This window comes from Lathamus discolor, chromosome 2 (assembly GCF_037157495.1).
Source record: "Lathamus discolor isolate bLatDis1 chromosome 2, bLatDis1.hap1, whole genome shotgun sequence".
NCBI lineage: Eukaryota > Metazoa > Chordata > Aves > Psittaciformes > Psittacidae > Lathamus > Lathamus discolor.
In genome coordinates this window covers 100403898-100475986 of record NC_088885.1, presented here as the reverse complement: position 1 = coordinate 100475986, position 72089 = coordinate 100403898, and the positions used below count along the sequence as shown (strand labels likewise).

The 72089-nt window shown below is 39.6% G+C and overlaps 2 protein-coding genes across 6 annotated transcripts; one reads left to right on the top strand and one right to left on the bottom strand.

The window, feature by feature from the left end:
• Nucleotides 1-16002: 16002 nt before the first annotated feature.
• FBXO15 (F-box protein 15) lies at nt 16003-44510 on the bottom strand. 5 transcript variants are annotated; one of them, XM_065667894.1, is made up of 10 exons: nt 44353-44510; nt 41011-41130; nt 39051-39155; nt 33464-33706; nt 32944-33153; nt 30825-30954; nt 28292-28374; nt 26909-27054; nt 21143-21267; nt 16003-17427 (listed from the first exon to the last, which is right to left on the bottom strand). In XM_065667894.1, the coding sequence occupies exons 1-10, from the start codon at nt 44490-44492 to the stop codon at nt 17158-17160; spliced, it is 1572 nt and encodes a 523-aa protein (XP_065523966.1). In that variant the 5' UTR covers nt 44493-44510; the 3' UTR covers nt 16003-17157. The 5 variants fall into 5 exon arrangements, with proteins under 5 accessions (XP_065523966.1, XP_065523967.1, XP_065523968.1 ...); XM_065667895.1 differs by having other exon boundaries at nt 33584-33706; XM_065667896.1 differs by lacking the exon at nt 44353-44510 and adding an exon at nt 44037-44052.
• A 626-nt stretch (nt 44511-45136) lies between these two features.
• On the top strand, nt 45137-51372 carry TIMM21 (translocase of inner mitochondrial membrane 21). Its single transcript, XM_065667893.1, has 6 exons — nt 45137-45751; nt 47360-47422; nt 47522-47619; nt 48573-48646; nt 50665-50770; nt 50878-51372. The coding sequence occupies exons 1-6, from the start codon at nt 45442-45444 to the stop codon at nt 50968-50970; spliced, it is 744 nt and encodes a 247-aa protein (XP_065523965.1). The 5' UTR covers nt 45137-45441; the 3' UTR covers nt 50971-51372.
• The last annotated feature ends 20717 nt before the right edge of the window (nt 51373-72089 follow it).

The window sequence follows — 72089 nt, the reverse complement described above, 5'->3', positions numbered from 1 at the left end:
GTAATTCAGTGCTTTATGGGAGAATATCAGAACATCTTGAAAGCATCAGTATCAAACGCTGTAACATAGGAAGAGTTAGCCTACAACAAAGCCAGGCCACTTGACAGTGATCGGATCCAAGCACTGCAGTCATCAGAGCCCTGAACCAGTTTCTTTCCACAACCATGTATTACTACCTTCTTTAGGAGTTTACTTCTGATCAGCTTTTACAAAATAATTTCCAGTCATCTCCAGTTTTATCATTACTCTCAAATGCATTCTTTCCTCCCATAGGTCCCAGAACAGAGGTGGATCACAGGTGAGTGGCAAAATGAAGTATAACTTGTATTCAGTGTGTGAGATAACAGCACATATACTATTCTTTAAGAGGTAAACATTCTGAAACACAGCTACTTACAGAAATATAACCTTATAAACAGTGGAAATGGGATATTAGTCTAAACTAAGAAGGCAGTTCCCCTGTCTAGTTTTTTGACAGGCAGGGAAAAAACTGCAAAGGACACTGAGGAAGACACTCTATGCGTTCATGTACGAAAGAAATACTAAGGCTTCATAAGAGGCTTATATTATTAGATTCACACCTTCATAGCATTCATTTTGATTTTCAGATTATTGTATTTCGATTGAGCGATACCCCTATCTCTGATGCAATTTTTTGTTCCCCGCAAATACACCTTTTCCCTGTTGACCAAAGGCAGTCTGCTTTGTGCTGCGGCTTTATCTTTATTCCCATGTGCTACAATGCCTGACAATGGGGTTCCAAGACAATATTGTTTACAACGTCTTATGTAGTGCAGATAATTATGAGTTTACATGAGTCTGTATTGCCCATATCAATCCATTCATTCAAATACATTCCAAAATCAGTAGGGTGCACTAAAGAGATCCAACTGAGTTTAAAATGAAAATATTGTTCTACCTCCCCTAGAAAGAACATCTACCACTGTGAACAATTCAGAGCCTTTAAATGCCATCAGCATGCAGGAAAACAGAAAATTACATATCTGTGCATAATACAGACTCAAGGGCATTTTCCAGCTGCTAAAATAAATTACTCTTACATGCATGGCAGATAACATTTGAAACAAATCATGCCATGCAAATGATCAATTAAAACCATCTCCACTGAGTAGTATACGGCATGTAATGAGTCCCTAACGCTACAACATTGAATGTGTCATTCTGGGGGAAATACATCAGCAAAAAGTTTACTATAATTTCCTAATAACAATAATAAATTTCATAAGCTATTCAGCAACCACAGCATTTTCCATAGCACTATAATGAATTATCCTCAGTTTCCATCTTATTACAAGTTTGCTGTTAAAATGCACTCTTGTTTCTTGCCTCAGAGAAGTGTTCAATTTTTGCTACCTGCTAGAATCATCTTTCAGCTGTCACTGTGGCATTGCATATTACTTAAGGTGAATCTCCTTACTGCAAACAACATCTACTTTCCATATTATTTGGCTTCAACACAACCTGAACTATCCTTGCCCATCAGATATAAGAAATATTGAACAGCTGTGTCACATTACAGTTGTGTCTGTATCATTTAGCCTCCTCACATGCATAACAGACTGGCTCTTGGCTACCTTCAGATGCTGCACATCAGTTCCAGAAGCAATATAGCCTGTAGATTTAATATTTATTTTTTTTAAATCAGGAGTAAGACTTTCTAGTAACTCAGCCCACAGTTTTTCAGCCTTGGGGCTGCTCTTTTAAAATCATCAAATCATTTAACATTTTGTTGCATGCTGTGCAAAAGAATTAAGAATTCCCAGGTTAACACTATGCTTCCAGTTCCATAATTGTATCAACACAGTCCTATACGAACACATAAACCTTGTGTTGCCATAGCATTCTTTGAACCTGCACAGAGATCTACAAATCAACACTAAGGAACCACATTGCCAAAGGTTGCACTGCCAAAGGCATAATAAAAATTATCCTATCTTCCAAATCCTATTATAAAAATAATACTTAGGATTATTCCCTAAAAATTTTGCTTGGTGTGGTTTTTAGGTAAAGTAGAATATGGTCTGAAGCTATACAACTTTGTACCGTGCAGAAGACTAAGCAGTTCGAAGGGAGCACTAGACAAAAACATTTTTATGATATCAAATTCATACAAAAGTGGTTTTCAGAGCATGGGTACTGAAGAATTTTAAAATCTATACAAGCTGTTGATTCTTGGTTCACTGATCAAAAATCTGCTGGCATAAGAAACATTTCAAAGCAATCTCTTGCTTCAGCTTAGATGAACAATTATGTTTCAACCATACACATTAACTAAAAGGAAGTGAAATATAACCCATTTTCTATGCAAACCTTAGCAAAGTTCAACTCTGACCCCACTTGCACATTTTACAGTGGAACCATCCTAACTCTTTCAAGAAAAGTGACTTCATATATACCATAGAAATTAGCACAGCAGGATATAGAAACACTGGGATTGACCCAGTCATAATGAAAACAAAGAGCCTGGAACAGAATTCACTGAGGAGACAGGAACTGCTAGATGGTAGCTCAACTGCTACTGAAAAAACATTATTCAAGACAAAATGTGCAGAAGCCCAAAGGTCAGCAATAAGTATGAACTAGAACTGCACTCAGTAACTAGGACTTCAGTGCATGCCTGTAGGGCAGTGATAAACAAGCACATAAAATCAAATGAATCCTGACCTACCAACTAAAGATGGCTAATCAGTGTAACCACACAGGGAGAGCAGCTATTTGGAAAGGATACTTGCGTGACTACCCCTAGACTTACTGCTGCAGTTTCTAGCTACATTGGCTGGAAGGGGGAAGATGGAAAGAACATGAACTTTGTTTTGCTTAGTTAACCCAGCAAAACTGGCCCAACAGTTCAGCTACTTCTAGAATTCTTTTCAGCATCCATTTCTAATCATCAGCCTTCACTTCTCAGAAAAAAATAATGTTTGGGCTTTTTTTTTTTTCAGATAAACCTTACAAAATTATCTTTCTTACAGTAATCTGATTAGGAACCATTACAAGGAGATGCATTTCACCATTACACTACATGATTGCAGGCGCTTCAACACAACTACAGTTCTTCCTATGTAATACTGGAAAGACAGAGTAAGAAAATTCCCAATGAGCACAGGACTACAACTTCTCATAAAGGCATTGAGGGAAATACGAATATGAAAAGCAAATTATGTATTAACAGAACTTTAAACTTGCCACATGTACACTCACATATTTAACTATGCTTATCACTTGGGTCCCGCTGGGATCAAACCCTCTCCCACAGATACGCTTCTATCAATTTCCCACTGAAAAAATCCAGGATTATGGGAAAACCAGGTGATTTTATTCCCCAAAAGCCAAACTAGATGTACACATAGATACTCAAAAGCGAGATTTTGTAGGAGAAAGTACTTTTCAAGTCACTGGTTAAAATACAGTCCAAGAAATTCAACACAACCTTCTTTTATTCTCAGATAGATATGCTACCTTATAGTTACTTTAAGGCAGCAGGATAAGATCAACCACAGAACTGAAAAGCAGCTAACACAGATACAAACTGCTTGTGTATCAAAACCTATTTTTCCCCAGTTATCTGAAGATTGCAATGCAACTGCAAGTTTATGCTACTGCAGGATGGAATTTCTGGATGCTGCTGCTAACTTTCCGCATCACCTTTAGTATCTCTAAAGGCAGCAAAACTGAAAGGATATGACTGCTGAGCTACTTCCATATGTCCAGAGGTGATAGGGTGAAGTTGCTGACAAACCTCAGATGCCATCAAAACTGCACCATTCTACTTAGAATACCTCTGCCTCAAGGAAGCAATATCCACAGCCTTAAATTTACTTAAAATGCAAACTAGGAAAAGCATTGTAATGCATCGCCTGTAACAGCTTTTTAAAACCAATGAGTAAGATTAACCAATTTCAGTGAGAAGTACAAAATGCCTTTCTGTTTAAACTAACTCATTAAACTCCCTCATCTGCTGACATTCTTAAGGCTAAATAATTGGTATGTCATTTCTTCTATTGAATCAGTAACCTGTCAGGGAAGTTAATCTAAACATTTTCACTAAAGGACCCTCTCTTTCCCCATTCGCTATTTTACACCCAGGAAATTCTACCAGAAAAGTAGAATCTCACATGCCTGTGTGACTTCTCTCACTGTCTGTCACAAAGTTATGGGAGTGTAATGTGAAAATAAACATTAAAGTAGCAGGGGAAGTGCTGGTGTATGACTTATGTCCTTTACAGAATAGATGGCTAGAAAGTTCACTAAGTCCCTGTTGCCACATTGCACTACTGTGCATATTAAATTTATGCTTCAGTTCACATCTTCCTTACAAATCGCAGAAAAATGTTCTATAACCTGTCCAATTCTGCCAGTAGTAAGCAGATCCTACCAGTGTGATATATTCTGTATAAACTTTGCTGGTTTACATGTTTATATTATACTGGAACCTTCTGTCTCTCAGTTGTTTTAATCCACTGGGCAGCTATTGTTGTTTTTACCAAGGACATCAGGAACTGCCCCACACCTTTATAAGACATTCAGTTACATAGTTGTGGGAAGGGATCAAACGTGATTTATTATAGTCACTGTGCGGCCAGACCATTTGCCTGACACTGATGAGGCTAAAATAACCATCTTGACAGCTCCCAGCAGCAAACCTGCCAAATATTCAGCAGATAAATGAACAAGGGACACCCCCCGGGTCCCCTCAGAAAAAAAGAGGTAGAGGTTGAAGCCTTATGTACAGGACCTTTTTCTACTTTCAGCTGCAATCCTCTTACGTACAGTCACATAGAGTGACCTTTTCCTTGCAGTCTCCTGCTGCAGTTTCCAAGGAGGAGTTTCAAAGATTACAGTCTACTGGCTGCATTTGCTGTACCAGCCTTACACTGCATTTCCTGAATGCTCAACAGTCATGCATAGCACAGGAGACTGGTATCGTCAGTAGCACAGTCAAATCACAGAGGGGTTAGTTCAAAAGTCCACCAAGTTACTGTTCAGTAATTGCTGCTCACGGGTAAACTTGGCATTTTGAGAAACATCCTGGAAATAAAAGAAATTCACATCTCCATAAGGATTACAAGAAACCAATGGATTACTTGGGCCATCCACACAGACCTTTTTCTTCCACCCAAACTCCACCTCTCTTCTGGGACTCATGACAAACTCTTAAACAAGCTCTTTGTTCTACCTTGCTGCAAGAAACTTCACCATGGACTCAAAGGCCTTAGCTTTATCTCACCTGCATCTATGCAGCTCACTGAGTTATCTAGGGTACGAATCCTGTTACGATAGGCTTTTGCTACCTTCACGGGAAAGAAAGAGGTAGATGAGAGAAGCTGAGGTGGGGAAGCATTCATTTTCCTCTAAGATAGCAGAACTTTGTGCTGCTCTCCAGTTCAAGCTTTTGCCTGTTACATGGAAAACACTGGGAGCTACCAGATCCTAAAAGTTATCAGTTGTTACCTACCCTATACACTTTTAATAGTAAAGAATTTTTCTGCATCCTAAAAACACCTTTATTAGAAATACATATAGCAGGTGAGAAAAGGAGAAAGCAGGTGAGCACATGCAAGACAGAATCATTCAACGAAAACAGATTACAAGGACAGCCAGACTGCCAACTATTTTGGCGCTCTGAGAAGCACACTAACAGTAGGAAAAATGCTTAACTGCAGGTGACCTTTCACAGATGCCAGCTGCTGCCCACATGAAAACCTGAGTAAACTGTAATCAGCCATTCTCCATGAACAAGACTTTGCACAAGTTAGTGTGCGTTATTTTATGTATCACATTGAAACGAGAACAGGAAATGAAAGGAATAACATTGCTCTGCCCAGAAGCCACCAGGAATGCCAAATGCGCAAGTAAAAGCTGGCGGGTGCTTCCATAGAGCTAGAAAAAAATAAGTAAAAAGGGTAAAATGAGAGAGTGCCCTGAAATTAGCTGCAATGATGTGACACAGCCTCTGGAGAAGAAAAAGAATAAAGAAATTAAAAAAAAAAAGGGGGGGAGAGGTGAAGTAAAGGGGCAGTGGAGACGGGAGACATCCTGTGTCTTAATCTCTGGGTCTTGAAAAACAACTTTTTCCAAGGACCAAGATTCAAATTGCAGATTTAAAGGAGGGAGCAGATTATTCACAGCTAGAAAAAGTGTTACGATTACCTGGAGTTAGTTTTCACACAGAACACACACATACTCTCTAACTAGGTAAGTATGTCTATTCTGTGAGAAAATAATGAAATCTTGGCCAAAATTATTACACAGATATAATTACTAATTGAGCGTAAATCAACTTCTGTTATTCTTGCCTCCAGAAGAGATTACTTTTTCAAAGAAGAATCACAGAGGAAGAAGTAGCTGCTACAACAAACAATGTGCATTATTTTTAGTTGGATCAAGCAGTCACGAATTCGGTCTGCTAATGTCCGAGAATTAGTTTCTGTATAAGTTCTGGGAAAAAAAAAAAAAATTAATTTAACTCAGGAACAAGAGTGGTTTTATGCTAATACCAAAGTATTAGCTGGAAACAGGTCATCTGCTTAAATCTGATTTTTTTAATAGTCACAGCAAAACTATCAACACAAAAAAAACCCTTAAATCTTCTTCCTCTTACTGAATGTAATTCTGCCCAGTTTCACTGCTTGATAATTTATTTCAGCTCACAGAGATATGAGATTATAAGAGACATCTACACTGGAAATCCTTACTGCTGAATTAGTAGGAATAAACAGAAAGCTGACCTAAAGCACTGACTGAAACTCCAATTTTAATAAACCCTGGAATACATGTCCCATGTAACATAAATATGGATGTGCAGTCTGACTTGAAGATAGGCCTCTCTTTGGACTTTAAAATTTGCAGACATCTTCCTCTCTGCACTGAAACATTACTGTATACAATTTGCCCCAAATTACTGCAGGTGCAAAATGAGGGACCAAGGCACAGCAGAAGAGTCTCAGAGTGTGCTCTATGACAGTAAATCAAAATTCCACATATAAGTGTATTTAGTAACTTAAATGAAGGCCCTTAGTACATCAGAGATTACACTGTACATGCAAACAGACATTGTGAGGGATTGCCAGAAAAAAAGCCTCCGTTTCTCGAAAGCAATAAACATTATGGCATGGAGTTTTTTCTCCAGTTTAGTTTGCTGCCTAATAAGCATGAGGTAATGTATGAATGTACTCATCAGTGAAGGATAAATTTCTGAATTCATGTTTTTGAGAAAGAACCTGTTGTTGCAGACTGTCATTTTAATGGAATATTGCTGCATAAAACAATGCAAACTTTTTCATATGCAGTTCAACAACAGACAGGTTAACTAGCACTTCAAGTCCAAAGAGCATTATAAACCAACCCACGTGTAGAGGTCTTCAGCTGTATAAAACTAGAGTCCAATACTTGAGCTTTGATCCTTCAGGAATACTGAGAAAATCAGAGAAGAATCCTCGTGCTCTGGAAATTCCTACATAGATAAAACAAAAATCAGTGAAAACTGAAGGCTAAAATAACCACCTTCCGCTCACGCTTTGTACATATCAAAGTCTGTTTATACAACTATATCTGTGGGAAACTAACTACTACTGTGTCACTCGCCTCTCCCACCCTTCAATCCCACACTTGCTAGACTTGTTATACTATCCTAACCTCAAGCTTCACTTTCAGCAGTCTCAGACTGCTCACATTTCCAATTAGCTGAACCAATCATTTCACATCAGATGAATCTTTATTCTGAATAGTGTTGCAAATCATAGAAGCATAGACTAGTTAGGGTTGGAAAGGACCTTAAGATCATCTAGTTCCAACCAGCTTGAGATTTTGAAAAGATGTTGCCGTGGTTTAAACCCAACCACAAACCTCGTTCACTCCCTCCCCCGCTTCTTGCCCTCCCCCTGCTCCTGGAGGGATGGAGAGGAGAATCGAAAAGAATGCAACTCCCACGGGTTGAGATAAGAACAGTTTAGTAACTAAGGTATAACACAAATCACTACTGCTACCACCAATAATAATAATGACAAAGGAAATAACAAGAGGAAAGAATACAACACCTCAACACCAGCCGACCAATAACTCGCACCACTCCCCCCAGCCAAGTACTGACCGACACCTCGTCCAACCCTGCTCGTCCAGCCCTGTTACATCCTGGGCATGCCGTGCTGTGGTATGGAATACCTCTTTGATCAGTTTGGGTCAGGTGTCCTGTCTCTGCTTCCTCACGGCTTTCTCTCCTCCCTAGCAGAGCATGAGACTCACAAAGTCCTTTGCCAGAATAAACATACTTAACAACAATTAAAAACAATCGGTGTTATCAGCTCTCTGCCCAGGCTGGAAGTCAAAACACAGCGCTTGCACCAGTTACTAAGAAAGAGCAAAACGGCTCCTGGTAAACCCAGGACAGATGTATATAATTATTTCTTCAGAATACCACAGAGGGAGAAGTGAAGCAAAAAATGGACTGTTATGCTAGAGTGTCACCTGCTTAACACACAAACTAAACAGGTAAGATTCAGACATAAATCTGCTGATCCCAGAGCAAAACATAGATCACATTCAGTAATTTAATGGCTTGTCAATGCAAGCAAATTTGTACAACTCTTTGGTTTGTTGTTTGGGGTTTTTTTGGGGGTTTGTTGGCTTTTTGGTTTTTGTTTAAGAATTTATATAAGCTGTAAAAGTGAAATGCTGAAATTCAAAAAAAGGAGCAGGATGTTGATTACTTCTGCTATTTCCTAAAGACAGGGTACTTCCAACTGAGGCTTCACCATATGTCCTACAATATGTGAAAGCAGATGCAAACCTTGAAATAAAAAAAAAAAATACTTTGTATTATTCCATTACTTGTTCATTACACATCTTTTCAGGATAGCATAATGTTAACATTACGAAGTTCAGTCTCTCCTCACACAAAAACATTCAACTCTTACAAGTCTACTCTAAAATAGAAATTAAAATCTTAAGATCCCTATATATGCGTGTGAAAATTGGAACAAAACATGGGGGACATGTATAATTACTATGATGGGGGTTATTTTCCCTCAAAAACATTCTTTTACTTACCATATCATACAAGTAGCAAACTTGGAATAGAATGATTTCATTTCAGAGTACCTTACCTCTCTTTTAAGGTTTTTGTTAAATGTTTTCACTAGGTACACACAAACACTTCTCTTTGCACATTTGTAGCAGAAATAAAAAAAGAAAGTTGCAAATCAAGGTGCTATAAACCAAATGAGATATGAATGAAGAAAAAACCACTGATCATCACGAATAAGAATACATTATTTCCAGATTTTTCTGATCATCAGGGCTTTTTCAGCGTATTTATAAAAATTTATTTTTTATCTTTGGTACAGAAGTATTGATGACATTAAACTCTGACAAGCTAAACATCTGCCATAGCTTGAGGGGGTTGTTGCTCACAATTTTTGTTTAGTAGTTAAATACTTTCCAATCCACAGACTAAACTGGCTTTTGGCATTTCAATTCATAAACAGAACATTACCCATCTATTACACATTCTTCCTTACATTTTTTTGGGTAAGATTTCATCAAGACAGATGAATTTAACTTTGTGCATGACTGATTCAGGAGAGGAATTCTACCTACTAATATATGATCAATATCTTGACTCGTAAGTGTATTTCCCTTCAAAAGGTTCATCTCTCTTCAAAAGGAAATAAACAACTTAAAGCTAGAAAGAGTAACTCCCATTTTAGTTTTCTTTAGTGTGTTAAAAAGCTTTACACTTTTCAACTTCATTATAAACACTCCTACAACCGAAGTAGCATTAATATGAAATAGTATTACTCCTTTTTCACAGACATTTCAAAAGAGGAACAGCATGAGAAAGTTTCCTAAATGTTTTAGAATTTGTAAGAACAGAAGAAGCAATGCTTTGACATTCAGTACAATAAATCTTCACCACACACAAATCACGAGTTAGCCTCATTGCTACCATTTCCCATTCCGATTTATGGTGAAAGCAAGAGACTGGACACACTGACAGGATTTAACTTTTCATACTAATGCCCCTCCAATAAACTACACAAAAACAGAGATTAAAAACCATTGCTTGTTCTCATTTTAATTTAATCATGGAATCACAGAATGGTTTGCATTGGAAAGGACCTTAAGATCATCTCGTTCCAACCCCCCTGCCATGGGCAGGGACACTTCACACTAGATGATGTCACTCAAGGCTCTGTCCAGCCAGGCCTTGAACACTGCCAGGGATGGAGAATTCACAACTTCCTTGAAGCAACCCATTCCAGTGCCTCACCACCTTCACAGTAAAGAACTTCCTCCTTATATCCAATCTAAATCTAAACTTCCCCTGTTTAAGTTTTAACCCATTACACTACAGTCCCTAGTGAAGAGTCCTTCCCCAGCATCCTTATAAGCCCCCTTCAAACACAGGAAGGCGGCTGTGAGGTATCCATGCAGCCTTCTCTTCTCCAGGCTGAACAGCCCCAGCTTTCTCAGCCTATCTTCATACATGAGGTGCTCCAGTCCCCTGATCCCCTAGACCAGTCAGTCTCACCTCTGTGCCTGGTAAAATCTTGGAGCACATTCTCCTGGACAGCATGCTAAGGCACATGAAAAACAACAAGGTGCTTGGTGACAGCCAGCATGGCTTCACTAAGGGGAAATCCTGCCTGACCAATCTGGTGGCCTTCTATGATGGGGCTACAGAATTGATGGACAAGGGTAAAGCAGTTGATGTCATCTACCTGGACTTGTGCAAAGCGTTTGACACTGTCCCACACCACATCCTTCTCTCTAAATTGGAGAGACATCAATTTGATGGATGGACCACTCGGTGGATAAAGAACTGGCTGGATGGCCGCACACAAAGAGTTGTGGTCAATGGCTCAGCGTCCGGCTGGAGACCGGTAACGAGTGGTGTCCCTCAGGGATCGGTGTTGGGACCGGTCTTGTTTAACATCTTCGTCGCTGACATGGACAGTGGGATTGAGTGTGCCCTCAGCAAGTTTGCCGATGACACCAAGCTGTGTGGTCCGGTTGATACGCTGGAGGGAAGGGATGCCATCCAGAGGGACCCTGACAAGCTTGTAAGGTGGGCTGATGCCAGCCTTATGAAGTTCAACCACGGCAAGTGCAAGGTCCTACACCTGGGTCGGAGCAATCCCACGCACAGCTACAGATTGGGCAAAGAAGAGATTCAGAGCGGCCCTGCAGAGAAGGACTTGGGGGTGCTGGTCGATGAGAAAATGAACATGAGCCGGCTTCAGCGTGCGCTCGCAGCCCAGGAAGCCAACCGTATCCTGGGCTGCATCAAAAGGAGTGTGACCAGCAGGTCGAAAGAGGTGATCCTGCCCCTCTACTCTGCTCTCGTGAGACCTCACCTGGAGTATTGTGTGCAGTTCTGGTGTCCTCAACATAAAAAGGACATGGAACTGCTGGAACAAGTCCAGAGGAGGGCCACAAGGATGATGAGGGGACTGGAGCACCTCCCGTATGAAGACAGGCTGAGGAAGTTGGGGCTGTTCAGCCTGAGCAGAGAAGGCTGCGTGGGGACCTCATAGCAGCCTTCCAGTATCTGAAGGGGGCCTATAGGGATGCTGGGGAGGGACTCTTCATTGGGGACTGCAGTGACAGGCCAAGGGGTAATGGGTTAAAACTTAAACAGGGGAAGTTTAGATTGGATATAAGGAGGAAATTCTTTCCTGTTAGGGTGGTGAGACACTGGAATCAGCTGCCCAGGGAGGTTGTGAGTGCTCCATCCCTGGCAGTGTTCAAGGCCAGGTTGGATGAAGCCTTGTGTGGGATGGTTTAGTGTGAGGTGTCCCTGCCTATGGCAGGGGGGTTGGAACTAGATGATCTTGAGGTCCTTTCCAACCCTAACTATTCTATGATTCTATGATCATCCTCGTGACCCTCCTCTGGACATGCTCCAACAGCTCCATGTCCTTCTTATGCTGAGGATACCAGAACTGCACACAGTGGTCCAAGTGGAGTCTCACAAGAGCAGAGTAGAGGGGCAGGATCACCTCCTTCGACCTGCTGGTCACACTCCTTTTGATGCAGCCCAGCATATGGTTGGCTTTCTGGGAAATTTTCGAAACACTGTTTTGTCTGTGCAGCTTCTAATGCAGTTAGAAACTCAGATTCAGTTACCATAACTTAGTGATTCACTGTGTATCAGCTGATCTGTAGTAATAAGCCAGACAAGCAGAAGAGCAATGTTTTTACCTACATCTCCTCCTAATTGCCTTCTTTGCCTCTGTCTTTACTCCTGCAGACTCTCCCCGAGGGCCCCGGATTTCTATAGCCCCAGAAGGAGTCAGGACAAAGGAGGAGTTTGCTTTGGTAGATGAGGATTGGGTTAGGGATCAGCTATGCAATCTGGACATCTGTAAATCGATGGGTCCGGATGGAATGCACCCACGGGTGCTGAGGGAGCTGGCGGAGGTCATTGCTAGGCCACTTTCCATCATCTTTGGTAAGTCGTGGGAAACGGGCGAGGTGCCTGAGGATTGGCGGATGGCAAAGGTCACACCAATCTATAAGAAGGGCAAGAAGGAGGACCCGGGTAATTATAGACCGGTCAGCCTTACCTCCATCCCTGGAAAGGTGATGGAACAACTTATTCTTGACTCCATCACTAGGCATATCAAGGATGAGGGGGTCATTAAGAACAGCCAACATGGTTTTATGAGGGGGAAGTCATGTATGACCAACCTTATAGCCTTCTATGAGGAAGTGACTAGGTGGAGGGATGATGGTAGAGCGGTAGATGTAGTTTTTCTTGATTTCAGTAAGGCATTTGATACTGTCTCCCACAGCATCCTCATAGATAAGCTAAGGAAGTGTGGGCTTGACGATCAAGTAGTGAGGTGGATCGAGAACTGGTTGAAAGGAAGAAGGCAGAGAGTTGTGGTCAATGGCGCAGAATCTAGCTGGAGGTCTGTGACTAGTGGAGTTCCTCAGGGGTCGGTGCTGGGACCGGTGCTGTTTAATATTTTCATCAATGACCTGGATGAGGGAACTGAGTGCACCCTCGGCAAGTTTGCTGATGACACAAAACTGGGAGGAGTGGCTGACACACCAGAGGACTGTGCTGCCATTCAGCGAGACCTGGACAGGCTGGAGAGTTGGGCGGGGAGAAACTTGATGAAATTTAACAAGGGCAAGTGTAGAGTCTTGCATCTGGGGAAGAACAACCCCATGTACCAGTACAGGTTGGGGGTTGACCTGCTGGAAAATAGTGAAGGGGAAAGGGACCTGGGGGTCCTGGTGGATAGGAGGATGACCATGAGCCAGCAATGTGCTCTTGTGGCCAAGAAGGCAAATGGCATCTTAGGGTGCATTAGAAAGGGAGTGGTTAGTAGGTCAAGAGAGGTTCTCCTCCCCCTCTACTCAGCCTTGGTGAGGCCGCATCTGGAATATTGCGTCCAGTTCTGGGCCCCTCTGTTCAAGAAGGACAGGGAATTGCTTGAAGGAGTCCAGCGCAGAGCCACAAAGATGATTAAGGGAGTGGAACATCTCCCGTATGAGGACAGGCTGAGGGAGCTGGGTCTCTTTAGCTTGGAGAAGAGGAGACTGAGGGGTGACCTCATCAATGTTTACAAATATGTAAAGGGTAGGTGTCAGGATGATGGAGCTAGGCTTTTTTCAGTGATATCCAGTGATAGGACAAGGGGCAATGGGTGTAAACTGGAGCATAGGAAGTTCCACGTTAACATCAGGAAGAACTTCTTTACTGTAAGAGTGACAGAGCACTGGAACAGGTTGCCCAGGGGGGTTGTGGAGTCTCCTACACTGGAGATATTCAAGGCCCGCCTGGACAAGTTCCTGTGTGATGTACTGTAGGTTACCCTGCTCTTGCAGGGGGGTTGGACTAGATGATCTTTTTAGGTCCCTTCCAACCCTTGGGATTCTGTGATTCTGTGATTCTGTAATTGCTTGAATGTGTTGGAACACCTGGTAAATACAAGGTAGGCTATTACATGACTGGTCCTGGACAGTAACTCATTAAGATAAATACTTAAGACATACAACTTGATCACTTGTTTACATTCTTAATCTGAAAAAGAATTAATCCATTTCAGCTCACGGTATCCTTATTATACTGTACATATATTTTTGCTGAGTCATTAGCATCAGATAGCCATGTAGCTGCATACAGATATAAAACCCCACAAAATCCAAAAGATGGTTCCTGTCTCAAAAAGTAAGCATATGACAATGAGAATGATTTCAATGAAATCAAGACCATATCCAAGTATCTAATGGGTGAATGCAAATCAAAACATGCCTCCCAAATAGAGAGAGGCCAGACAAGAAAAGAAGTTATCTGCGATGAGGCTATTCACCATACAACTGCTTTCTGTAACAACTGCTTTCTGTATTCAATCACATGTATCAAAAGTGCATTGGAACAGAAATGCATTATGAAAGCAGAGCTGGTTCTCTAAAGGCAATTGGAAAAAGATAGGAAGAAAATCCAAAACTACTGAAAGGCCAGTTTGAAGAAAAATACTGTGATTACTAGCCTACACTACAAAAACTTCAGAAATATATAGCTGCTATTAGTTCCCCACTAAAGTAAGCCAACCACAGTAAAAAGCAATGATTCCAGAGTGCCATTGTTAAAGACAATTGTTCAGATTATATAAATCAGAGTTCCAGCTTGTATCAATGAAAGATCACATTAAGCACCTAAGAATATTAATGAATTGTTCATTGAAGACATTTTCCATTTAGAGGTACCTCCAAAAAAAAGAGCAATCAAGAACACAGACTATGGAACCATTTAGGTACACAGCAGACATCTGGCAAAACAATGACAAATGGTAAAATTAACATTTAGATGTAGTTCTATTAAAAAGACAACTCTTCCACTGTTGGAATAAACTCATAAAAGCCCGTTCATTAAATCACTCTCTCACACTAACTGAGTCCTCTTCAATGCAATTTAAACTCATTATGGTAAATGAGCACTAGTATAATTGCAATAAAATAAACATAAGTACTGTTTTTATGCTTGCCTACCAGGTAAATCACCCATTTAAAAATATTACAGCTCTATCTGTTGCAGAGTACTTAAACATGCACATTTAAAAGTTGTTGGTGGTTACTCTCTCTTTACTTGGATGAGTTGGTCCCTGAAGCACACAAAATACAAGTAAAATCTTTGATTTTTTTTTTTCCACTTACAAGTGATTATACTTTCTCTCACAGAAACTGTCCTACTACTTGGACAAATTATGCAATTACAACAAAGATATTGTCCTGTCTTCAGTATGGAACACTAACAAAATCATTAAAAGCAGCTGCAAGAAAACCTGAGACATTAAGAGAAAAATGTGATTTCAGACTTGTCATGCCCAAGTGTGTATTTTGATGACCAGATTTCATCTTGTGCCTCCTTTTTTTCCCTGTTTGTTCTAACAATTGTCTTGTACAGCAAGAATCTTTTATTACAGAGTGGAACACGCAGCTCAACCTGCAACAGGTATATAAAAAGGGGCTTAGCAGAAAATTAGCTGAAGATTTTACCAAAACAGTGCCAGAACTTTTACTGGTTTATGGCTGCTGAGCACCCACTGACTTTGGCAGCTTCACAGCAGGTCACAGAACATACTTGCACATCTCAAAGGATGAAAGCAGCCAGAATAATTCTACAGCTCCATTTACAAGCTTAGCAGCGAGGCCAGCAACTGAACTGCGGGACTGAACTACCACTTCCTTGCTAAAGGTGGTGCCTCAAAGGTGCACCAAGCAAAATAAAATCTTGACTGGCCACTTGTCTGTGCAGCATGAACTTCAGCGTCTGTTGTACCGGCATTCATCACACCCAGTCCACTCATTAAAACATTTATACTGCTTCAAGGGATCCCAGTCACCATAAGCAGTGAATAAAAAAGGAGACAAAATGCAGATGATAATGCTTGTTACACTGGATAACCACTGAACACAGAAATGCTTCAGTTTCTTCATTAGGCAACATTATGCAAGTCAAACTAGAACTGAATCAGCCTTAACTTTATTATCTTTAAAGGTTACATGAAGAAACAGTATAGTACAGATCTGCTACTGTCTCTGTAGTACAAAGCACAAGTGCTTACACATGAACACTGCTTGCATGAACCAAGTCATGTACTTTTAAAGGAGAGAAATTATTTTTAAGGTAATCACTACCATAATAAAGTCACAGAAGTCAACAATATTGCTGTGCTTTTTTTTTCTTAACAGACTACTGTGAAACTATACAAATTTGCTGTGATTTGTAACATGCTATGAAATGAGACTGGAGTCCCATTATCATGTCATTCTGGGATTTTTTTGTACAAGGAGTAAAAGATTTGGTCCTAAAGTTACTTCAAGGAACCTGAGAGATCAGGCACATACATTCCATTTTTATATGAATACTTACTGTTAAATAAATGGTATCAGATATGCACTGTTTCCAAAACAACTGAACATTATGTACCTTCAGTAAGAGCAGATATCTGTTCAGCTGTGCTGATAATTGGGACACTTATTCACAGGCCAGTATATGAGGCAAGTATCAAAAGTCAAATCAGAGAGAAGGTTAGCACAATAGAAAACAGAACAAAAAGGAATTTAAAGAAATTTCATAGTAGATATTCTGTTTTCTTAACAAATGCCTTAAATGCCATATTGTTTAGATCTGTGACTTTCTGTCTGCCTTTTAAATCCTCTACTAGAATACACTTAAGTATTTTCTGGATAAAAGAAAGTATTTCTGCATTTAACAAAATCTTTCAAAATGTGTTATTTACCAATAACATTCTAAGGAATCTGAAGGGAACAGCACACATGCTGTTTTACTGCTAGACATAAAAGCTAGTGTTCTCAAAACACATGTGGCTTATATAATAAGGCACCTTCACATTAAGTAAGTATGGTGTTCACAAGAAACACTAACCAAGGTAACAAGTATCTATAAAGAAGATATTCCTAAAAATAATCTAACTACACCCAGTACCAGAAACCGACTAACCATGCAATGTCCAACAGAGAAGAAAACCACTTACTTATATCAACATGTCTCTTCAAGCCATCCAATGTCACTTAAAACACCCAAAAATGCAATTGCACTTGCTACTGAAAAACTTGCAGGAACAGTCTTGCTTACAGGAAATTACTGACCCAGTTAAATCAGTAATTTGTTCCAAACCAGTCATTTACCTTTTTGGTGCTTAAATAAAGCACCAAATTGACTATAAAATACTCACTGGTTTCTTCCAACCACACCAACTCAACACAGACTTTACCCTCTGAATCTGCATAGTCTGTGGTATAGATACGACCCATGTAATCATAAAGACCAGATGCCTTGGAAGATAGATCCATGCAGACTGGGGCACTGAAACACCAGAAGGGCTTTCCAGTTTCATCCAAGAGAGTAACATCCATCACATAGCAGTCCTATAAACACAAGCAGAAGACGTTATTTCCCTGTGCCATGGCACAGTAAGTAGATCTGTCCTTGATTTTAGGAGAAATATCAAGGATTCAAAGAGCAATTTTTGGTACAAAGGCTAAAACCTCAAAATATAATTGACAGTGCTCCACTGCAAAGCAACAAATACTTATTTAGAGGTTTCCTACAGAAAGCAAAATTGCAACCTACAGACATCAAAAACTGTGTTACAGAAGATAGCAATGCCAACCTACTTCAGGTATTATTTCTTAAACACTTTAGCATCTGTATTTCTCAATTACTACTTACCTTGCCATTCGATATTAATAGTCCTTTCAATATCAGAAAGAAACCTAAGTTTAAACTTAGGTGCTAAACTTGTGTGAATGCAGCAATGTTTGCAAAGATACTCAAAGAGACCATCCCTAAGGCAGTGTACACACACAACAATCACAATTGTGTGCAGTGCTATACAGCACTTTTTGAATGGCTGCAAGCTACAGTTCCCCAAAAGACAATATTAAGGTATCTTTCTACCCTCCAAATAATTCTTCCTTTTAAAAAGCCTTGAAAATATTTCTTTATAATACTACACAATTACATCAATTTCTAATGCAAAAGTCAGGATGCCAGTTCTTGGCCACTTGCAAATGAATGGTTTCACATGTGCCTTAAAAAAGTATGTGGACTGTGTGTCATGGTTAATATCAGCTGTTACCTAATCTCATGAGCTCTGAATCACTAAATGAATCAGGTTATCTTTATTATGCTGTATATATGCATTGCATGCAGGAGTATCATATGCTCCAAAAGTGTAAACAAACCAACATCATATATTCCATGCTAAAATTTGGAATGCTTTATTTCACTGTACTACATAGCTGTGCTTCCATTGCTTTAGCATTCTTTCACTATTACCATACTTCAATCAAACAATACAGAGCAGATGGCACAAACGTAAGTAGTAATGTGATACATACAGTTTTCTTAAGTTTGAAAATGAAAAATCCAAAACAAATCTGATGATCATTTAGTATCTTATATAAGCTATAAATTTACTTGAAACAAGGAAGAATTACTATTTTGTGGTCTGACATCTTGCATATGAAAGGTCAATTATGAAAAGTAAACCAGGGTGGCCTTAAGTATTGGGTTCTGTTTTTTTTTCTTTCCATGTATTTCCAACTACCTGTACTTCAGCATCTAATTTTTTATAAAAAAATACCCAGAAATGCCAAGAAATAACCTCTTTTTAAAAAAAAAAAAAAAAAAAGAAAAACAACAACAAAAAACCAAATTCCTTAGAGTACTGGGCAAAACTCAAATAAATTCAAAGCAGTGGCATGTTCTGCCGTGACCGATATTATTTGGCCTTCACAATTTTCAGAAGTTTTACAGATTCATGTTAAATGCCAAATTGAATTCTACCCTCAGCTATCTGTTGGCATGTGCAAGCTCTTACCACAAACAGTTAAAAAAAAATAAATTAGTATTGTTTATTTTTTCCTAGAAACAAATACTCAGTAAACCTTTTGGTGTAAGCACACAGGACAAGGCTAAACTGAAGACTACAGCCATAGCTCTCTGTTTCTTCTGACAGTTAATTTGCCAGATTTTTATGCACTACTCATGATTGTTTTTCATGTAAGTAAAAAACCTGCCAAGCAGCTGTAAATCATTCAGAACCACAGAATGGTTTGAGCTGGAAGGACCTTAAAGACCATCTAGTTCCAACCCTCCTGCTATGGGCAGAGACACCTTTCACTAGACCAGGTTGCTCAAAGTCCCCTCCAGCCTGGCCTTGAACACTGCCAGGGATGGGGCAGCCACAGCTTCTCCGGGCAACCTGCGCCAATGCCTCAGCACCCTCATTATAAAATAAATAAATAAATAATTTCTTCCTAATATTCAGTTTGAATCTACCCTCCTTCAGCTTAAACCCGTTGTTCCTTGTCCTATCATGACAGTGCTTGGTAAAAAGTCTCCCTCGTACCTTCTCATAAGCCCCGTTTATATATTGAAAAGCCATAATAAAGTCCCTCAGGAGCTTTAATTTTCTGGTATCTGCACAATGGCACCAAAATATCCTAGCTCCTATTGTATGCTTTTCAAGCAAATTAAGCATATTCTGTAATTAAGTGTTAAGATCCTACTAACTTTAATCATGCAAATACTTCTAATGAAATTAATGGGATACACAATAAAAATAAAGTAAAATTAAACTAATTAACGTCTGATTTTTTTCAGAAGCCTGAATAAGCACCTATTCTGCATTATGGTTCTCAGTGAACATTCATGGCAATCAAAGATAGATGACAAACAATTCCCTTAAAAGTGTTTTCTTGTAAACTTGAATTCCTTCTACTTCCCAACATAACAATATTTTTAATAAAACAAAAAGGGAAAGAGTTGTTCTTTTGAAAACAACCAACCAACTCAAAAAAGTTAAGTGTAAACTGAGAAAAAAAAAATGCAAGTGAACAGATTTGCCACTATGCAAACAAGAAGAAAAAACATCACCTCAAGCAATTAGAGGAAGCACTCATTGGAAACTGCAATCCAAGCTCAACTGGAGTTGATGTTCCCAACAGATACTAGTAGATTACTAAATTTTAAGAAACATTTAATATTCCTCATTGCATAGGAAAACTGTCTGACACTGTAAGCTATAAAACAAGTACTTGAATGACTATGAGCAAAACATTATGTTATCAAACAATATTCCGTTCCACACTTATGCAGGATTAGCAGAAATGAGAGTTTTACTAATTTTTACTTTTTTCAAAGAAAGTGCCAAAATATAAATCAAGTCCTGAACCAGATAATTTTTCAGTGATGCATAAGTTACATCTGTCAGAAATTTTGGTACTTCTGAAATATTCAGGTAAATGAAATACATTTAAAAAAATGTGCCTTCACCACTACTGCAAAATCAACAGAACTACTTTCAAACTTTCTTTAAAATGATTCTTCTAGGAATTCTATGCAAGAGAACAAGGGAGAATTCCTCTCAAATACGAACGGTTAATCCAGCTGACCCACATACATGACTCAAGGGCAAAGTGCTGGCTGTATGAATGTGGACTGTATTTCAGCCTGTGTCCATCAGCATTTGAACATTCTCCAACAGTTTCCAACCTTAACTGTGCGTACGTGCTGCAGCAGAATCTCAGAGTACTTCTTCTCGGTTTCCAGACTTACTGCCTACGAAGAAACCGAAGCCCAACCAAATAAAAAAAAAAACAAACAAAACAAAACAAAAATAAAAAAGACAAAATAAAAAAAAGACAAAAAAAAAAAAACAACAAAAAACCCACCAAACAAAAAAAAACACCACCCAAACAAACAGAAAAATCCACCAACAAAACCCCTAAAACCAACACCATCCCCCGCCAAAAAAAGCACATAGGCAGTAGGTTTTTTGTCCAGCATTTCCAAACAAACAGTGTTGGTCAGTCGCAGCATCTTTGCCAAGTACGACTGGAGTCATCACACATGTATAATGGGTCTATCATGCAATGTGGACTCTAAGACAGAAAGGGTAAAACTTTTTATCCTCAAAATTCACATGATTTTTTGCAATATTTGAATCGAGTTTTTTTCCTAATTACAGACATCTTTCACAAATAAAGTAATTTTTAGTTAGCATATTTAGGAAGCATAAACATTATTCTGTTTTGAGATAACCACTTCCAGAAATAAAAATTATTTCTGACTGACCTTTACATTGCCTTTAAACACACTGGTTTCCCAGGATAAGCCGGGTGTCCCAATAAGAGGTAAGTGCTTCGTATTATCCTTCAAGCTTACAGCTGTGAGCTTCAAATATTCATCTGCAATGTCATCTGAAAATATTAACAATATATAACATTATAATACTACAAATCAAACTAAGCCCAAGTATACTGTAAACTTTCTCTCTGCTTGTCTTCATGTTTTTGGTTTCCTCCCACTCACCAATACAGAACCCCAATACAGAACATACACCTACAGCTAGATACTAAGCACATTATAGAGATTTTAAGTCACAGTTCAGGGCTTTCATTCTGAGATCTACAGTAGAAGCAGCAGATAAAAAAACCAACTGCGTATATCTGAGTATAAAAATCTGAATACCACCTAAGGGACTTATGCAAGAATGCAAGGAGTAAATTCCATGTTCAGTATTTCAATTTCATGCCACCAGAGCCTCCATCACTGCCCACTCACCAAGAGTCAAGCTCAACACATAACCCATAAAATAAATTACGAGATACACACACCACCTCTTTTTTTAAATCTCTCTGCTCTGCCTGGTAACTCAGCCTATACAATCGGGTATATGGATAACTATTGGTTCTCCCTGGAAAGGATACTGCACCATTTAAACTGACAGCAGTATGCCTTGATTTGAATCAAGCATTTAAATTATGTATTTGTTAATTTTTAAAACAGCTTTCCAAAGGCTCATTTTTTGACATAATTACTTTGTGATTTTTTTTAATTATTATTTTGTCACTACACATATGTGTTTGGTATGTCTTCTTCTTCCCTCAGAATAGATCAACTTTGCTCACTTCTCCCTTGCTATCTGAGAAGGAAAGCTAACGCTCTAATTATAACTTGGGGTACAGCATAACAAACAAGATCCCTGACCACAAAGGGAGGTGTGGGGAGAAAGCATCACAGTGTGACACAACCAGATTTCATAGTAGAACATGCCTTAAACATATTACCTTGAACAAGAGATAATCTCTTAAAAGAGCAAACAAAAGCACTACAGACCTCAAAGAAAAAAAGAATTAAAAAAAGGAAAGGAATTAAGTATCTAGGACTTGCAGAAGACAGGAAGGGAGAGAAGAAATTCCCAAGAAAATACTGCTTTTCAGGAGCCAGTAGCAGGCCCTGGATGGTCAGATGGTAACTGAAAGAGCTTGTACAGGTTTAAGATGCAAGTGGCACAGGTGAAAAAAAGAGAGAAATGTTTTGCCTGTGATTATCATTCAAACAAGCCCAAGTAGCAGTATGAGGCTGAAGACAGAAAAAGCAACATCAAAAGGATGCCTTTTGAGTTAAAAAGCTAAAGCCTCTGTGAAAGAGCAGCAAAAACCTTTGCCTGGTGGCTGCTGAAGGCAGACAGCTGGAGGAAAAGTGACTGAAAAAGAGAGCCCACAGTTAACCACAGAAGCCAGAAACTTCTCTGAATTGGTACTGTGGGGCCAACTCCCAAGAGATGCTCAGCCACAAACCAATGCTGGAAAGACATCGCTCACAAGAGGGGAGTCCAAAGAATACTTGCTGTGGGGAGGAAGCAGCCCAACACCTGATAGAAGACAGAAGCAGCAGGTTTTTCAGTACAGACCCTGTCTGGAGTAAGAGTTTGAATACACTGAAACCAACATGACTATGCCCAGAAGTATTTTGTACGGTTGAAGGAAAACACATCACTCCAGTGATAATCACTGCTCTTGCAGTGAGGTCCTCGAGAACTTAAATGAGGAAAATGTAAGCAGAATTCACTTTCAGGACCCAGCTCAAAGTGCAGAAAAGGATATTAAGTTGATACCTGCCCAAATGATTCAGTTCTAACTCAGTAAATCAAATCCAATGACAAAATTTCATTCCAGATAAAAATACTTCAGATAAATAGTCAAGCTTTACTGAGTGAACATTGAAAGCCCACACTTGAGAGTTGAGCTTCTATACAAGAGACTTTAAACACCATCAGTCAACAAGCACTTTTTCCAAAGCACCGTTCTGGTATCTGCAATTCAGGTTCGAAATCAAGCAGCTGTTCCTGTCACCCATCCAAAACAAATGAAAAATGGACTAAAAACAGATTGAAAAAACCGTACTGGTAATAATTTAATGAACCCCAGGACATGACTAATATTGCATGGCATTAATAACATGAACTGCTGCATTGCTAGCTGGGTCACCTGATGAAGGTATAATTTATATTGCAGTTACTTCTTAACTTTAAGCCAGAATTGGAGATAGGTAACACAGATCAGGAATCTAAAGGTCAATTATTCATGGATTAGTTAATCCAGTTCTTAATTTATTTATTTTTTATATAAAAGCTCCACTGTAAACCTCCTATCCAGAAGAAAGCAAAAGTATGCCCAGAAATTAGCAAGAAGCTGAAGTGCTAAGCACTGAAAACTCCCTTTCCTCTTCCCAGTCAGATGAGAAAAGGAAATTAAAGGACAGAGCAAGCTATGTTAAAAATACAAAGGCAAACAGAGGAAGGAAATTAGACAAGGCTTTCTTCAGTCTTGTCTAGAATTTGTTTCATTATCCCTTTTTAATATCTACAGTCCAGAGTTTATGCAAGACACATAATAGCTGCAAAGCATCCCTTTAATCAGGTTAATATAGGTTATAGGGAACAAATACTTCCACATAAAGAGAATACCAACATAGAGAACACATATCACACAGACAAACCTCAGGGAAAGACACAAATAGCCCAATAGTTCAAAGGCATTTATTTTATCTAAAAGGCAAGCAAGTTTGTTTTGCTAACCATGCCTTTATTGCAAGTTGTAATCTGATTGCTATTTTCACAGAGAAGGCTGTGCTTAACACTAGTTCTGGTTGTGACAACTAGCCTTACCATGCTGATATGGTCATTTAAACTTGCAAATCTATCTTCAAGGTCAAGCAAAAACATTTCAAATACATAATGTGATATTTTACAAACAAATCTTACAATTTCTTTAGACAAAAAAATCACCCCATTACATTTTACAAGCACAGCGTATTGACTTACAAGGAGTAACACTGAAAAGCCAAAACTTAGGCTAACATATGGCTACAAAGCTATGCTTAAAAAGGTGGAAACCTAGGTAAAAAGCTAGATGCAGTATTATGGCTTCTGAGTCATATGAAAGACCTGTCACAGCCTCCTGACACAAGAAGTTTTCTAATGCTTTCAATTCTAGTTTAAAGTATTTAGCATATTCACCCTATAGTATACATCAACAAGACCATATTACCGATTCTGTTTAAATGGAAGGAAGCATAAAATAAAATGCTAAAAACCAGACAAAGGAGTAAAAGAGTGGCAAGCCAGCTAGCTACTGCAGTGCAATAAAATACTTCAGTATTAAAATACTGCAGTATTAATAAAACAAACAAACATCTTAAGCCATATATACACCATCCATTTGGTTCAATGAACTGTGATATAACTTTTTTAATGTTAAGAATTTTGAAGAAAGAATTGAAAATAGAGCAACAAAATTAAGCACAACATTAATGAACACAGACAAAAAGAAAACTAGATGTGAACATGTAAATCAGTTATTCTGCAGAATAACAAATGGATATTCCCTGGTAACGTAGAAGTGTCTACAGCTTCCTGATGGAATCAAATTAAGTATCTGACAACCAGCTGACAACTGCTCTATGTCTTAGGTTACGGAAACTGCCATTGGCATGTCACATCCATAATCTGAAATACATCTGGATTGCTTAGAGCATTTTAAGAAACAGTAAGACTTCTTTGGGGGTTGGACTAGATGATCTTTTGAGGTCCCTTCCAACCCTTGGGATTCTGTGATTCTGTGATTCTTTCTCACTATGCCAGAGACCTCTATGTTTCAGAGCCCGCCCAGAGAATGGGACAAAGAATATCACCATAATGGAGCCTAAAATCAAAATGCAACCCATTGAATACCACCACATGGGACAAACCTACTCTGATGGACACATTCAGAAGCACCATGTTTACTGTAAGGAGCAAAGTGGACAACAAATTACCATGAAGATATGTGAGAGCAGACAGCCATAAGCTGCCTCTCTACATCATTTCTGAACACAAATTATGGAGGAAATCAAACATTTTCCAAAAGGAATTATTGTTCAAGTACACGGAAGGGTCTAGATGACAAATGAGCTTATTGCCTACAGAACCATGGCTTCAGCTGACTGATGTCCTCTGAGAAAAGAATCTAATGGCTGTCATACAGCTAAACAACACAAAAATAAAACAGCTCAGAAAACACTGGCTATCATAAAACAGACTGCCTAACTGGCAAACTGAGACAGCACCACAACCGTATCATGGACATTTGCTACCATTTGCATAAACATCCACTTAACCTTTAGCAGAAGTAGCTTTTAAGCTGCAAAAAAGTGATACCACCAAAACAGTGTGCCACATACTGCTTTCTTTTGTACAGCTGTATTGCTAGGAGCATAAAATTTTCAGTTTAGAAAACAAAACACAACATTCACCTTAAAAAAAACAAAACCAACAACAACCACCAAACCCCAAAACCCAACTCTCTGTCCAATTTACAGATGAAATTACTTTTTTTTTTTAGGGTATAAAGAGGAGTCCTGTATTGAACAACACCTCAGGAGAGATTTCTATTGCTACATGGATAGACTTTCACTCAAGTTAAAGGAAGTATTCCTTTATTTCAAGCTTGCAGCTTTTCTGGAATCTGAAAACATACGCGTTTCAAATTCAAAAGACTACAACACTCCACACTGTGCACAATGCTACAGACTAAATGACAGTTTTTGGAGTCATCGGAAACAAATTAAAAAGTGTCACACAGGGAAATCTGCTCTAACACTATAGAAACACTGAAGCCTGGTAACAGTGCCCTCTATTGTCATCATCAAACCAGTATTTTCCGAAACCAACAGAAGGCTCATTAGTAGTGTTAGCAGAAAAACACGGGGGAGAAGTAACTGATTTAGTGTTTGATTTTAATTGTTCAAGCTTACTCTTGTCTCTCCTGACAGAAAGACAGCTGCGTAGCTGTAGGCAAGGTTGTGCTGAAGTTAGGTCAAATGAGAGATCAGCTATATTATTTTGCAAAACTAGCACAACTTTTAAGTTGGGCTGTACCTGAACAAGGATAGCCAATCACGTCTCATTAAAAGAACTGCTAAGAAATGAATAAAAGCAGCACAGTTAAAAATAATCACTGAAATTGCTTATCACACAACAAAAGGATGTCAGAATAGACTACCTTAAGCTGACCTAAAGAAAAGCTATAAATCCTGAAGTTCTCAGTATCTTCTACAAATGTATTTAAATATTTAATCTGTCAGTGCACCTAAAGTATACTTGAGAAGAATTTTACAGAAATAGGCCTCCAAAATGTATGAGGACAAACTTACCTTCTCTTCTAGTATACAAGTGGAAGGAACACCAATTTACACCAAAAGCTATGCCACTGAATTATTAATTCAGCACTGAAGCAAACAAAAATATGCTGACAATCTGCAGAACTTGTATCTCAGGCCTGACACTATGTCAGTTTAACAGGCAGATTTCATACAGAGCAAGCTTACAGCACCACACAATGTACCATGCAGATAAAAAAAAATAAATAAAATAAATCACACAATGAAGAAAAATACAGCTTACACTTAAAAATCCATTTCAGTTTCTCCCCTTAAAACAGAAATATTGAATATAAAAGGAAAACATAACAGCAGGGATCATTTTAAAATCAGACCTTACTCTTCTGCCAACTCTACCTTTTCTGCAGAAGAGGCTCTTAAATGTTCCACACAGGTAGGTGCAGCTTCTACCATGCATATCAAGATGTAGACTGTAGTCATGTAGTCCATATTCTGGGTCAACATCATCCAATAGAGGTTTATGAGGTGGAAGGGCATATTTACTTTAAAATAATAATAATAATCATTAACAACAACACAATACTAGAATTAAGCAAGGAGGAAAGACTTAACAGAAAGAGTAAAGAGCCCTACATTAGGAGAGGTTCTAAGAGGGGAAAAAATTATTAGAAAAATCAAACACCTCTAGTTCATCATACTTCTTTTAAGCTAATACAGTGCCTAATACTTCTCATCAGCTGTCCAGCCTAGCCAAATGCAGAAAATATAGCACTCAACCTTAAAAGGTACATCTGCAAAACTCCAAAATAAGGTTTATGAAAAAATGAACACACCAAAAACACACACACACACACACAAAACAAAAATCAAACAAAAAACCCAACTAACAAAAACCACATCAGCTTAACTATAAATCTAAAAGCTACAGACTTCCCTGGAAGAGCAGTTATTGAAAATTTTGTCTGTGTCTAACCTAAGAGAGAAACTACTATACATGAATGACCAGAAGAGCCAAAATCCCAGAGGCAACTGAGCAGCTCCTAAATAGGATCCTATCTGGCAGCAAGGGAGATAGTGTTAAGTATTACCTTCTGTGTGAAAAGAGCCACACTAAGTTATAGCCAGCATTTAAGACTACCAGTAGATCCTACAGTATCTGAGCAGAAAGCTGAGGGGGTGGGCTGGGGGGAAAAAATGAACCCCCGAAATCATACTCTAAAGGTAAAAAACACCATCTTTTTAAACAGCTTACAGTGTATAAACAGGTATTACATTGTACATTGGAATATACACATATGCACAAATACTGCATAGGAAATCCATCTACTTTTTCAATAGGGCTGAAAGATAAATGCAAGCACCTTGCCAGTTTATCAGAATTTTTTTCTTCCCTCTTGCATGACTAAAGATAATTATCCTACTTCTTAAAATGTCTCTCTCTTTTCTAAGTCTTTCAGATAGGAAGAGGGAATAAGAAGACTGCTTGAGAAAAGGGAGAAAGCATGTACAGTGTATTTCTAACTTTTTCAATATAGCAAGTACTGGTATACTTGTATGACTAAATTATCTCCTTAACAGCATAACAGTGGTTACATTTGAGTGTGAAAATACTTCTCCGGCTTTGTATGTAGTTACGGTCATTGTTGTTTATATTAAACAAGCACAGTTAATTACTCCCTAAATATAAACCTCTTACCAGCTGCCAATTTTAACTGTAAAACTCAAAGCTTTATTCAAAAGGTTATATTTATTACCCACAAAGGAGAACCCAAAACTTACACAGTAGCAGAACCCAAAGTGCTTCTCTCAAAAAGTTGATGATAATGAAGACTCGTCATAACAAAAGCAATTTCATTTTTCTCCTGAAAAGTTAATTAAAGTAGATGTATTTTCATCTGGCAAGACTTTTTCTTCATAAGGCCTCCCTGAGCATTAAAATTCATAGATAAATGCTGCTGCTTATTACTCTGCCGGTTACTCTAATAATGTTAATAACAGCTTGCTTTAACACTAGGACTCCTATTACTCCTACTATCTACTGCCAACAAGAATACAGAATATATGCAAAAGGTCATTTCTATATTATGAGAAAAAGAATGGAAACTAGCTATGCTGGGGAAAAAGTTATCAGCAGCAATCCATGAATTGCACTTCTCTAACTTACACTTACCGCTTCATACCGGACACCTAAAAAGAGTCAAACAGGCCTTACTCCCAGCCCCTAAATACCTAAGCATTAAGCTTATTTTGTGTAAGGAATTATCTGCAAAGAGGCTAACATCAGTGAGGAATACAGAACTACTCAAAAGAAATATTGAATATCAAAGTAAAAACCCAAATGTCTTACCAGATTACATGCTCCTGGGAAAATGGTAAGATATACCTTCTACAGGCCTATATACCTCAAAGAAAACTTCAGAGCTCAACATGAGAACTAAACAGAGCCAAAGGTACCTGTTTACTTCAAGAACGCAGAATGCTATGATTTCAGCTTTAAAAAATAAAAATAACAATGCATTTTTAAGTCCTACATTTGCAAACACATAAGTCAACAGCAAAATAAATTATTCACTGCCAGCAGCCTATTTCTGTTCTGAAAAGTGGGCAACTGTTGTTTTCATCTCTCTGGGTTACCAAACAGAAAACTGCATCCTCTACTTGAACTTTTTTTTTTAAGCTTCTTCTTTAGCTACTTCTCTGCACTTTTTGTAATGCAAAATTACAACTATAAAGGATGCAATGAGAAAGATTTATCAATCACATAGAGTCTCTCAGTCTTTCTCTATCCAAACACCAAAAGGCCCACATAACCTGTCCTTGGTTGTCAAAAATACTAGCATTAGCAATTTCTATTACACAGCTATGTGTAAAAAACCAAGATGTGTGGCATTTGTGATTATCACACCCACCTACACTTAACTGCCTAATGTTACTCTCCCACATAAAGGATAAGAAACAGCTGTTCAGAAAAGTAAGCAGGAAAAGCATATTAGAGCAAGGCACTCGATGCTTAACAACTCTGTAGAATTTAGTTACGACTAAACCATTTCCAGGTGCTGAAAGAGTTCTTTCCAAGCATGGGAAGGGGCAACACATTAGCAGGACAATAGAGACAACAACATATGGACACAAATCTACTAAACTGAGGATACAAAAGAAATGGCTGTTCACTTAGCAGAGCTTCTCACAGATTGAGACAACTCATAAGAGGTTCATGCAGGTCAGCCAGTCTCATTTTCTACAAAATGGACACCTTTAAGTAAGGGTGAAACAAATATTCCTTCTGTGGTTTTAAACAATTCCTCTGGTGATTGTGCACATTTGAACTAGCAAGAGTTTCCAGCTAGAAATGAGACATGGCTTAGAGCAACTATTCACAAACTCCCTCAGGGAAGTTTACTGACAGTGCTAAATATTATGTCTATGTCATTAGCATGGCTGGAAGAGCAAATAAAGGGCTACCTCCTCTGAATTCAGTCCAAGAACTGAACACCTGAGATAGGCTTCTAATACTTCTAATACTTCTAATACTAATAGGCTTCTAATACAGTACCTAACTGTATGCACTTTCAGGCAGACGAGGTGCCAGTGTATTCAATGCTAAGACACAGGTTCCTTTACAGTAGGAATCTACTCCAGATGCTCGGCACTGCTATCTAAAGACATTTATCCCCACATACAGCCTACACAGACTAACTACTTAACTTAGACCCTCGACAGCAAGAACTGAATATCCCCAAAACGACAAAATGTACAGCATTCCTACTGCTGGAGCATGATACGACTACCTGGCAACATAGATTAAAGGAAACAACTAGCAAAATTGCCTTGTAGGAATTCATTGCCTTCAGTGATGGGGACAGGGCAAGGCGTGAGTTAGGGGAAGAAGCACATCCCTCCTGAAACCATTCTCTTTAAAATGTCTTTAGGATATCAAACTTTGGCACGTGAAGAGTGCAAAATAAACGTAATGGAACACAGAAATAAGATTAGTACAGTATCTGATAGACTATGAAACATAACTGTTATTTTTCCTAAAGATGGATTTTTTTGAAAAGTACGGATAGTCCTGTAACAGCTCTTTAGAATACAATAAATCATGAACTAGCTGTCCCTACCTGCAGTTTCTTGTTATTAGTTTAGACAAGATCTTTAAAAATACAAAAGAAAAAAGGAAGGTGAGGAAAAGAAAAAAACAACAGAACTACACCCCAACCTCCTCTCCCTGAACTCCCCAAATCCCAAACTACCAGGCAAAATAATCTGTTTCTTCAAGTCATAGTACAGTATCAAAACAAAACGTTTATATTACCTTCCAAAGTCCTACTACAAGTCCTGAATTCAGACAGAAGAGTCGGACAAGCTTATCGGCACCAACTTTTACACTTTTTTCAGTCAGGTTAGCAAGATGATATTCAGCAATTAAGGAACGATGACGAGGTCTTTGAAAAGAACACACAGAATGTAGCAACAAGACTACGTCTTCTTATTTATGAGAAGTTCAACCTAATCTCATTTTTTAAGACTGACCCACCACACAAGATGAAAACGATTTTGAAAGCATTCAGCTATAAATTTTACTTCTGAACAACTACAGCATTCTAGCAGGATCTCAACATCTAACAAGAAACAAAAGCCACCCTAGGATGGCCTAATACAGAATTACAGAACCATAGAACCAACTATGTTGGAAAAGACATTTAAGATCATGAAGTCCAACCATTACCTCAGGACTGCCAACATATTACTTAAAAAAAAGGGAGAAAAATTGATCTATTTGCCCAATATTTCAAAATAGCCAGAGAATTACTTTATAATTTGTTTTTAATACTATGTTGGTACTCGATGGAATCACTGGACATCTGTCAGTATGAAGCTAGCTACTAAGAAGGTAAGTTCTTCCTCCACAGAAGCAGAATTCCAAGGAAAGGCTCAAACTGCACACATAATAAATTAGAAGCTTCTCTTACAGGAAGCTTCCTTTGTTTTAGAAAATTGTTTCTAGATTTTGCCAGTAATTAAAGCAAATTAGCTCCATAATATCCTTTAACTAAAGGTCATACCTCGCAGGCATTCTTATTGGCTAATGACACATAACAAAAGAGCAGAAAACAGTGTGTTACCTATTTAGAATGGAGAAATGACCTTTTTCTAAAACCTCCTGCAGATTTATGCTCTTAACGATATTCAAAACTGTTCCTAGCTTTCCCAACAGTTTCAAATATTGTCACATACCACTACACACTTCTAAGAAAACAGCTACCAACAGGAAATTTGTCACTTTACCTTGAACTGTAAGATTTGGAGAAGAGATGGGACATCAACCTTCTCTGGTTTTAAGTCAAGCAAGCTGGTATAAATACAGGGAATTGACCAAAGTCCCTGCACTAGCTCCTTATAGTCGTAACATTTTCAGTAGCATTCTGATATTTGTGAAATCGTTATCTTCGTGTATATTCACAAGTGCTAAAAACTTACAATTCTGCGAAATAAATACACTAGCTGCTTGCAAGTTTTGTTTTACTATTTTCTGCATATGAATCATCATCTTGGTAAAGCAACTACATTTTCCACATAATCTGACTGTAAGACTTGTGTAGCTGACTACACAAAAGGCTTCTTGGTATTTTTTTTTTATTTAGGCAAATACATTGCTTATTCCTGAGGAACCTTGGGTTTTGTATGTGAGCAGTTCATTCTTTTCAGAGCTATACTGGCTATGGGTTTTGTGTAAGAAGCATGTAGCTGATACTGCATACATTAAAATGACAGGTAAGACACAGACATGGTAAACTCCTTAACAGCAACCAAATACATACATATCTCAAATACACACTTTCAATTTAAACATCTTTTCTCAGAATATCATGCCAGAAAAATATTGTACACACTTAAATTACAAAACAACAGCTATCCCACATTGTTCTGTGGGCTACTTTATGCGCATGTTCTTTTACTGTACACGTAGACAAACACAGAGCTCCCTAAATTCACATACATACCTATCAGATAGAAAAAAAAAATGTTAGTAACACAGATTACCTTCTTGTAGCCACATAAACATTGATGTTCTGTCCCTATCTAAGCTTCTCACATTAAATCCTCCTAGATCTACATGTTTGTTTCATGCTCATTTGTATCTATGCCTTGTATCAGCTTTCCAAGGCAGGACCTAACAGTCTGTATCTTGCATGCCAATAGCTACATTAACCTACTAATTAATGTCATAGCTTGCTGGATTATATCTATTTCTTGCTAAAAAAGCTCTACCAATGAAGAGAAGGACATACGCTTTGGAAGAAATAACACAGAGAGGCTTTCTCAGAAAGAATTAACTTGTTAAGTTAAACCAAGCTCAGGTAGCTCCTACAGACATATTATGAACCAGTTACACCAACCCTCCCCCAAAAAATTCCTATCTTAAAACTCACCCATTCTTGCTGTGAGCTCTGCTTTGGTCAGAAAGCAATGGTATAACTCCGAATAATTTTAGGGTTGACAGGATGTCTAAGCATGGCCAGTCTGTACTATACCAAAGTATAGTAACAGATGTATCCTTAAATGATAGGCTTGCTTCCTCCATTATGTGTTCCTTTCCATTTGTGTCCTTTAGAACAATTATCCAACTCAAGCCAGAGGCTCTGTTATTTAGAAATTGAGAGGGAAGAAGGGTGTTTTGGGGAAAAAAAAAAAAGAAAAAAAAAAAAGCATACAAAAAAATTAGAATTCTCAAAGAGGCAAAAACTTAAACTGTGCTTCCCCAGAACTTTTATATTTCTACTAACCGCTACTTACACTTTTGCAGGCTAGGTCATTTACAGGCTATCACATTTCTTCCCGTTCGGAAATACATTTTATAACTCTATTTCCATATCCCCCCATCATTTCCAAAGCTATCAATATTCTGTACATTGCTCTAGTAAACATCTCCTAAGATAAGGCATTGCTTACTTCATAGCTTCTTTGTTTTTACATGGAAGACCTGTATAAGGATCTACAGGTTTAACAAGTTGCATTAATCTAGTTTTGACAACAGCTATTTGTTTGAAGACATATTCTTTCTTCCAGTACCCAGGCTTTCTATCATGTAGAGCAGCACAGCCCAAGGAAACAGTTTCTGTTTGTTCAGACTTCATTTTCCAAATTGTCTTTTTTGGTTGAAAACAACTGGAATAGATTTTCAGCCAGATTCCACTGAAAATAAAAACAGAATAAAGAGGAAAACCATATAAATTTCAAAAATAGTTATTTAATTATTCTTACACGCTTGTCTCAGCTACCACTGAGCACGCAGGCAGAAACATATAAAGCCCCAGATTATTAGTATTAGCCAAGGAAATGCAAAGGCACAGTTGTATACTTCTCCACTTTTCCCCATTTTGACCTTCCAGCAGCTCATATGAGGTCATTTTCCCTGGTGCAAACATGAAGGCTTAGGAACCAGAAGATGCTAGGTGTCAGCATTTCTCATGGGCTTACTGGGTTACCTCAAAGAATATGTAATCTCTGAACATGTTTCTTGTCTGGATTATGTATACCAAATGAAATCCACTTACAACCTTCCACTCTACCACAGGGATAAAAAAAAAAACAAAACCTAAGAAATATGCAGTTCTTACAATATGCCAATAATGTTGATAAAAATCTCAACTACATATACAGAAAATGTTTGACTACTGTTTTAGAAAGCAGAATCATCAGATATTGGGGAATTTTATGCATCACTGTAGCACACTAGAGTGTGGTGGTTTTTAAAAGGCCTTCCCTTGACCTTATGCTGCCACTTCACACTCACTGAAGCAGATTAAAACAAACAACAAAAAAACCCACCAAACAAAGTAAAACAATATATATCTGAGTGAAAGCTAGCATGACGAAACAAAAGGAAAAGTAAGTCTTGACCGTATTCCTGAAAATACAGGATCCAGGATGAAGCTCAGAGACAGCACAGGCATACTCAGTGACTTAAGGCAAAACTGATTAAGGTTAAGCAGTTACTTCTGAAAATTCCACCCTGAAACAATTCATCTTCCTCACACAAAATCTGCTAGTAGAAAAAGTGGTTTAATACCTCTTATTCAACAAAGACAATATGGACCCCTCAAGTTTCTCACACAGTCTAGCTGGAAGTGAGGTAGACAAAGACAAGTAGAATCACCTATATTTGGTGGTGGTACCACTGTCATGTCAATCCATTCGTCACTCTCTTTTGAAAAGCTCAGAGAACAGACATCTTATTTAAGAGATCAAAGAAACATGCAACAGGAATGATGGGTTCACCTCTTTCCAGTCAAGAAAAATATGAGGTCACATTTCTGCCCCCCCCCCCCATCCTCCAATATCTATCTCTAGCGCAATTCATGGAATATTAAGTACAAGAACTTACAAGAATTCAAACAACAACCTGTGAATAAAGGTTTCCAGTAAGTTTTCCAATTTTAAAGTGCTACACAGTCTACCTAGCTGCACTAGAAAAAATTAATAGCAACAGAAACAAATTCTCAAGAGAAATTCTCTACCATTCATCAGCAAGATTACCTCTACCAGCCCTCACTTATCCCCAGGCAAACTTACACTAATGTGCTTTGTAATGCATTTTTTCTCTCCTTAAAGAATTAAAGCATTCAAGGGCTGAATCCATCCCACACTACCTCCTACCTGTGAAAACCACCCTCACTTCATCAGCTGCTGAGACCACATGCCAAGAGCTGGGCTCTTTGTTATTGATGCAAAAATACTCAGGAATTATGCAAAAACCTTCCAGGCTGCTGCTCTGCAGATATATGTACAATCTCATCCTGACACTTTTTTAGTCAAAGCTGTTTAGAACACACAGACCCGTAAGTTTCTGTGACAGGTAAAAGGGGGTTCACAGTCAATATGAGCTTTCAATTTTCCTTTCCAAAGTCTGAGAGGGAGTAGGATATATGAAGAAGAATCCTATAAGTAAAACAAAGGCTTAAGATACTGCAATTTTGAGCCCAGAAAGGAAAAGACAACCCAGTTATCAAATAGTATAAAACATTTCTGATGGAGGGAGGAAATTGTTATTTAACTCCAAAGCAGCTAAGAATTGCGAGATGATGAAAACAGAGGAGCAATGTCCTTGACACAACATCATCAGGGGAAACTGAGCAGCGTATCACCCAACTGGTCTTATTCAGCCAAAAAGTCCACTAATATGTCCTACGATAACCCTCTCCTGTGAACTAGAAACCCCTTCCCAACAGACATGGGAAGAGATACTCAACAGCTGGCTGCTGAAAAGCCAGGGTTTAGTAGCAAGCACTTCCTGCATTTTGAACGTACAGTCTCGGGCACTGTAAGCTGAAGGAAGACAGACTTACCACCAATACCTACCACCCTTCTCCTCACTCTCAGTTACATATTGCTTCTTCATTTCCCAAAACAGTATTCTGCAAGCAGGTAAGAAATCAGTTCAAGAAGTTCAAAAATTCAATCAGGGCAGGGAGGCAGAGGAGAAAAAAAGGGGGATCTGGAATCACAAGTGTTTAGGGAGGTATCACTGTCCCCTCATCCTCAACATCTGAAGAATTCAGGGCAGACAAATCAAAAAGGCATCCAGTAGGGAAGCACAAATTTGCCTCTTTACAGCAGAATACACACCACTTTTGCTTCAAAGTGTTAAGTATAACATTCATCTCAATGCCTCTTATTGGACATTGTAAACAAGCCAACCCAACCTCTTACTGCTAACTCAAATGCCAGAAGTGAACATGCAGCCAGTCATCACTTGATGACCACAATGGCAAAAAGATCACCCCCTGTTCTCTGGTTTCTCACTTCCTCTTACACAAGCACTTTCTGCTGGTGATCAAAATCCTCAGGCTTTCAGACAGACCATCTATGTGAGCCTCCTACACTGCGTGACAGGAAGGCTGGAATAATACCACATGCTGAGGTAAGTGGGGTGCAGAAAGAGGGGTCAGAAACAATGCCCTGCCTTCAACATTTACAATGAAGACAGAATCACAGAATCCCAAGGGTTGGAAGGGACCTCAAAAGATCATCTAGTCCAACCCCCCCACAAGAGCAGGGTAACCTACAGTACATCACACAGGAACTTGTCCAGGCAGGCCTTGAATATCTCCAGTGTAGGAGACTCCACAACCCCCCTGGGCAACCTGTTCCAGTGCTCTGTCACTCTTACAGTAAAGAAGTTCTTCCTGATGTTAACGTGGAACTTCCTATGCTCCAGTTTACACCCATTGCCCCTTGTCCTATCACTGGATATCACTGAAAAAAGCCTAGCTCCATCATCCTGACACCTACCCTTTACATATTTGTAAACATTGATGAAGTCACCCCTCAGTCTCCTCTTCTCCAAGCTAGAGACCCAGCTCCCTCAGCCTCTCCTCATAAGGGAGATGTTCCACTCCCTTAATCATCTTTGTGGCTCTGCGCTGGACTCCTTCAAGCAATTCCCTGTCCTTCTTGAACAGAGGGGCCCAGAACTGGACGCAATATTCCAGATGTGGCCTCACCAAGGCTGAGTAGAGGGGGAGAAGAACCTCTCTTGACCTACTAACCACACCCTTTCTAATGCACCCTAAGATGCCATTTGCCTTCTTGGCCACAAGGGCACATTGCTGGCTCATGGTCATCCTCCTATCCACCAGGACCCCCAGGTCCCTTTCCCCTTCGCTACTTTCCAGCAGGTCACCCCCCAACCTGTACTGGTACATGGGGTTGTTCTTCCCCAGATGCAAGACTCTACACTTGCCCTTGTTAAATTTCATCAAGTTTCTCCCCGCCCAACTCTCCAGCCTGTCCAGGTCTCACTGAATGGCAGCACAGTCCTCTGGTGTGTCAGCCACTCCTCCCAGTTTTGTGTCATCAGCGAACTTGCTGATGGTGCACTCAGTTCCCTCATCCAGGTCATTGATGAAAATATTAAACAGCACCGGTCCCAGCACCGACCCCTGAGGGACTCCACTAGTCACAGACCTCCAGCTAGATTCTGCGCCATTGACCACAACTCTCTGCCTTCTTCCTTTCAACCAGTTCTCGATCCACCTCACTACTTGATCGTCAAGCCCACACTTCCTTAGCTTATCTATGAGGATGCTGTGGGAGACAGTATCAAATGCCTTACTGAAATCAAGAAAAACTACATCTACCGCTCTACCAGTGCCAAGGAACTGCTAAAGCAGAGACATTATTTGAAGGGCCCAAAGACAAAGCGCTGTATTCGGCAGCACAGATATATCACGATGAAAGACTGACGGTCCTATTGCATCAAGGATAGTATCATGCAATATCATCAAAACATACTCTTTCTAAAAACCAAGATCAGATTTGTCACAGAGATATGGAGCAACTTTAATTAAACCACAAGATTCAGGGACTCAAGAAGGCCCATAGAAATCCAGCAGGAAGACGGGACCTAGTCCCACTGACAAGTCAGTCTTCTAGATAAGGGAAAGCATCTCTTCCTCAAATCCCATTTGTGCACATACAGTAATCTCTGTTGAGATTAGAAAATGGAAACAGACATTGCTGAGATGGATTCAAGATGAATTGGCTTCCCATGAACAGCCTCAATGATTTTATCCTACCTTTCTATCCTGAAGTAGAAAATGCATATTGAGATATATAATCTATGTCCATTACACAACTGTTATCTACATGCACCTGCTACAGCCTCAAAAAAAATAATCTCAGTAATGGCCTTCCCTTCAAATTCATCAGTTTGAAAGTGCCAATGCCAACATTAACTGATTCATTGTACAAGTTCTGGCAAATAAGTGAGAAATGGCTGAACACCAAGATGCGGCAGCTTTCTATATAGGAAGACATTTTCTGATATAACTAACACTAATTCAGCAGAAGCCCACAAAAAAAAAAAAAAAAAGAATACCCAGGTATCCTAGTTATCACATACCAACTATGTCCTCTCCTGCTGGTATTTTCACGAAATTATTATGATACTGGTACAATCAATCTGTGAACTCTGTATAAGCCATTGCTTACAAAGCATGGCAGTATTTATCTTCGCCTCTGTTTCAGTCAGAAATCACCAAAATTTGACAGAAAGAGCAACAGATAAAACCCACTAGTGAATCCCCTGACTAAATCAAACCTTCTGCAAAAACCTGACTGAAAGAGCTAAATGAGGAGGACTTCAAAATTATGAAATCTATGACAATTCTGGACAGCTACTGGCTACACACCAGTAAGGACTGCCTGAACTAAAAAGCCTGTGCAGCTGCATGTGAATACAAGCAAACATATGCAAATAATAATAACAAAAAAAATATAATAGCTACATTTGAAAACACTGTATTTATTTTTCACTTCCTGACTCCCATTAAACTGAACAGAGCTTGTACAGCTAGAATTCCATACAACACATTGTACCGTAAGCTGTGCAGTGTATTTTCAGCAGAGTAATTGCCAGTAGGTATATGCATCAGTGCTCTGGCATGAGTGAAACTAAATTAGAAAAGACTCATAACTCAGGAAAATTCAGCTGCTACAAGATTAAGAGTAGCACTTATGCTTCCCTGTTCCTTACTTGTCATTGGCCAGATGATAAAAGTGCCTATTCACACAACCAACAGCCAACAGGGACGCAGCATCCAAATAGGAAAATATCTTTATCAGCATTTCTGATGGCATGCTGGAAAACAACAGAAAGAGAAATACCATTAGGCTTGCCTGCAAATCCCAGAAATTACAATGGCAAAGAATTTTAATTCTAAACCAGAGCAAAACAAAGGATGGAAACTATCAGCTTGTAAGTAACAAATCAAAACTCACCAGAAGAGATAATTTGCAGAGTTTGGGTTCTGATTTGTATCTCTAGTGCAAGACATTTTTTTAAAAGCATTTACCATAACGTATTCAAGTGGCACAGCACAATTACATGAAAAGTTATAGGTTTGCATTTTCATTAAACTTTGTTAACTTTAACCCATTTTGACATGAAACTACCTCATTCAACTTCAGTTTCTTGCTGCTTGTAACATGATTTTAACACACAGTCCACAACCACTAGCATTTGCCAGAACTGCCTATACTCAGTCTCCTCCTCACTGTGGCGTCAGGGACATAAATGTCCTTGTCAAACAGTGAGATTGTGCTTGACCTCACAAAAACCTTCAAACCATACGTGCTCAAGGGTCCCATACAGTTTTCATTTATGTCAACAGAAAGATGCGAAACACAAAATAAGAGCTGAGTGGCATTTCCCGAACATTAATGTTTCTGTGCCTGTGTAGGCTGGCACCTGTGTTTCAGGCAGCCTTAAGTACAAACACAACATAATCTGGAGCTGAGCCACCATGATTTTTGTATTAAAAGATAGAAACCTCATACCCTTAGAGTAGTATCTGGTAACTGCACAGAGTTTTTAAAAAGATGCATTTTATATTCTTAAGTTTTGGAGCCTGACAGTATGGTAACATCAAAATCACCTACTGAAAATGCAAGGTGCTGCGAAAGTAAACACTACAGCTGTGTCTCTTGTCCATTTACCACTGTCATTTACAACACTTGTCGATTTATAATACTCTATCCAGAAGCACACAGCTTTCAAGTACAGAATAAATGCCAATACACCAAGGTTTGTATCAAAACTCAGAATCCTAGCTGCACTAACACAGAGATGATTGTGCCAAAACTTGCACAGTTATGTCAAATAACTTAAACACTGAAAGCCCAAAGCAGTTACTGCATTTATTCCAGAGAGAATTTAGAAATGATCCCTTCAAAATCTGTAGATTAGCTAAACCAGTATACTTGATCCAGAATTCTCAACAGTGGTTTTTACAACAATATTATTTTTTGTTTGAACAAGATGAGAAATTATTTTCTTTTCTTTCACACCAAATTAACAGTGTCAGGGACTGAACTGCCCATCTAATGGAAAACAGAGACATGGCTGCACAGGAAGTTACAAAATCTATATTAAAAAATTAATCTTTCCTGTAACATACTCTCAGATGTCTTCTGTAGAAACCTAACTAATTTTAAAAAAGGAAACAACACATGACTACAGGAAAGTGCCCTTTCACTGTCAAACAGGAAGGGAAACATCTATCTTGCAGCAAATACGGAGCAGCCACTCTATTCCTCCCCCTCATCATCCCACTCCACCAGCCTAAGCCCCTCTATACAAAGCCACAATCATCAAGAGAAACACTGAAGTTTAATTCCAAACTGGCCTTCTATTGAAATAATGCAATAACAATTTTTATTCTCAAGGAACAACACAGGCCATGATTTGCAAAGGAGCTGCTGAAGTCTTAAATACATACTTCATATGAACTTAGAGAAGAGGTAAGGAAGAACATGCCAGATAACATCAGAAGGTCAATACAGGATCAACAAAGAAGGCCAGGAAAGTAAATCTTTTATTTTCAACTCAAAATATCTGATATGGAACTCTCCATATAGTAACTTTAAGCAGTCAAAAGATAACATATAGTCTGCAAGGGGAGTTCCACTCTTGCTCCTAATGAAGACATACTCACCTCTCAATACCCAAATTAGACTTCGGTTTTACAGAAGGTGTCAAATACAGACTTTTAATTGCAGCATGTACAGCTCTAGAATCTCTCTGAGGCCTGGCAGCAGAGCTTCTTGACCTATTTCTGAAAAGCAAAAGCTTTTAGGAATCACAGCATCACAAAAAGAAGAAATATGCATATTGTGCACACCTAGACTCCACATCTCAAATGAGACAGGATTCAGGGAATACATTATATGAATTCCCTGAGTACTTGTGAACTCATTATCAGTTCAGAAATTTGAACAATTATCACCAAGTTAAAATACCTGACATCACGAAGACACCAGATTTAAACTCATAGGTGTCTCTCCCATGATTAATCTCTTACAGTAGTCAGAAGGGAACAGTGTTGCACCACCAAATCAATCTGAATTCAGTAGAAATCCGTTAACATTAGACAGCTGCACAACTGTGGCCACCATAATCATGCTCCAAAAGTACTCCAGAGATGCTTTTGAGCCATCCAAATTTGTTAAGCTATTCAAAGATATTAAACAAAACAAAAAAACTTTCTCAAAAACTGACAAGGCTCAAACAGAATTCCTTGGACTACATAACTATACTTGTGTACAGACTACAGAACTCTATTTGAAACAAAATTATAATCTTATTTCAGACTTTCCCCTGCTGAAGTACTCACAAATCTGCACAGTAAGCGCTAGTTTAACAGGCAAAATGGGTTATCAATGTTCTTATTGCTCATTAACAAGCAACAATTTTGACAAAAATTACTTTGTAATTTTAACACAAATAAATTCTTAAAATCCAACTGGCCACACATTTTTTCCAAGTTTCCTGATAGTAAGAATTTTGGAAGCTGTAATTGCAAACACTATCACTCAACCACACAAAAATATTCATATGGGAGTTTCAAACTTAATCAAATCCTTAACAAATCATACCCACTGATGCCATCAAGCAGACAGAGCTCCCTATACACTCTGTTAGCGATGGTTTGTATTGCCAAGTGACTTTCCAACACCTGGTCAGTTCAACTCCGGGTTTCCAAGCAACCAATTAATTTTTGGGAATGAAATTACAATCTAATTTTGAAGTACATGGGTACCACGCACATTCAATGCACACTGTTCTTGAACTGAGATTGGTTTGTGCTCAAAGAAAAATAAAAATTAGAAAAAAAAGAACAACTCTGCCCTACATTGTCAACTGTGCTAGGGAAAATAAATAGATAAATAAATTAAAAAATCCTTGAAGTTCTACTGGAAACTGTTATAAGCATGACACAAAATTATGCACATTTCAACTTGGCTGAAATGACAGACTAACTTCACTGATAGGCTGACAAAATTAACAACTACTGTATGTCAAATATACCCTGAAGGTCAAGCAAATGTTTTACTCATATTATTATCAAGAAGTACACTTAATCGATAAGGCTATAACAAACTGCGTTTTTCAAAAGCCCACCAAAGGGACTCAGGGATGTAAGTCATGTTCAACAGCAGAACTACCACTTCTGGATCTTTCTGGGCAGCATGTCCCAGCCTATTCCCCTATCTATGCTGAAAGCACATATACTTAGTTTGGGGAAATTCTAGAGTGACATACCTACACAGATGCCAAGTACAAAAGTAATTTTAGATCAGGTGCTGGATCCAGGTTTTTACAACACACTTCACCTGGTACAAGCATAACTTGCATTGTCTCTATTCAGTCCTTCTTGCTCTCTTTTTAACCACTCCTTGCATCCCCCTCTGCTTCACCCCAGGAAGGAACTTCTGAAGTAAGAGAAATGCTGCCTACGGATGCCCTGAGAACTTCAATATAGTAGTATCTACCCCTTTTCTAAGCTTTGATTCAAAAACATTACTGAATTTTTGCATCTTCCAAACCAAAAATATTAAGGTATGCAGAAACAACAGCAAATCCTAAACTATTTTTTTAAGAATTGTGTCTGCTAAGACTTGAAATTAGTATCAACAAAAACACTTTCATGCTGTATCGACAAACCCTGCCTGCCCAAGTTAAAAATCAGTGTTACTCCCCCTCTTTTAGAGACTTCTAGTAACAAACAAGATGCTCCTGCTTAGAGGCCAAACAATCTCGGCTGCCATTTCATTAGCTTTTAATTTGTGGGACTCAGTTTTGTACTAGTACTTACACTTCCACACCCTGTAGTGCTTGCAAATTACCACTGGGGTTTTTGCTAGCCAGGGAACAAAACTATATCAAAGAAGGCATACAAAGCTTTTAGTGACAAACCCTGACCCCTTGTAGAGGTTAAATGCATACCTGGGGATAACAGAAATTACAGCAATGTTTTGACATCTTGTTTCTTTTTCTCTACTAACAATTCCAAAGTATTTTAGAAAGTTGGGTATTAGGCATGTCATTTACAGGTTAATCAAATGGGGGGAATGAAAATGCTACGATACTCAAGGTGGTACGAATGAATTAGCAGAAGAACCTGCTTTCTCAACTTTGCCTCTAAAATTTAAACTTTTGGAAGCTGAACTTTTACTGTAAGAATTAAGCTAATTACACCTTCCACAATGAAATCCTCCCATGTACTACAAAGGCCTAACTACCCTCAACATACATACATTAGCCACAAAGCTACCTAGTACTTTGTAGAAGGTCTAGTGCTCATCACCTTCGAAGCTCACCTAGTCCAATCCCCCACAATGAGCAGGCACATCTTCAACTAGATTAGGTTGCCCAGAACCACATTCAGCCTAGCCTTGAACGTCCCCAGGGTTGGTGCATCCACCACCTCTCTGGGCAGCATGTTCCAGTATTTTATCACCCTCACTGTAAAGAATTCCTTCCTCCCATACAGCCCGAGTCTTCCCTCTTAGTTTAAAGCCATTATCCCTCATTCTGTCACAACAGTCCCTGCCAATCACCTCTCCCCTTCTTTCTTATAGGCCCCTTTTGAGAACTGAAAGGCCACATACTACTACTTCTAAGCTCAAGCACATGCTAAATTTAAGCCCCACTACCCAGACAGAAAACAGGGCAATAAACCTCATGTACACGTGGAATGCTCATGCTTCCTAACACACGGTGTCACCTCCACAAAGACACCCTCTCCACAGGGCCAGGGAGAGGAGAGCACTATAGCCATAAAAGACCAGGCCTGAGTTATGGTGACTTCAGGGCTTCACGGCCATGAGACGAGTGGATCGGGGCTCCCTGACCAGCAACAGGAGTGCAACATCAAACCACTCCCTAAGGGCACCGTGCCAAAACACGAGCCGACAGCCCCTGGGCAGCAGAGCGCTGTAACCCCAATCGACGCCGCCTGGCAGCCTTTCCCCAGGCCGGGCAGGGAGACCGTTACCTAGGCCTGACGGCAGAAGGACCAGCAGGGCTGAAAGGCGGCGACCGCAGCCCGACCCCTGCGGCACCGGGAAAAGCCGCCAGGCCGGCTGCCGGCGCCGCGCTGCACTCACGCGGGGGCCTCCCACAGCCCGCCGCCATGGCCGGCTCCGCCTGACGCCAGGGGCCTCACTCCCGGCGGGCGGGACGGGTGGGCGCTGCCACCCTGCTACGTGCCGCCGTGGGGCGCGCCCGGGCGCGCCGCCGCGGGGGAGGCGCCGCAGTGGCGCGGCGCTGTTGGTGCCCGCAAGGCGCGGGGGGCTCTGTGTCCTGCAAGTTTACTTGCAGCGGGACAGGAGGGGCGAGGCTGCTTCCGAGAGCTGCCAGCAGGGGGGAGCGGGCTCCCAATGCGCCATCGGCGCATATCCGCGGCGAGACAGCGGTCGGGCTTGGCTGCGCCGGCCGCCCTTGGGCACACGGGGAGCGCTGACACACCCGGGAACCGGACTGACCCCCGCCATGACCCCCCGTCAAGGCGTCCTCCGCTCCCCTTCCCCCAGTGAGCCGCTGCGCCGGCGCCGGGAAGTGGAAACGTCACCTGCATTGCTGTTAGGCACCTAGGAGTGCAAGATCAAAAAGCATATATATATATATATAATTTACATGTATTAAAAAGCCTAAAAAGGGTGACCAGGACCCCGGTCGTACGACGCGGGGGGCACACCCCCCTCCGCTTTAGCAGCAGTGTCTCCGCCCCTGGTGGCGGCGGCGCTCGGCATGGCGGTCGCTGTAGTGATGTCGCCGGGAGCTGCTGCTAGCGGCGGGCGCAAGAGGGAGCCCGTTTTAACTGCCGCTCCTCAGGCCTGCCGCTGCCGTCCTCCCCGCCGCCCCCGGGAATATTTCCGCTGGGGGAGCGGCGAGCGGCGGCTGCCGCCCGGTAAAGGCTCATGGGGATTCCTGACCGAGAACGCGGGCTGGGGAGCCGCGCTCTGGGCGGGGAGCTGCCCTGACTTCCCCGAGGCACCCCCGTGGGGAACGGTGGTTTGTGGCGGAAGCTCCCTGTTTAGCTCGGCCGTGCTTCCCTGAGGGCGGCTGGGAGAGGAGCCCCGGCATGCTGCCCGCCTCCTTTGCGCGGGCCTGGCAGCGCGGCGAGCGGGGGCGAGCCGCCCTGGGGAGGCGGCTGCTCGCTCCCCATGGCTGGGCCCTGCTGCAGACGGGGCCCGAGCAGTGCCTCCGCCTGTGCCTGAGGTGGCGGCACCAAGTCCATTGCAGGGAGCCTGCCCTGCTGCTCCGGGCCGCCCGGAGGAGTATCGGGACGCAAGCCGGGGGGCTGAGAGCTGAGAAACCTAGCGATAATAGCAAACACGTGGCCGTGCAAAGGGCTGAGAAAGGAGAAACTTTGCTGTCGGCTGCTCAGAGAGGTAAGACGGGCTGTAGTCACTTGTGAGTGGGAGCACGGTGTGCTGGCACGGAGGAAAGTGCTGCTGCCGCTGAGATCTTATAGCCCCAAAACTCATGAATTTAAAATACCAAGCCCTTTCTTTCCACGTCCTTTTGTTTGCAGCAGTTGATCCGTTTCAGTTTATGTATTGCACAAGCAAAACAGAAATAGTGGCTTCTTCCAAACAACTTTATGATTTAGTGGTTAAGTCACATCAGGGATAAGATTTCCAACGAGGAAAGGCTGAGAGAGTTGGGAGTTGGGGTTCCACCTGGAGAAGGCTCCAGGTAGACCTTATTGTGGGTTTTCAGTACTTAAAAGGGGCCTATAAAAAAAATTGGGAAAGACCTTTTAGCAGGGCCTGTTGCAATAAGATGGGGGTAATGGGTTTAAACTAAAAGAGGGGAGATTCTGGCTGAGTGTAAGGAAAAGGCTCTTTACAATGAGGGTGGTAAAACACTGACACAGGTTGCCCAGAGAGGGGGTGGATGCACCATCCTTGAAGGCATTCAAGGCCAGACTAGATGTGGCTCTGGGCAACAGATGATGGCCCTGCTTATTGCTGGGAGTTGGACTAGATGATCTCTGAAGGTCACTTCCAACCCAAACTATGCTGTGATTCCATGTAGTCACCTCTCATTTTCCTTTTCAAAAGGCAAACCTAGTGCACGCAGCCTACCTTGAAGCTGTTGAAACAAATTTATTTCTAGAAAATAGTTAAACCTCTGCATGTGATGCTAGTTTATAGGATGGCTGTCACTTTGGTTGCTCTCACTTCAGTGGAAAGTGGTTTCTGCATAATTAACCTCAAAAATTCTAAGTGCTTTGAAAAGGTTTCAGAAAAACACCCTCAACTGGTTAGAAGACTACAGGAGAAACTGTTAATAAGTTTTCCCCAGTAACTGGTACTTCACTGAAAGGCACAACTTTATCACCTAAGCAAATCAGTCATTTCTTTCCAGGTTCTCAGAATTATTTTGTAACAGAGAATCTCATATGTTTTAAGGTGGGATTTTTGCGTGTATGCTGACACTTTAGATCAAAACTAATAGATAAAATTAATCAGATAAACTGCAGTTAATGATCTCAAGTAAAATACATATTTTGGTTTCATATCCTTCCTTTTCATTCTTCACTTAATAATTCATAAAATCAGTTATTTTCAGTCAGTGTGTGCCATTTATAAGCTTATGCTTTTTCAATTTTTTCGTTGCATGAGGATTGCAATGATTGTGGGTTTACATAGTAGCATGAATACTGCAGTGCTAAATACCTCATTACTTCTTAAAAAATACTGTCTGTCATGTACACAAAAAGTAGCAGTAAGTATGCTGGGTCTTGGAAACATCTAGGAAAACAGAAAATAATAAGGCTTCTTACAGAAGTATAAGCATGCTGTGTACAAGATGAGAGATGTTCCATGGTCTCTTTCTTCTAGTGATGAGGCATTATGAAGCTGTTAGTGCATTTCTTCTTGTGCCAAAATGATATTTGAGCTGCAGACAAATAGAAGAGCATTTATAGAAGACAACTGTGCAAATCTTATTGTACAAGATTGTAACTCCTGCTTGTTTTCTGTCTATTTCAGTGAAAGAGGCTGGAAGAGACTTTACCTATTTTATTGTGGTGCTTGTTGGAGTTGGTGTTACAGGTTATTTCTAAAAATTATGTTCTTTATTAGAAGATGCTTTTCATTAATTCCATCTGGTTTGATTAGTTTTCATTCCATTTGCTGTTGTTTCTGTTACAGGTGGTTTGTTTTATGTGATTTTTAAAGAGCTGTTCTCTTCTTCTAGTCCAAGTAAGATCTATGGAGATGCCTTGGAGAAATGCAGATCTCACCCTGAGGTTTGTTTTTGGACCTTAGTCACAAGTTTATGTTTCTCAGTAGTTACTGTCTAACTTTGAGTCAGAAGTTTGCACAAGGAATCTCACAAGTGTCTCTTGTGACACTTCACTCAGGTTAAGTCATACTGTGAAGCACTGCATAAGTATCCAGGAATTTAAACTCTTCATGAGAAACACAGATAGCATTCCTGTGGCTAACAGAAAAAGAGAACAGTCATTTTATCACACAAGGTAGCTAGATGTAAACAAAAGTCACTCTTAACACTGGATTCTAAAACCCACTGCTTCAGGCAAACCAAGAAATGCACAGAATAGCTTTCAAACAAGATTTGCCACAGATGCCACTGAGGATAGCCTAGAAAAGAAGTAACAGGTTGTCACTAGAATAAAAATGGAGACTGGCTGGAAACAAGTTTGTAGAATTAAAACTTCTCTGCAGTGTTTACACAGTAAAAATCAACCTCTCTTTTTAACCAGCGCCATTAAAACTAGGTTAATTTGGTCTGGCTTTACAGATCTGGGCAAAAAAATTGAATTTCTTAATGTTTTTAAGATAATGTGAAGGGGAATTCATTTGCATTTTAAACTTTGAAACATACTGTCTTGGAGGAGACATGAGCAAATATTTCGTGCTTTTTTTTTTTCCATTTTACACAAAATGTCAGTAAAGTATAAAATACACATTAAGAAGACAGATTAAAATGTCATGATCGCAGAGAACAGTACAAATGGAAGATAGTGGGATTTTAGACATCTAATATGTGATTGTCAAGAAAAGCACTGAAATGCAGAGGAATTTTCCTTACACTGTTCTCCGTCATAAACTCTTCTACCCTTGACACATCAGACTCAGAAGGGGCATTTTGTTGAAAGTGAAATGCATTCATAGCATTTCTGGAATATCTGTTTCAGTGTGATACCTTCTGACAACTAAAGCCTCTTTTCTCTTGTAGATAATCGGTGTTTTTGGTGAATCCATTAAAGGTTATGGGGAGGCAACAAGAAGAGGAAGAAGACAGCTTGTCAGGTGCCCTTTGGTGTTTGCCCCATACAGGCACAGCAAGACATTTTAGGTCTCATAATAGAAAGCTAGATCTAGATTAATGAACTGCATGTGACATACACTGTTACTTTCGAGTGAAAACGAAAGCAGTATTTTGCAGTACATCTTGTGGAACACATACTGCTAAGTGCAGCATACATACAATACAAAATGCCAATTCTGAGTGGCTCAAAACAAGCAATGGTCAGAACAGTAAACATAGAGCTGGACTCTCCCAAAAATAGGAAGAGTCTGAAGGGAGCAGTACAGAGGCCTACACATGCATCTGGAGAGCAGGGTTCTGACTGAAGTTTACAGTCCGAAACCCTCAAATAGAGTGAAATCGTTGTTTGAAAAGTTGTTCCTGAAGAGTTTTTCTCCTTTTGAAGCCGTAGTTTTTATCAGGCCAGAAGGAGCAGGAGGTACTAAATTTCAGACTTTCAAGAATACAGCTTGCTCTCTTTAAAGCTGGGCTGGGCCTGATTGTACAGGTTGTAATCACTGCAGTGATTATATTGTCCCAAGCTGATCTGCAGTATTGGCTGCCCATTTCTTATACTGATTTTTGGTACTTGAGGCCGCATCTATACTGTGTATTTAACAAAACATCTCTCACCTAAACCTTTCAGCAGTGTATTTATTATTCTTTTGAGGGAAGTAACAGAAGTAATTCTTAGAAAATGTGAATCCTCCCTGCCCTGTAACGCAATAGGGGCTTTGTCTTTATTGGGTCCTTTGACTTGAATTTACCTGAGGAGGTTTCGTATGGGATGGGACACATAAGCCCAGATGCATAACTTGAACCATGAAATTGAGAAACTTTTTTTTTTTTTCCCCAGAGGAAAGTGATATTTACTGGTGGAAGTTTTATCTTTTCACCAGACTGTGAAAAAGTGTTTAAAGTGGAGCAGCTAATGAAAAGGATATGCACTAAATGTTTTAAGCACCTGTCTGTAAAAGAAACTGTGTGAATAAGTAAATGCACTATAAGCTTTCCTAGTATTTAATTTCCATCAGTTTGAAAGTTTAGTATTTAAAGTAAATTTTTGAGCTGAGGACTTTGTTTGTGTCTGCAGTATAAGGATGTCTCAAAAAGGGCAGATTTCTGTGTATGTTTATGAATACCTTGAATATGAATTTACTGCAGTAAGGTTCTCTGTTCATCTTTGCTGTCTGTAAACCATAGTGTCACTTTAAACATATTGGAAGTTTAATTCACAGTGTGTATCTGAGCATGACTGATGAAAATAAGACCTTGATAGTATGCAGCAGTTAGTAATTTCAGTAGGAAGCATAAGCTGGCACCAGAACTCTAGTTTGACCATTAGTTTTTGGAAGTGATTACCTTGAAAGTAACATGACCTTTATCTGATATTGAGCATAACCTAACTCCAGTCTAAGTATCAGCATTTAGACTGGAGATTTGATACCAGTGCTAATACTAGTGTTTAGTAGAACAAAATTATTGCCAAAATACATCAAGTATATAGTGAAGTGTTTGTTTTGATGTGATTTAACCAACCTGATAATTTATAATTAAGGTAACAAAACATTGTTTGCATGCTTTGGCTTGGTTACTTCATTTTAAGTGCCTAAAAGACCCAAAACCCCGGCAGTCTTGGTGATGTGGGTGTTCCTTTCTTCATGTCAGGCTCTGAATCTGAGGGTTCTTTAGAATAAATGCAAGGAAATTCCAGAATTTTCAGCCACTGGATTGCTGTTGAGTTTCAAGGGGAGGGCTGGGGTGAGGACATATAAGCACTTAGTCTGTTAATCCTCAACTGCATAGTAAATTCTTCTAACTCCACTAGTCGTTATGCTCACAGTAGAGCTTCGTAAGAGGAGTAGAGAGAATGAACCCATGGTAGCATAAGGATTGCATCGGAATACACTTTCTTACAAAATAGTTAAGCAGCTCCTCTAAAGAAGTTGTTTAAATTTTAAGTTTTGCATATAACATGTATCCTTGCTGGGTGGCTTGGGTTTTTGTTTTGCTGTTTTAGTCACATTGAATACATAAAGGATGGACTGAAACATATGCGTTTGAAGTTCTATATTGAGGGCTCTGAATCGGGGAAGCGGGGAACAGTCCATGTGGAAGTCAAAGAGGTATGTACAATTGCTTGATACAGCTGACAAGCTTAATCTTCAGTTTGAAACTACCAAAGAGAAAAAAAAACAAACAAAAAACCAGCCTGAAATTGTTTTTCTTACAGAATCCTGAGAGAGGAAGATTTGAGGTCCGCTACATATTTGTGGACGTTGACACCTATCCTAGAAGAACCATTATTGTAGAAGACAACAGATAGCCGATGATCAAACTTACTGTCTCACCTGATAGAGTACTGGATGATACTGGTGTCACCAGACTGCATGAGTTGTTGGGTATTCTCGGTTGTATCTTGCAGCTTTGGGGTTCTCTTACAAGGAAGCAGCCTCTCAGGGCCTCCATTGAGGTCTTTCATAAAAACAGGTACAGGATTTGAAGTGAAGCCAATGAAATAATAGTAGAGCCATCATTTATGGCAAATACTTTTGACATAGGAAAATAATGGTTCGTAATAAGCAGTTTAATGCTGGATAATACTTCTGCACACCCAAAAACTGAGTATACCAAGATGTTAGATTTGGATGTGTTTTTTTGTGGTTTTTTTTAATTCATTTGCTTGTATTTTCCACTAGCACTGCAATAAAGTATAGGCAAAACCTCACTGTTTTCCTTCTGGATGCCTTTATAGAGGGTAAAATGATACATAGGAGATCTAGCCCAAAGGAACATGAGGATAGGAACTGTGTAGAAACACACCTGTGACAAATGACTGAAGATAAAGACTTCATTATCAGTGTCTTCTAAATAACAGAACAACACTGCTCATTGTAACGTTTGCTATGCTGCTCTGTGGAGTTGTAGCCAGTCAGCACTGTTCACAGTATTTCCATCAACTAATGTAAATATTCTGGAAATCAGATGCATGTAGGTTTACACAAAGACAAAAGTTCAACTCATGACAAATTTTTCACCTGTGTTTCTTCCTTAGTGCAGCATGGCAGACAGCAAGCATAACCCTGTGTGTTAATAATCAGACTCGGTTGTGCTGATCTGCCACGCAGCACCAATTAAAAACATTCAAGCTTTAGCTTCTTACATTTAACCACTTTAGTAAAATACCAACTACTGCATTTTTCTGTAGTTACCTATTGTGTTACCAGCTTTTTAGTTCACTAGTGAGTTATCCCTGCATTAGGCATGCACTCACGTTGGTAGCAGTCTTTACTATGAGTTTATTTAGTGGTATATTTGGACTGTTCCAAAGTTCATACAGTGTTTTCTCATACAATGACACAAATACTGTATGTAGACCTTCAGTAATACTACTCTGGACTTAAGCTATCCTGTTGATCTGTCTCCCAGTAATCCCACTTGCATAATCATAGAAGATAATACTTTGTTACACCCAGCTAGCTGCCTTAATCACTACAACCTTGACTTCAGTCAGATCCTCATAATGTTTGAAAGTATTCAGTGAAGATGAATCACGCATTCACCCCAGTCATGTGGGCAGAGTTAACCATTATAGCAGAGCAGCCACCAATGTCAATCTGTGTTGAACTGCAAAGCATTTTGGGGTTTCCACGCTGTACACAATGTAACTGACTTTTACTGTGGCTTTAAATAATGAAAGCAATTGATTCCCATTGTTCTTCATGTTATTTTCTTGAAAGCAGTAGAGTTACTAGCACCTTTTGACTTATGACTCTTCCAAGTGCTTAGCATTTCATTTGCCAGAACTTCTGATTCAGAAGAAATTTTCAAACTAACGTAATTGATTTACAACCAAATAAAAAAAGAAGAAAATAGTGAAGGCCCTCATTGCTTCACTGCACCTGTTGCAGTACTGACTGATAACATTACACACATTTACCTGCCACCGCTTATGTCCACTTGCTATAAGCATCTGTCATACTGTTGTGGTTACTGAGAACCATCTCTGGAAGAGTTTTGTCATGAATGCAAGACAGAGCATGATTGTCGGACCACATCAGAAATACTGCCAGCTATGTACGTTTAGAATCCAGGATCACTAGCCTTAAGCCCATACTGTACCTTGATAAAAACGTAATTGTTCTTCACCTTTTGCAAACCAAGGCTACATAAAAATACATAGTTTAAATTAGAAAATACTGTATTTGCCTTGTCTTCATGAGTTTCTACCATGTCAAGCTGCCTGAAAGCCACTGTAAACAACATGTCAACAACAACAGGCTAGTTTATGGAAGGGTGGGTAACTGGAAGGTTCAGCTTTGCTTTTCAGTAACACAGGCAGTAAGTATTTCAGTGTTTTCTTTTTAAAGCTCTTTCCTCTTTTTCTCTGAAAAGCACAAAATTGCAGCGTATGTGGGTTATTTTCTGATGTGAGACTGTCATGTTACTGTTGCTAAAGCTGTGGGGAAAAAAAATCATGGCCAGGAAGTCAGAGCTGAAACAATAACCTTTTCATGGAAATTAAACACATTTTCCAGAGTTAAGTTTTGATTGTTGCAGAATTAATAAAATTATATATGCTCAAAACCCACTTCTCCCTTAAAATGAAAATATTTCACTCAGCAGTGAAATGCTTTTTTCCCAGAAACAATTGTGTCACAAACTACTCAAAATGTACTTGAGGTGGTGTGTAACTTTGTCTTAACTTTGGTGTCTCTGCCTTCATTTTCGTTCGTGCCAAAACTTGTGCATATAGTATAGGCAGCCAAGATCCTTTGAGCTGGTTTGTGGGAATGTTACTCTGTCATCTACATGACCCCTTGAGTCTAGGCCCTATGTATACTTGCTGTATTGTGACAGAAAGAAATAGACCTTCAGGAAATTAATTTTCTGAAAACTTTATAAAAAATGACTACTCTTACTAAGCTTCAATAAACAGAAGATCTCACTAAGGAAATGGAATTTTAGACTGGAAATGAAAAATGTTGTTGTGCATGACTGACTGAGTTTAAAAATTACCCTGATACATAAATAATTCCAGCACAGAAATCAAGTTTCAACAATCGATTTAGGTAATGGAGTCTGATCCTGGGAATGGCTGCAAATAAATGCATGTCTGATAGAGCAAACTTCAACAAACTCACTTAACAAGGAGAGGAGACAGGAATGACACAGTTTGACACAATTACTGTGTCAAATGGCAGCTGCAGAAATAAAAAGACAAGATGTGCTGGGGGGTTTCACAAATAATTTCAATTCACTTTGCACTCAGCCACATCTCACTATCAAAAGGGATGCTATTCTAATACCCATGAGGTTATTTCGATGTGTAAATCATCAGCCACCTAGTTTCAAGGAGCAAGCTTAAAGATGACAGTGATGGCTCATAACTGGTCTCTGTATATGGGGTTGTGAAGTCTGCTTGAAGATTTGGAATACAGTCGGTACTGGACAAATGAAAAAGTTTGAAAGCAAAAAGATCTTCCCTCAACCTCTTTTTTGGTGGGGTGGAAAGGCTTATTCTCTAGAGAGGTGTTCACTTGCTCAGAATAGATAATAATAGAACTCCAGTGCAAATTCTCCTTAGGCAGCTGGGAAGTCATTACAATACAAAATACCAAGAATCATAAAACAATCATTCCAACCTGTACTGTAAATAATTGAACAGCAGAAGTATTTGACAGTTGTTCTTATTAAATTCTCAGGGATTTTTTATTCTGCATGTGTTATGTAAAATACAGGAATGACAATGTCAATTAGTACCATCCTGTATTCAAATTCAATATATTTAGATTTCCTTGATAATAATACATAGCTAAAAGTTGAAAATGTACCCAAAATATTTTGCAAGGAAAAGGAAAGTAAAGGAAAGAAAAAAAAAGTCTGTTTGGAAGTTTGTGGTTGTCCTAGGAGGAATACGTATGATTCCCTTCATCTCAGATACATTATCAAGGAATATTTGTAACTCGACAAATAAAAGAAGCGCAAGTATATGTTTCAGTAAAGGAGTTCAGTTTGGAAAGCCTCTTGTTTGCCTCTCAGTGTTCAGTATCAAACTGCATTTCATTTTAAACAGCCACATAATAAGTAAAACAAGTTGTGGAAAAAAAGTAAGTAAGCTTATAATTATCAACGCAAAGGATATGACACAGTACATCTTAAAAGTATCATGGATTTTAAACTAATAGAAAGTGTCAGGTTTAGTTGGCATATATGGCAAGTACGAATATTTACCTATCTATATGAAAGCTTGCTATGTGAGAAATCTTGGGGTTTGGGATAAAGATGGAGATCACTTGCCAATTACAGTTGCAGACAAAATAGACTTCAAAGTTAACTCAATTTATGGCCTGATGCAGTGCAGCAGCATGGGCAACCAGCTGCAGTGGTGGAATACCTAGGGAGCTGGCAGCGGTGTACATGATCTTTACTTCCAGATCGTGTATGTGTGCCTGCCTCTGCATCTTAAAACCTCCTGGTACTGTGCTGAGAAACGTTTCCAGGATAATCATGTTTATCCAATCTCTATTTAATCACAATTCCCCTTTATCTGAATCACAGCTACGTTCTCTAGCATGAGTTGCCTTCTTGTATTACTCCCCATAATTAACTCTATTAACCTTCATTTATTCAAGCGTGTTTTCACTTCTTACAGGAGCAGGGTCGCCTTGCAATTTGAATCCAAATTTTTCTTTATTTTTTTTTTTATTCCCCCTAGAAACAATGATCTCAGCCATAGCAGTGCTTTATTACAGTTACACACATAACATGGCTATATTCCCTGACAACTGATTTGTGTCGTTAGTGCTACAACATCCAGAGAGGGGCTGGAAGTGAACTACTGTTTTGTATGGTGTCTGGGGCCATGCATTACCCTGTGTTTAGTAACATGAAGCCACATACTGAAGGCAGAGTGCAGATTTGCAGAATGCCATCAGCTGCTTTTCGGCATGATACCTGGTGAGATCCAAGCACCGTCTCGTCCTCCTTGGGCTGCAAAACCACCGTGTTCAAGTGTGTGTCACTGGTAAGGATAAAAGTGGTGGAGAACAATAGCTGAGACATCTCAAGATTTAAGACAGAAAGCAACTTTTTTATCGTCTGCCTTGAGCATAAAAGCCTCATAATAAGCCACAACTATTTTTCCCTGAAAGCATCCATGAAAGATATCCCACTTAACTAATTTTTTTGTATTCTTCCCACTTCTTTTTCCTGAATTTCCTTATTAGCACCTTTTTGGGGGGAGTCCTGCCAGCATCTAAATCTATTTCTGTTTTCCTTCAAAATATTGTGCCTAACTTCCATGTCTGCATTTCTCTTCTTATATTTAATCCAGCAGAATGAAAGCTGACAAAGAAATATCACAGCTTCTGTTCCCAAGGTTTCTAGAGCTGGTGGCTTTTCTCCTGTGGCTTTTTACAACTTTTTCCATCGTGCTTGACTCACTTAAAAGGTAGTACAAAGTCCGTGGCTACAGCCTGTAATTCAGCCTCATCTGGATGACAGGAAGTCTTACCGCTGCAAAATATTTTACCCTGTGTTAAGGTAAATAAAGTGAAAGGATTTCAGGGAAATCATTTCAATTTTACTGAGTGCCTGATTTCTCCATGAAAAAGCAGCAGTATAACATTCAGTGTATTCCCCATGAAAATCTGGAGGTATGATTATATCAATATATCATATGATATACAATGGTTTATATCCAAAATAAAAGTCAAGGAATTCATCCCTGACCCATCAAAACCTGATTAAGGGGAATTAATTCCAAAGAACAATGTCATCCAAATCAGCCATCTGCCACATTCTGCAATTATTAACATATTAATGTGTCATATGTTTCCGCATAAATATGTATATATGCATGTGCATAAAAATATATCAATATATAATGTAAAGCGTATATGTTGTATATTTTATATACGTACTAGAAATATCTACATACATATCTACATATGTGTGTATGTATATACATTCTTGACCTCACCTTGGTAAGCTTTTCATGGAACATCAAAGTAAACCAGCTTCTGAGGCCATTCAGAAACAGACATCTACCATTACAGACCAAGTCAGGTCTCCAGGGATATTCTCACTGTGATCTGAGATCACTGTAGTCTGCATAAGCCACGTGAACTCACAAGTGGTGAATTCTGGATGGTGGCTCAGATCAATACCTTCATTTTTTAACTCATGTCCAGCACTCCATCCAAACGTTCAAAGACATCTACAAAAACTCCAGACATCTCTCAATGGCAAATGCTTCAAGGGGAATTAAAAAGAAGAAATCAGATAAGGACAAGGATGTAATTTGTGCTATGATTAGAACCTGTCATCTCTAATCTCTCCTGCACTGAATGAATCATGATGGCAGTTTCTGCTTGATAATCTCTCACTCCATCCTGCATTGTAATGGTAAAGGCCTGAAAAATAGTGCCACATTCGCTGGTAGTTGTCAGCCTTTGTAATGGAACACTAAAATGAAAATTATACACTCATGGAATAGATGTAAAATATACATATATATATTTTCTTTTTTTTTTTATTACATATGTAAAATATATGTAAACTGCTAGTGTCACAGTCAGCCCTGTTTAGCCACAGGCTAGCCATCATGGTGTAGCACCCACATGAGGGATGTGACATAGTGACTTCCCTTCCACAGAGGACTGGCCCTGTGCTGCCCAAGCAAAGTGTTCCTACATGTTGTTTACAAAATAATTGTCCACCACAACATAAATACCAAAACATACAAGATCAAAGGAAAATTAATGCTCTAAAAAAAGAAACCATTGTAATGTGAAGAAAATGACTATGTATTCCACAGAGTGAAGTCTATGTTTTTAGATTTAACATGCTCCTGTGAACATTGTTAGGCAACGCCATAGTCAGTGAGCAATCTTGCTGTGTGAGAGCATTAAATACTTCTGCTGTATGCCCAGTCTGATGTGGCTCCATTGCTGTACCTTGTAATAGAGTTCAGAAGCAACCAGCCCATACATATCCATGTTGAGGTCACTGAGATGACATAATGGGTTTTGCTTGTTGTGCCTCTGGTCTCATACTCATGGGAGTCTCTACCTTTCAAAGGCACACATTTGATGGCTTTCTGAAAATTACATTCTGTTCAGTCTTGGAGCCCCAGGGAAGGTTTCTGTCTCTAATTCAAGGGTCATTGATCTCTTCCCTGGGCATAAGAGGTGGTTTGCTGGAGGCCCGCTGCTGGCTGGTCTTTCAGACCTCTGTGTACCGCACATGTTCCTCAGGCCATGCTTTCTGCACTCAACCCGCAGATGTCACTGGGGTTTTAAAGACAAAAAATAATGTGGATATTTTTGGAACTGCCTATATATCACTGCTTTTATCACAGCGTATAGGGTTACAAGACAAGCATTTTCACACTGAAATAATTTACTTGGTAGTAGTAAGGGCTTATCAGTAATGATACAAATACTTTCTGCACCACCTAAACCAATAATGAGCACGGGGCTGGGACTCAGGAAATACCGATTCTGAACTAAATTCTGTTATCCACCGCTTCCATGGGCCTGGAGCGAGCATTTCTCTCTTTCTGTCTGCTATAATAATCACCTGTCACAAATGAGTGTTGTGAGAATCAGGTAACGGCAGGAAACGGCAGAAAGCCTGGGCAGGTAGGCAGGAGCCCTCAGGATAAAACAATGATTTTGAGAAACCCAGAGGGACAAGTTTTCAGAAACTCTGGAGCACATTTCTTAAACACATTTCAAGTCAGGCACTCAAAAGCATTTTTCCAGGAAGCAGATCTCATCACTTTTGTCTATGAGAGTGACAGGTAAAGAAATAATTGCATAATAGGTCATGACATTTAAATAAAGTCAAGCCATACTTCAAGGAATCCATAATCATACAGGAAGTTTCCTAGGAAACTGGCAATATTAGCGCTGATAATGAAGGGCTAAAGTGTCCACTAGCCCACGCCTGGTATTCCTAGCCATCCCACATCCCTGCGCTGCAATTAAGCTCTGGTTTTAGTGAAAAGCTTTTTGGACTTGAAGAAGAATGTGACAAGAAGCAGAAGCTCACTTTTAAGCTCAGATTAAAAAAGCAAACCGTAGAGCTTTATGCATAAAAGAATGAAACCGGTCGCTCAAGGGCAGTATGAACATCTTTATGCATATAAAAATTAAAATACATTTCTCTGAGTTGGGTGCAGCTTTCATCTGTGCTCCTATAGCACCACATGCCATAAGTGGGAACACACACGTTTCTTCACAATGTAATGGGCTGCCTGAATAAAAGCTGGGAAGTTGAGAGCAGATCTTGATTCTTCTCACACAACAAAACTAACAGAAATTGCAGAATGGGTTGAGCTTTCCTAACACTTAAACAGGGGAAGTTTAGATTAGATATAAGGAAGAAATCTTTACTGTAAGGGTGGTGAGGCACTGGAATGGGCTGCCCAGGGAAGTTGTAAATGCTCCATCCCTGGCAGTGTTCAAGGCCAGGTTGGATGAAGCCTTGAGTGACATGGCTTAGTGTGAGGTGTCCCTGCCCATGGCAGGGGGGTTGGAACTAGATGATCTTAAGGACCTTTCCAACACTAACTATTCTGTGATTCTATGATAACACTGAACTAGGAACTTTGTTAAGAGATGTTAAATAATATTATCCTAAGCCCTTTTGCCTTCCTTTTTTACTCTCTTCACATTCCTTCTACAATCTTTATTGGCTTCAAAAAACGTTAACTAACATGATGAAGTCCTTTATATGCAATGAAAGCAAGCTCTCTCGGTTTTGGCTATAATTTGTAGTTTAGCACCACCTTCCTAGACACCAAAGAATTACATCTTTGCACTGCCAAATCTTTTAGCTTGAAACCTTCATACAAAAAGGGAAGTACAAAGAAGGATTTTTTTCCCCAATCTGTTTCAATTACTAGACAATTTTAATAATAAGACTGAGTTCTTAGTCCTCAGCATTTTTTGGAGCTCATCAGTTTTTAGAAACTATCCCACAGACTGGTGTTTCCTGTAGCACTTCAGGTACTGCTCTATGGCTGTGAATCTGTTGTCACAGTTTCAGGGCCCATCATTTATGTTTCCAAGTCATGAAAACTGAACTGTAATTGTAGTTTATGCTGAATATAGCATATTGTAGTATTAAAAAGGAGCTTGTGAGTGTCTGATCTGAACATGGTATATTTACTTAACATTGTAAGCAAAAATTTCAGCCTATTTTCGATATTTCATCATAAATAACTGCTAAGAAGAGTTTCAGTGATTTCTTGAAAAACAGGATTGACAGAACAAATAGAATTGTGGTTGGCAGCCTCATAGTTTACAATATAAATACTTTCTTCTATAATCCACGGAGATGATAAGAAAAACAGTAAAGGTGACAGATGTAGGGGTAACTAACCTGCATTAGCATCAAACACAAGCCCATGCCTCAAAGAATATTCAAGCAAAGCATAAAGGGGTTTTTTAATGCATTCTTTAGGTTTCCTCTTCTGCGTGTTCCCCAGCATGCCCTCACTTGCGTGGGGCATGTCCAGGATCAGCTAACCAAGAATAAGATTAATCACAAAATTACCTTACAGTGACCCTCTGCAAAACCTCCTAGGCTGAGCTCCTTATCTTGTGACCCAGAAGCTGCATGCACCCCCCATGTCATGACCTGTTTTACAAAAGTCTCACACAACTGATACTTAAAAATACCCAAGAGATCTGTGTACTTTTGCTTCGCTTGGTGCTTCCTACCATTACTGAACTACTAAAGGAGGTGTTCCCTAAGATGCGGTCACAGAACTCTGGGTGACACGTTGTGTCCATCCTACCTGTGTTCCTCAGGACAGCCAAGCAGCTAACTCGCTCACTGCTATGTTGCATGCTGAAGCTGCATCCCCTCTTAAGCCTTGGCTGACGTGGGGGTGCAGCAACCTCCCTGGTTGTAAAATTATTCTTCATCTAGAAAATGTCTTTTATATGGTGGAAACCTCTTGTCTCTTAGTTTCTTTGCCTATGCAATTACTGCACCATAATCTGACTGTGAATGTAAAGCAACCCCTCATTTTTGTCTCTTTAGGGAAGAAAAAAAAAGCTATTGCATGTTGAGCAACCATCACACTTTCCCTGCTAGATCTCCACCCTTCTATCACATATTTAATTTCTCATAAACAGAACCCTAATGGCAACCAACAGTGGGTTTAGTTATGGCAGTGAGCTAAAGGAACAGACACAGTTACATCTGCTGACTGGGCAACAACACAGAGAGAAAAGAAGATGATAAATGAAAAGAGAGGAGCTGTAGGTGTAAGCCTTTAAAATCTTCCCTGAATTCCACATGTGAATCAGGTATGGTTTCTGGAAGCAGCCCCAAGAAAATGCATGTGAGTGAGTCTTTTAATGTGGGTTAGTTTAATTTCTTTACACTTTTGTGTGGATGTTCTCATCAAGAATTAAAAAGCCTAAAGTGACCTTTACTTAATTTATTTAATTTCCAAGGAGAACTAAAGCAGATTGAATTAAGGACACTGTAATTCTGGCTAAGAGTGTCCACATATTATTGTATAATGCTGTTTAATTCTTGACTTTTCAATTCACATCTTTAGTTTGGACCGCATTTTCAGTGAGGCCCTGAGGAGCAAACACCAAGTGCATTACTGTTTGAAGAATGTCACAATGGTGTGCAATGCTTAACAGATTTATATTGTTTTCTTGTCCCACTGAATGGAGCATATAAATATTTACATAGACATTGCTACTCATTAGAGGCAACTGCATAAACAGATCCGCATGCTTACTTGGCACATATTTTTGATGCTTCTGTTAAAATTTGAATTTGGCTTTAATCACACCTACAGTTTGCATAGAAAATATATCAGAGACTTCTTTCAACTGTATATGACATTTACCCTTGCAGAAATGACTGGTTTTCATACACACATGCCCAGTGTAAACAGATTAACTTAGCAGGGAAATTATTTTTGAATGTCTGTGCTTCCATTGGCTCTCCAGCTCTTCTCGGACACCGTTATCTCTAAAACCCCTCTCAGATTCCTCAGTATCAGACCAGCCACAGTGTGGGACAGGTAGCTCAGTTGGGAAAGCCATGGGGAAGTCTCAAGCATCATGTCATTTTCCAGTCATAACGTTTATATCCCAGGTAAATTGAGTTTGGGAGGCTCGGAGTGTCAAAAGCCGTGATCCTGGAAGGGCAGCTGCCCTGGGCTGACCGTAGTTTTCCACTTTCCTTTCCGTCCCGGTTGTCCCCACAAAGGGGAAAACACCACCCAGGGGCTTTTGGGCCTTGTGAAAAAGGGGCCTGGAAAAGGGTCTGTGGGCTCCCTGTGAGGAGGAGTTATGGACTCGGTCACTTTGATTTAATGCTTTTCTTCAGTGTAATCCACTTTCCCTCCTGACCAACTGATAAGCAAGTCAAAGTATTGTGGTCAATAAGGTATTTCTATCCCAAATGTATTGACCTGCTGAAGACATTTGCTTGCCAAGCAGTTTGTCTTTCAGGTAAGTGAACTTTGCAATTAGTTCCCCAAGCATGGTGTTTGCTTGAAAGTAATGCCATTAAGGATGCTCTCTTTGCCTCCAGCTGCTGCACTTCAAATTTGGTGGCATTGCTGTGTTGTTAGAAATCTGAACAGAATGAAGGGCATACAGAGAGAACATAAGGCACACAGTATTAGCAGTTATTGTTTGATGAATACAAAGTGATAGCATCAACTATAAAAGCTAGAGAAGTCCTGCTTACAATTCTTTAATAACTTGGAATTAAATTTTACACAATGAGCATCTGTTACCAGTCAATTTTCCCCCACACTCATACACCAAAAGCTTCAGCCAAGATAGCTTGCCTGTTTTCTAGGGCCAAGGCTGAACAAAAAAACGTGTCTCCATTTCTCCCCTGCCTGATGAAATATACCAAGATCCTATTCTGGCAGCTCCAGCAACCTCTGTTTTCAAGCAAGTAATTTGGATTCGCCTGCAGACAGCTTCCGTGGCAGAAATATGGCTTTTATTCCTATGAAAATCCACAGAAACTTTGCCAATACACAAAAAAATTATAATTACCTTTCTCTGCTTCCTGCAGACCAAGGCTAATGCCCCTGCCTGCAGTTTTCCCCCAGTAACAGGGACAGGGCAGCCCTTTCTAGGTCATGGCACAGATGCCTTGCAAAGCCCAAGTCCTGGCACCCAGGGGGACCATACCCCAACCCTGCCATGGCTGCTGGGTCATATCCATAGAGATGTTCCACTGGGCAGCAGGAAATCCCCTAGGGCCTCACAAACAGCCTTTTCCCAGCATCTCACCCTTTCCTGTGGGATTTATGGCAAGTAACTAGGAATAGCTTTCTTGGAAAACTTCATCATATTTTTAAATGGTAACATCTGAAACTCTTCTGTGTGCTGACAGATCCTTGCATCTTTCACACTCAGGATGGTTGAAGCCAGCTGAGCAGCTCGCTGCTGAATTGGAGTTGAGTGGTGCAAAATCCATTCAGCAGACCCAACACAGCTGCTGCAGGGAGAATGGGACCTTGACTTGGGCACCCAAGGCATGACTTTGATGAAGCAGAGCTGTGAGATTCTGCTATAGAGAAGAATATCAGTAACTAAAAGGGAAAACCAAACCAAACCAAACCTTATTTAGAAAATTATTCAAATGTGGATTTGTTCTGTGCTGAGATTACCAGCCACTTGTTCTCTATAATTCCAGCAGCTGCAGGAGAGTCCCTGGCAGGAACAGGGACTGGCAGATCTGTTTTAATCAGCACATCCCACCTCACCCTGTGAATGAGTAGCTCCTTCAGCCACCATATTTCAGTTGCACCCTGTCATGTCCTTAAGTCCTTAGTTTTTTCCTATTGCTAAAGGTGATAAGCAGAGGCTGGAGCAAAGGTCTATAACAATGGAAGAGGATGTTTTTCCCAAACCCTTTTAGAAACAGGTTTTACTGAATATTTGCAAACAACCATGCACTGCTATCAATTGAAAAATTTGCAAAAAATGAACAAATTGTCCTAGGTCACCTGTATAAACATGTGCAAAGTGTGCAGTGTGGGTATGTCAGGGAGGAGACTGCCAGCAGACAGCCTTAAGGACCCACTGGGATCCATCGTCTCTTTCCTTCTTACGCTTGGGTCAGGACAGGATTTATTTCCGTGGCCTGAGGACTGAAACTCCTTTGTTTTAAGCCCAGCTTAGACTCATTAAACCCACACTGATGCCGTTAACAAGTCTCTTTTTCCACTTCAGATCTCCCAGGATGGTAACTGGATTAATCAGTGTTTACACAGAGCTTTGTGATGGAAAGTCTCGGTAAAATGTGTTCTGTAGATTCAGCACTTTTTGGACTACAGATTCAAAAAAAAAATGCAGTATGAACTTACTTAGGGGTCATCATTCAGTAGGATACTTCCAAGCATGTTTAAAGATAACAATTTGGGTTGAGAACTCCACTATATTCAAGCCTAACTTTATTAATTTCTTACACAAAATGAGCAGTTTTCTACTCTGGAATATATGCCAAATGTCAGCAATGTTTTATTTAAAGGTGTAAGCAAATTACACTTTTGTCAGACATCCGTAAATCCTTCTGAAAAGGTGTCTAAGTTATTGTGCATAAATTATTTGCACAATGTATATTGAGAGATTTTAAGTGTTTGGAGACAGATGCCTCTTCTACATCCCTGAAGAAAAATGGAGAATAAAAGTGTCTTTAACTGTTTAGAACAGATGGCAGGGCAATAAAAGTGCTGAACAGCTATAAAGCAAGCAAAAGAAAATAACATCCATCAGACAGGAGCCAATGGCAGTGAGATGCACGAATACAGATATTAGAGAAAAGTTACTTAAGAGTAAAGAATGACACTTTTTGTCCCACACATCACATTCTGTCAGGCTCTGTCTTTTTGATCCTCCTGATGCCAGTCTCTAATCAAGCGATGAATGAAAAATACAGTTAATTGCTTTACTGGAAACAGGTCTAGCCATATTGTGCATTTATCCCCCAGGGGCAATGGAGGCTGTACGCTGCAGGTATTAGTGATTTCTTCACCCATCAATGCTGAAAACAGTGAACATTTTTTGCTGTAAATTCAAAATACCCTATCAAATACCCTGTGAAACTTGGTTTCCCACTCTTCTTTGTCTTCTGCTCTGACTTGCCGTGTTATCATTTCTATGCAGAATTGGAAGGAGCCGGGATTCCCTGCCTGCATAGTCAATGGCACATTCATCACCTGATGTACTCACGTGTGTGTTAATTAACAATTTCAGTGACACAACTGTCCGTATCTCTGCTCCTACCTGAACTACTGTGGCCTATGACAAGTCATTTGCAGGCTTCTGTAAATAATATTCTTAATAGTTAACATTCTTAATCATTACATTATTATTTTTACAGTTGTTATGTCTGGCACTCCAGAGCTTAGTGAAGAGCTGCAAAACATAACACTTTCAGGATCTCTTAAGATCTGCTATCCTCAGACTTTGAAAGTGTCAGTAGAATTCTTAGATCCAGCCTCATCTATTCCAAAAATTCATGTGTCTCTGTAGGTCTTTCTGTCTTATTTGGGGCCTTGGTGTCTCTTCAAGGTCCTCATGATCTGCACAAGAACTCTTCTTGTCATCAGCTATTTCACTGAAAACCCTGAAAAAGAAGGTTCTCCATGAGGAATAAATGTTATGTTTCAAAGGATATTTCTAGATTTTGCAAGCCCAGAATTTAAGACTTTGAAAAAATATTAACACTTTCAAGAAATGGAGTTTTATCAACTTGAAAAAGAGTAGATTTTGACTAGATATTAGGAAGAAATTCTTCACCGTGAGGGTGGTGAGACACTGGAACAGGTTGCCAAGAAAAGTTGTGGCTGCCCTGTCCCTGGAAGTGTTCAAGACCTGGACATGCCTGCCCATGGCAGGAGGGTTGGAACACGATCTTTAAGATCCCTTCCAACCCAAACCATCCCATGGTTCTAAGACTCCAGAAAGAGATTTATGCACGTCTTTAAGTAAATAAATAAATAAGAGTAGCACTGCAAGTCTAATAGCAATGCATGTCTATAAACAAAAAGGAAAGCTAATTTTTCTAATTTTAATCAAATTCCAGGAGTAGACAGGAAAATAAAGTAGGAAAAGTAGATTAGCTACCTTAAGCCTTTTTTGTCTTTTCTTTGTATATAAAGACTCTTGGTAGACAAGAAGAGGTTTATTTATAACTGAAAGTATAATTTAATTGTTTAATCGTTATTGCTTTGGTTCCACTTAAGAGTGTGTAATCACATGTGTTAGCCATGGAAGACGGTGTCTTTGAGCCTGCACAGAGAAAAAAAAATTGTATGGCAATTCCTAAAGCAGTAGAGTTAGGCTTCTTTTTTCTTATAGAGGTACAGAAAATGTTTGTTTCTACTCTAGAAATTGAAAAATCTCTTCCCTTTGGTGGTTTCTTTAGAATTTATGACATGCAGAAGGCTTGAAGTACATTGACAGCAGGAGGGTTCACATCGGCTGGCTCTACACAGCAAAGTCGACTGCCTCATATCTGCTGATGCTCCATTTTTGGGGGGATTCATCACTACATAAAAATCAGACCTGTGAATTATGTCTGCTTTGAAACTGTTTTGTGGTTGTCTGATGCTCCACACCTACGTTGCAGTGTTGCAATGACAAACATTTTATCCTGAATAAAAACAGATGAAATGAAAGTTCACTGGAAATGCATTTACTTTGGGTTTTTCTTCTGAACAAGACCAATATTTTTTCTCTATTCACAACCTAACTTGTTCAGTACTCTTTACGAAAAGCAGGTATAGGATTTCATAGTGGTTTTGCCTACAGCATGCATCACTTTTTACATAGCTACAGTTACGTACTAAAAAATGGGAAAACAGCTTCCAATCAAGTTGCTAAGTTTACAAACTTTTCCTGATGACCAGAAGACTTGGCTGGATCCAAGTATTTTTCTTTCCATGTTGTATGTCAACAAACTATGACTCATACTAAATTCACATAGCCCCTAAGAGGATAATATTAATTCTGGCTAAAGTCAAATAATTCAAAGGTTTTATGTGTGAACAGGAAACAGGTTAAGCACAAATCTTCTATTATAACTGAGATTAACATAGTGATAAGGGGGCCACAGCAGGCAAAGGCATGAACTGTTGAGCTGGATACACCTAACAGTTCCTGAGAACTGAAGAAATGTCTTTCAGAACCCCTGGGTAGTACCTTAGCATCAGTAAGTCAGTGGCAGAACTCCTACTGACTTAGGTGAACTACCTCTAACTGGGTGGATCTTCCTAGGTATTTAACTACAGACTTGCCTGGAATTCATCCTGGCAGGTCAGCCTGCAGGCACTGATCTTGAATAACACAGGAAAATGAATTTTAAATAGCTACAGTGGCTATGCAGTACATGTTATCTACTGCAAACATAGTGATTAAAATATGTTGCATTGCACAATAACCATCAAGAACATACCCATGAAACTGAGAGTGAATAACTTTTAATCCTTCCCATCGTGCCACCATTAAAGCAGAAGTAGCTTATTAGTTCAAAACATGTACCTTTTTCTAGCGTAGATGCAAAATGTTTTAGCATATCACGGCAAAATTCAAGAGAAAGTGCACACTATTTTACATGATCGTATACTGAATATACAAACTATGCAATATTTCTTAATGCAGTTCTTAGTAAGGAGAAAAGGTTAAGACTATTAAATGAAATCACAGTAACTGTTCACACTTGTAGAGTCCTCTGCAATGTATTTCCTGAAATGTAGACATCCATTTTTTCAACTAGTAAATACCTTATTAGAGCTAAGATATTTTCAGCAACACTATTCTGTTTTTCACCCACAACTTCTACTATTATAGTTTCCCACAATGAACCCACACTGAGAGCAGTCACTTGCCCTTATCTGTGATGCTTTGTATGTCTGCACAGCTGAGGGAAGAGGACTCCAGCATTTTTGGTCTCCTGCTGCTGTCCATACTGCCCCAGGCATGAAGAGCCTTGCTGGCCACTGACCTGGGAACACAGCCCCACACTCCTTCTCCTTTCACAAAGAGCAAAGGAAAAAGATCAAATTCAAAATCCTGTTGTCCTTTGAACCTTTAGATGGGCATTGTGTAAATACATATTGAAGGTTATGTATTATGGCAGCCCTATAAAAATGATATTTAATAAGGGTTCGTTAGAGGGATTCACTGATATGAAGATTTTTACCTCCTCTCCTGCCTGGCAGTCACAATAAATGAAAGCTCTACACTGCCAGTTACTGAGCAGGCCTCTGATTACTTTTGAATAAGGTTCAATGTTTTATTTACAATTGTGGCTGATGTGTTACGCCTGTTTTCCAAAGCAGTAGCTGGGAATGCCCTACCCCTTTATGATTAATTGCTTGCAAAAATTGCTTCGCTTTGCTACTAGAAATGCAAGTGGAGTGTCTGGCAAATCTAAATTGGTGTTCCACTGAAACACATTTGTGCAGAAAGTTGCAACAAGCAAGTACTGAAACCATCCAGCCCCACTTCTGTACAACCAAATGGGGTTAAAAAGAACACAAGTCACATATATGTTGAAGACATATATCTCCAGGAGTATTGTGGCAGTATGTAAAAAAGAAAGGATACATCTTCACTGTAGAACACAGTACTGGGGAGATATCTGCAATAGCTGAGACTGAAGCTGCATGTTAGCATCATGTCATGCCTATCTTGATTTATACTGTGGCTCAGGCCAGCTATCATGCCCTCTCAGCCCACAAACACTTTGTTCTGTATAGACAGAAGCTCAGCTAAAATCAAAATGTACTTCAGTTCGAGAAGCACCCCCATGAGTTGTGCTCAATAGCTTTCCTCTAGCTTTGCCCAAAAGCCCATGCAGACCATATGTGGGGTCTGCCACTTTTGCATGGGAGAGGGTGAGCACCCCGCAATGTTTTCTGAACTCACAGGCCACATGATCTGCATCACGATGACAATCTGTCTCTGTTTCATTGGTGACTTTTGCTGGACTCTGTTGTTCATGCTGCCTTTGACCTTAATGACTCCCATTTGCATCATTACAGGTAAAGTGCCCACCAGAATGCCAGTGCTACTAAACTGTGTCAGAACAACATACGCAAGACTACCCAACACATCTTCTCACTCAGCAGGATGGGTAGACCCACAGCAAAATCCAGAAATGCATGGGTCCTACCCAGGTGCACATTAGGTTATCATTCCTGGCTTGATGTCCCAAGAAGGTAGCATTGATACCCTTGCCCTGCCGTTCACTAATACTTCCCCTCTGCTTTGCAGGCACCAGCCATGGCAGTCGACCAGTCTCTTCTCAGCAGCTGTATTTAGCTTAACCTAACTTCACAGGTTACTAACAATTTAAACTCCACAGACCTTTTGCTATGCTTGAACAATGTGGTGCTTTTTGCAGAAAGCCAGCATGCGCACACCCACTATTTCAGCTTCAACTGTATCTCAAAACTGCAAGCTGTGTTTTTGAACCTGGGAAGTCTTGGAAGAAGCAGACTACTCTTAGGAAAGTAATCTGAAGCTAACAGATCCCACAGCCAGCCCCCAGGATCCAAACAAGTGGTAAGTGGGAATAAAGGAAACAGAAACTAAGTTGAAAATATGTTGTAACTAAAATATCTGCAGCATGTTTGTGCACAGCAGCTAGGGACTTTCCAGAAATATAAACCATGATCATCTTTTCCCTGAAGGAACTAATAAATAAAGGCAGATAAAGGTTAGGGAAACCTTATGCCCAAGATACAGTGGAAGGTCACCAGAAGTTATATAACTAGAATTTAAAGACAAATTAATTCTCATGAGCAGTGGGAAAGTTTTTAAACAACCATGGGATACAGGCGAAGTATCTTTCACCCAAAATTACACTTAGAAAATCCTGCATCACATACCACAACTTTGAATAAATGGCTGAATAATAATTTTACATGAAAAAAGAAGATGCCGTTTGGGATCACAGGATAATTCTGGCTGGGTGGGAGCTCAGGGCACCTCAGTCAAACTTGTTGCTCACAGCAGGGCCAGCTCTGAGCTCAGACTGTGTTGCTCAGGGCTTTGTGCACTTCATCTGCTTCTTACCACAGTGGATTTTTTTCCCCGTCAAAGTAAAGGAAAGGGAAAAACATGAGAAGAAGCTTCTCTTCTAAGTAGTTCACCAACAAACTACTTAGACCAGGATCTTGTCTCCAGCACTGCTCCACCCACTTGGACATCAAAAGCTGCCCTCATTCATATCCTTCACACACAGCCCCAAACAGCTTCAACTGGTGCCCCAGTGCTGTACTGAGTGCTCAGCCCCTATCTTACCTAGTCATACCAACCTCAATTTTAGACCGCTAAGCAGCTACAACACCAGAATTTCCTTCTTTCTTTTCCTGGGTTGTCCCATTCCTTCTTATTTTAACTAAAAAATGTACAGTAATGAGCCTATAGACCAGTGGTACATGGTGTCTGAGCTTTTAGGTTTCAAATATGACAGAAAGGACATATTCAAACATGATCGAGTTAAAAGAAGCCAAATCATTGCCTTATAGAAAATAGCACAGGTCTAGCAAAACACAAGTTCTTGTATGACCTTCTGGGAGAGAAGCTTGCATGAGAGGAACACATCAAATAATTATATTTTTTCCCAAAAGACAAAATTCTAGGAAAGAATAAAATCTGATACTACAGAAACTGTATGATCTTATACTAATTTTGGTCCTCCTTGAAAATATTAAATCCATATTGAACAGGAAAAGGGGAACTTTTAGCATGAAAATGCTCTGTATTTTAAATTAATCGGTAGATCAACAACTGCTATAGGAAAGGCCCCTAGCAATGTTGGAAAATAAGTACTTTTGTAGGCCACAAGAGAGATCTCCCCCAGAAACTTGAAGGGAACTATAAAAAGCTGTGCTGTTCAGTACATTCTCTAGGACATAGACCATGTGGAACAGACGTCTCAGAACCTGTCATGTGCAAATGTCAGCAAGCTCACTCTGTTTGCCTTGGTTTAATGGAGGATATTAACTTCTGATGTGGTAAAAATGTTTACAGACATACTTATTATTTCTGAAAATTAAGTCACAGTATTTAGGGTAACTCATTATGGCTGCAAAATCCATGTTTTTGCTTTGCTGTTACCTCAAATATATTTCAGCTGCATGTACAGACTTTATTCCCCTGGGGTTTGAAAGAAAACAGTCTCTCAAAATCGCCATTAACTCATATTGATCAGCAGCTTATAGATGGTCCACTTGTGAGACTGAACTGTCGTGACTACAGCCATACTGCAAAGAAAGTTTGATAGCATTTTGCTCGGGTATGTCCCCCACCAAGGCCCGGGATGGCAGTCTGCTACCTGCAAATAATGGAAGACTATGTCCCAAAGAAAAAGAATTGCTGGACTGGTTTTTTATGTGATTGATTTGATAGTTCAGGGCATAGAAACATATTCCTTTGTATGCTGCTAGCCTGCCACAAGGGCAACAGTGATAGTTGCCTGCCTAGTCGAGTCTGTCCCATTTCTCAGCTTATTTATAAGGAATGGGTTTGGATGAGGAGCATTTTTGATGCTATCCTCAAGTTGAATAAATCATGATTAATTCTTCTGGGACATTTCACCCTTCTCCAAAACATATGCAGTGTCATGCCACTCATCTCTGGTAGCTGCTGATTTTTACAGGTTTGTATGCCTTGTCTGGTAGTGCTCTGAAACATGTAAACATCCACTGAAATGCATTTAACAGCTTTCTTCTTGTATTTATCTAAAGCTTTAGTGGTCTGTTCTTGTTGTTCACTGCATTCACTGACGGAGGAGTTATCGGCATGCCAAGCAAAACTGCTTTGCCATCTTGCTGTTAATGTAAAGCTGAAAAGTACTTAGAAGTTGGTCTCATTTTCCTGCTTTAAGGAATATTACTGCATGCCTTAGGGCAAAATGGTTATAAGAGAACAATTCTTGCCTTGAAGAAACTGAAATCATACAGTATTGTGTAGACATAGTTAAAGAAACGTACTGACACAAAATAGGCATTTTGGTGACAATTCAGTAAAAAAAAAAAAAAAAAAAATTATCAAAATCTAGTCAAATAAAACCTCTAAAAACATTTTTGTAAATTAATCTTTATATATATATCTGAAGATGAAGGTTTGGTTTGAACAGACAAATCTGAAGCAAGTGTGGGAATGAGGCTGTATAACTACACTGCCTTTCAGATGCATTTTGAATCTCCTAGATTTACAAGGTCGAACAGTTCTTGCATAGTCAGCCCTGCAAAGCCTGCCAGAGAGCTGTCAGATTAGGGGGGTTTCTCTTTTCTTTTTTCATCTTCATTAATTAAGGTTCACAAGAGAGAAGTTTTCCATGTTCCAGCAGCAGCAATTATATCCCACTCTTAATTAAGCTAGTTAAACTGTGCTGAAAACTCTGAAGTGGCTTGAG

What these genes read in the sequence shown, in the direction of transcription:
- FBXO15 (XM_065667894.1), bottom strand. Translation starts at nt 44,492, where the DNA reads ATGGCGGCGGGCTGTGGGAGGCCCCCGCGTGAGTGCAGCGCGGCGCCG. An exon ending in AGAGCTCACAGCAAGAATGG is followed by an intron (nt 30,955 to 32,943) that starts GTGAGTTTTAAG and finishes TTCTTTTCAAAG; the next exon opens with ACCTCGTCATCGTTCCTTAA. An exon ending in ACTTTGGGTTCTGCTACTGT is followed by an intron (nt 27,055 to 28,291) that starts GTAAGTTTTGGG and finishes ATTATTTTAAAG; the next exon opens with TAAATATGCCCTTCCACCTC.
- TIMM21 (XM_065667893.1), top strand. Translation starts at nt 45,442, where the DNA reads ATGCTGCCCGCCTCCTTTGCGCGGGCCTGGCAGCGCGGCGAGCGGGGG. An exon ending in GCTGTCGGCTGCTCAGAGAG is followed by an intron (nt 45,752 to 47,359) that starts GTAAGACGGGCT and finishes TGTCTATTTCAG; the next exon opens with TGAAAGAGGCTGGAAGAGAC. An exon ending in TCCATGTGGAAGTCAAAGAG is followed by an intron (nt 50,771 to 50,877) that starts GTATGTACAATT and finishes TTTTTCTTACAG; the next exon opens with AATCCTGAGAGAGGAAGATT.